Genomic DNA, 72,089 nt, shown 5'->3' with positions numbered 1-72,089 from the left:
TCACAGTATGACACCAAACATTATCAGGATGAGCTGCAAAATTGGCATATTGCCAAATGATAAACGTTTTCCTAGAAAGGTCAGATATATTGTTAATTAAGCCAACTAAATCCAAGTATATAAATCCATGTTTAGCGACATGTGAATTTATATTGGCTTTTCAATTTAAGGATTAGAATGATATGCCTAATAATTATCATATGGCCATGTTTGGGAATTTTCTACCTTTATAAAAAATAGATTCAAATGTCTTAATCCATATGTGCAATCTGTTAATTTACAGTGTCAAGGCAATTATTTTTTTTCTTTTTCTATTTCATAGGACTGTGTGGAATGCCATCTGTTACTGGAAATCCTTATCCTTCAAATTAGACGGGTATTCTAAGTATAGAATTTTGGTTTTATTTCTGTTTTGTGTAAACTCAACAACTGTTGCATCAAAAAGATAGGCTCCAACAGTATGGTTTTAAGTAAGTTATCTATTAAATATCAATGAAGATATGGATTATTTCATTCATTGATTATATCTTTATAATCACAAATGAGGATTCTTTCTCTTAGTAATTATGCTCAGGAAAATAAACAATACGGGGCACTTTTGATGTCATCTGAACGGAGGTGTGGAATTTCATTAGCTGTGGGGTATATCGAATGCACTAGTTTATCAAAGTCTGCAGAGTCAGAGACTACAAGTTCCCCTAATCGGAGCTGTCCTTACTTATAAGGGAACACATTGGTGAAACAGTCAAGCAGAGCTAGCTAAAGAGAGTTTGGGGAATTAATTTTACATTAAGATGATTTTAAGGAAATAATGTTATGCAAAATCAGGTCAAATTAAGATGGTCTTTTAAAACAGCTAATGAATTAATGATGTCCTTTAATGTGTTGTATGATGGTAAATCCCTCATTAACACTCACCCGACAAAGCACTTAGTTTGAAAATGCTGTTCGGAGAAGAGCAGGTGCTCAGTACAGAATATTTCACAGAAAATATATTTAGTATCACACCAAAAATGACATTTTCAAAAGCATTTTTAGCACAAGATCGTGGTTGTCTGCATATGCTTCTCTCTGTGCATCCGTTTCACTGGCAATTCCAATGCAAAGTGTTCTTTTCCAATGTCACATCCAATATTTGATTGCGTGTTTACAGCCTTCCGGAATCACTAAACCATACACTATACCCACCCTAGACCCTGGCCTTGGGAAAAGAAAAACAACAAATATTAGTGGGATGCTGTGTAAATTGAATAAACATTACTTGATTGAAGGCTATATATAAAGTGTGCTGATTAGTGATTTGGAGCAAACAAGAATATATGCTTCTAGTGTAATCTAATAAGGAGTTTTTCTTAGCCTACTCTTGTTGAACATTTTTACAAATGACTGATACTCAAAACAGAAAATGGGTTCCCAGACTTGTGAGTGGGAGGAATAGCAAAGATTTTGGATGCCAAACTCTGAATCCAGCATACGAGATTACTAACTGCCTAACCAATCTCTACTTTCCCTTTCTTCCTTTATAAATAAACTATTTTGTTGGAGTAAGAATGAGAGTATTTTCTATTTCATCTCAAAGACAGGGCCAGCAATGGTATGAACATCTGAACAATTAAATTTGGAAGATACTTCACAGACAACACAGTAAAAGGGGTGCTGACTCAGCTGAATTCAGCCTGTATATATTTGCTAATTTCTTAATCCTACTTAGGACAGGGGTATGATCACAGTAGCTCCTGCCGTTATCTTTTTACCATGGGGCAAACTTGAGGATGGAGCCTCCAAAAGATGTTAAAAAAGTTGCAGGAGCTAAAAGCAACCCAAAACTTGGATACCACTGTGGAGCTGTCGCCACCAGATCTCCATTACCAAACTCTGGATTAATCAATCCGTGAAAGAGAAAATATGCCCATAATTTATTTAAGGCACTGTTCATCCCGTGTATTCATCCAGTAGCTGAGCACAATACCTAATATTAACATGCAAAACAATGTCATTTATCATGATTTAAAGACTATACTTTACATATATAGCATTTTGTAGATGCAACTGAGAAACAGAATGCTTCACACACACAAAACCAAATTAATTGTTTTCATTGTTACTGAGTAAATATAGAGAGTATTTAAAAGTATGAACAAAAAGTCCTAATACATTGTATCATTGATAGCCTGTAATATAGAATTGATTAAGTCATTTATTTTTCTTTCTGGTCACCTTAAACATATGCTTAATTGCATAGGTTTCAAAATTTGAATTTGGCTTCACATCTGGCTTCAAAATTTGACAACATCATTTAAAAAAATGTATGGAAAAAGGATAAAATATGTTCAGAGCAGAGCTACCAAACGGTGAGGAAATTAAATATTTCATGTGCAATGGTTACTGAAAGACACTACAAATTTTCATTTTAAGAGGGGTCTCAGAGGCCCATGTAAGCTATTTTCAAATATGACAGTGGTTATGAAACGGAAGAGGATTAACTACCTCCTGGAAGGCTATAAGAAGAAAATGATGACTGGTGATCTGGGAGGAGCTGGCTGTACCTTTTGTAAAAGAAAACTTCCTTTTTCTCTTGGGGAGGGGAGCATGTAAGGGGTAGTTCCTGAATAAAATGTTAAACTATACAATTTATATATGAGAATGCATTTATTTACTAAACCGGAACCTATCAAATACGTCCAAAGATCAAGTTACAGCGCAATTCGTTAGCATGTACTGAACACACTCCTGTAACCATTACCCACGTTAAAAAATAAACAGCAGTGAACACACCAGAAGCTCCCTGTGCCCCTTGTGATCTTCATCGAATTAATTAAGTGAGCTCTATTAGACGTCTGAAAATAATAATAATTATTAAATTGGGCATTTACTCATGCCTCTATCAGTACAGCAGACTGGTGGTGCTAAAGCCTGAGGAGAAAGGATGAATGGAAAGAAAATGTGTGTACACATACACATATATATTTAAATTGTAAATATATTATATACACATATGTATGTGTTTATATATTATATACATATATACATAGGTATTTATATTTAGAGAGAGAGAATACAGCAAGATGCTATCTGAAAATGTAGTTGATAATGTTAAACATAGAACTGCATAGAAAATTACAGAATAAATACTGGGAAAAAAGAGATTTATTTTAATTCTCTTTGATAGTAAATGCTAATGAGTTGGCATTCATTTGAGCACTTCACTTAAAAAGATTTGTGGACTTGTTAAATAGATTCTATTCCTTAGCCATTGGAATTCAGATATTTGTTTCAGGAGGGCTGCATTCTGTTTCGTTGTTTCTTTTTTTTTTAATTTATAACATCAGTAAAAGCTAGATCAAATGTTTGTGTTATTCAGTATATTTTTCTTTAATGACTATGAATCAAAATTCAAGAGCTAACTTTGACAGAATCGATATGTTAATTAAGGCACTGATATTATGATCCTTAACACTCTCTGGATTCGTGCCAATCTCTCAGATGAAAGTAAAAAACAATAATTGTAAGCTGATTAGGCATTTGTTTTCCTGTAACTTGATGGTAATACTATTGATACTAAATTTGGTCAAGTATCCTTTTAATACAGACATGGATTACATATATTAAGAACAAGACAATATAATCCAAAAGCATATTAAAGTGTAACTGAAAGATGAAAAAGCTTGAAAATTTTCAAAACAGCTGTTTAATATTTTCAGATTAATTTTGCTTATTACCCAAAGAGTTTTGTCAAAGCAGAGAAGGGTAAAAAATGTTGGCAGAAAAAGAAGTCAGCAAGATCATGATAATTAGGATTAATTTCTGTATTTTAAGTATTTTCCTTAGATCTTTTTTATTGTAAAATAGATTGATTTGTGGAGAAGTAAAATATTTATCACTCACTGTTGATAATATATAACTAAAATTCTGTTGGAATATTCATTCTCATCTATACAACATTTTCATAAAAGGAGCATCTGTTATATACAATAGGAATAATTACTCCAGGAATTTTTAAATCATTGACTTAACTTGAGAATAATTTCTAATATGAAACTCCTATTACTTCTATTCATAAAAGAAAAATTTAGTGACAAAAATATTAAGCAAATTTTAATAATATGAAAGAAATTTTATTTTATAAATTGGCACATTTTAAGACCATGCAATGTTAATAGTTTATAATTCTTCAACATAGTGAGTAGATAAACTAGTCCATTTGAAAACTGTTCTACAAGCCAAATTTAGCAGATAGATGAATTTTCAGCCTCATAGAAGTGGTAGCTACAGGCTTTAACAAAAATGGGCAAAACCTCTGGGGGAGAAAAATTTCAGTTACTAATTTTCAGGAGTTAGAAGGTAGACACACTAGTCATATGAAAGTAATATGGTTTTGTTTAATTTGCCTTCACTAGAACCTCTTATTGCTTTAGTCTTGGGCATTGTGCTATATCTACAAGATTGAATAATATTTTGAAATACTCTATTATTAGATCTGGAAGAGGAAAACAAAACTTTTTCAATGGATGAAAATTGTTTATAGGAAGTACCTAGAATGCAAGAAAGTATCAACCTGTAAATCAAGATTTACTCTGATGAGAGAGATTACTATATTTTAGAAGTGTTAGAGAACACAGAAGAACACTCTGAAATTAATGTGTGTAGAGGATAGGTAGAATAATAAGAGAAAGAAAGTTATATCAAAAAAGAGAAGCAACCAGAAACAGTGCAAACCCAAGAATGAGTATGATAATGACATGTAATCATGAACCTATTGATTGAGTAAACAAAGGAAGCAATGAGGTAGTGAGACAATGTAGTCCATGGATCTAGTTAAGGAAGTAAAATACAAATAATGAAGCAAAGAGGTAAAGAGATTTACCCCAAATCATATTGAAGTTAAGATGTTTACCCCAATAAACCTCACTATATTTTACTGACATTTTGTATCACATGAAAATACAATATAAACAAAACTTGGTATTATTTTCTATTGTGCTCCTTGGTTAAAAATTCAAAATGTAGAAAATAAGCATTGAATTTGAATACAAACAGTTGAGGTTCTCAACTGATCAAAAAAAGCAATTATGCAGAACACACACTAACACACTTATTTAAACATTTTGATTTTTCTGAAGTTTTTATAAATGTGCCATCAATCTTTTTTTCATAGATATTGTGATAGCCTGTTAAATGTGTAAACATAGCTAGGCTACAGTCTCCAGTTATTTAATCAAACTCTAATCAAGGTGTTGCTGTGAGAGTATTTTCCAGATGTGATTAAAGTCCATAATCAGTTGATTGTAAGAAAGTCAACTTGAAGTAAGGAAGATTATTTTAGCTAATCTGGACATGTATTTCCATAACACACAGCCTATTTCCAGTAGTAAAAAGGAAATTTATAATCCATGGTATGTTGTGGCAATAGAACTGCACAAAATATTGCCATTGGATAATCCTAATCAGATACCTATAGACAGAAAGATTTTGGGTCACCATGTATTTGCAGAATGTTTTAGTCAAAGTAAGGAGTTTAATTAGAATGACTGCTTCTTACTGCACTGAGAAAGTGGGGAAAGAAAAAAATGTGCTCAGGGCTCCAAATTTCAATCTCAAACTCCACATACATTACCTGAAGCTTTCTTTATCTGCCCTGAAAAAACCCTTTATCTCCTGTAGCTTTGGGCCAATATTTCTGAAAATCAAACTCAGAGTCTCATTCTTTGAGTAGCTGAATTACAACACAGATTTCTGAGGGCGTGATCGGGAAGAAATAGGATCCTGAGAATTGGACTAGTGATACATGGGGTGATCCTGATGACGTTGGAGACATCAGTCCCCTATATTCTGATGAGTATTCTTTGCCCTCTCACCCGTGCCTGAAGAGTTTAGTCTTCCTTTACCTGAGGAACTTGTAAAGGACTCTCCTGAAATAGTTGCCTTGCAAGGTACTGCTGAGGCTCCTCAGGACTTAACCCCACCACTGTCTTTGTTTTTAGACCTGTAAGTAGATTCACGTTCCATCATGGTCAAAAGGCTGAGATACAAAGTGTGACTTCGCTATTCTTAATTTTAGCTAATAGTCAAATTCTCAAATTCTAGCAATCATTCAACTTTAGACATTTTTCTACTTTATCTGCTCATTTCTTGTTCTTTATTCAAGATAAACTCAAAAGTTAAACTCACTCCAATATGCACTAAGACATTTTTCCCAGATGGGTACAGGATACAGAGGACTTTTAAGAGTTTCATGGGCTGCTATTATAAATGAATGTATCTACGTATGATTGGGATGTTATACAATCTGGCTTTCTGTCCTGAGTGGGATAGGGGGCAGCCAATGGGACCTTAATTCAAATAGAATACCATATTGAACCCTTAGTCCAAGATTTGTTTAATTTGAGGTGCCTGAGTGCTTTGGTGTTGTTTATAATTTGGAAATTGACTCCATGGTTATGATTACAGATGGGCCAGTATCATTAACAGTTTTGTACTAAAAAATGTTTTCCTGTTTATATATTTTTCATTGGAACTTGAGTGGTAAGATATAAAAGACTGAATCATGCACACATTGCTAAATTCTTTTAGAGGTTACAATTACATATTTCAAGAGTGAGCAAAGTTATCACTTCTTTATTTGCTTCTCCCTTCAAAATGATATGTTCTAAAATCAAATCTTTTAAAGGAGCCCAGGAAACAGATCTGAAATATTTCTAGTTTTGTTTTTAATTTTCCCTCCACTGTCTTGCCTAGTCCCCAGTTTTCGCTTTTATTTTTTTCCTCTCTAAATATCAAAACATCTGTTGTATCATAATATGTGAAGCTTTGAGAGTATGGAATTTAAACATATATTATCAAAATAGTCACATTTTACTATTTGGATCTTTTCAAGAATGAGGGGTGAGAATGAACTCTGGGCACACTTATCTGAAGAAGTGTTGTATTAAAGCAAACTTGGATGTTCTCTTGCCCTTCCATACATGGTGAATTAGTCACAGACCTCTGATAAATCAAAGCTTCTTTTGATCTGCAAGATATTAGCAAAGGCATAAGGGTAAGAGTGCATTTGAACAAACATGTAGTTGTCAAGCGTTCCTTTTGGTGATTACAACAGATTGACATGAAATTCTTTGAGATTCTGCTCTGCTTGCCTTTTGTGAATGTAGAGCGCTTCGGGTTGTGACAAATGTCTATTGCATAAATAAACTGATGGATGAGGGCAGGAAGTTGTTGACAGGTGAGGGTAGTTATTCTGGGCTGTAATCTTAGAAGTAACGATTATATTTTTAGAGCTGATGCTTAGAGTGGTCTAGCCGTGTTTATTTCAAGTGTGGTCTACTCATGGCCAAAACTACTTCAGTTAGCTGAGATCATGAAACAAAAATAATAATACAACTACTTAAGCATGATAATGAAATATAATAGCGTGATTGGGTTATTTTATCTGTACAACTGGAATCCTTCTAAAATAATTAGGTGATCCAGGTACTAAAATGTGAAATTGTGCTATAAATGGAGAAATGTGATAAGATATATTTACCTTGCCCCATTCATTTATTGGAAATTGTCTTTCATTTTTTTCTCCCTTCTCCTTTATCTTTTTCTGAAACCATTGCAAAAAACAATCGAAAACAAAACAAATCAAAACCCACCCTGCAGCAATGCATTATCTATATATTCTTTTTTAATCATTGGCTTCCAAAGTCCCAATTTAACTCAAATTCCTGAGATACAGAAACTTTACGCCCAAGACACTTTCACTTTTTTTTTTACAACGCCATATTTTATTCTTATGAATTCAGTTACTTTAACCAACTCAGTACCACACACATGCATTTTTAAATATACCAACTTACAAATCATCAAACAATGGCTATTCTCCCTACCCAAGAAAACAAGTACTTCTCCATTACAGTTCACCTCAAGACTCGTTTAAATAAACTCATTCCATATTTCTTCCAAGTGACTATCTGTAGTAGCAAAGTCAGATATTGCTTTCTTAGTCACAGCCTCTTTTGAGAGGAAGTAACTATACTGTCAAAGGAGTTAACCAAGTAGGACATTATTTTTCTATGTTATCCTATCCTTTCTAACCACAAATGATTGTTCCAGAAGTGAACAAAAACAGGGTCAGATACCAAATGCATCATTTCTCTTATAAATTTGCTTTGGATATGGGAAACTGAGTCCAGTAAAAAACACTGGGGACTTAAGCTTTGATATTAGAGAAACTGAGTATGGGGTCTTACTGGTTCATGTGCACTCCCAAACAACGGCCTTCAACAGATGGAGCAGGGATATTGGGAAATGAATCACATAAGTCCTAAGAAAAATGGTAACAGAGACAGTGGTTGTATGATTGTATTCCAATGCACATGAAATCTAATTTTACTCCTTGTTTTTTGATATTAGCTGATTTTAACACATTTCTATTCTAAGCAGCTCAGAATGCACTGGATAAAACCCTTCTATGGCTATGTTTACTCACACTCTATCTTTTATTCTTCAGCTCTGAATTATTTACTACTTAAGTAAATAGCCGATTACAATTTTCTCTTTTCTTGTGCAATTGTTCCAGTTTTGTTGCTTGAAGTGCAATGTGTATTTACTTTTGTCCTCCTTTAGATATGACTTTCATAAGAATGAGAACCATTTTCTCTCACTCTTTATTTACTTTGTAATTCCACCAGTATAGGTAACATTCTGTTATATGCTGATTATATATACTATAGATATAAATAATATATAATATACATAAATTACACATTATATATTAATAATGACATATAATATATATTATTTTGATTAAACAAATATAATAGGATTGGCAAAAAATGCATAACTGCATGTGTTTTTATTTTTATTTTATTGTAACATAGTTGATTTACAATGTTGTATTAGTTTCAGGTGTACAGCAAAGTGATTCAGTCATATACATTATTCATTCTTTTTCAGATTCTTTACCCATATAGGTTATTACAGTATATTGAATAGAGTTCCCTATGCTATACTGTAGATCCTTGTTGGTTACCTATCTTATATATAGTAGTGTGTATATGTTAGTCTCAATCTCCTAATTTATCCCTCTCCCCATGTTTCCCCTTTGGTAACCATAAGTTTGTTTTTAAAGAACAAGAGAGAAAGGTTTTCTTTAAGGCTGTCACTTTCAAATATATTATCATACTTAAGCATTTACATGAAACCACCATTTCAAATTTAATCTCTTCCCTTGCTAAGGTAAGAAGGAAGTATTTTTACTCTCGACCGTATGCCTAAAATACATAAAAAATGAAGTCTCATAGAGAAGAAACATCTATTTTCACCTGAATGTACTAGAAAATATATTTAACCTTATGTGAGGAATACAGTTTGTGGTTAACTATGTATTTTTCTTGCCGATGCCAGTTATCTGTCCTCATAGAGCCTGATTCAATTTGAGAGAGACACTTAAAATGAGATTACAGAATCACAAATTTTCTTAAAGAGAAAAACTGAGTGATACTCTTCATACTTCCCTTGAAGGAGGCATCCCCACAACAGGACAGGACAAGCATGTAATAGAACAGCGGCCGCTAGCACGAATGGTATTTTGTATTCTGAAATCTCATTTTGACTTGACTGTCCTTACAATTTGTTAGGTGGACTATAATAAAGCCCCCAGATGGCATACGTCACCTTTGATGCATGCTGCATTTTACATAATATAAAAATAACTTATGATTCTACAGGGTAATAAATAGCTCAGCAAGAGAATGATGATATGCATGAAACTCCTGAAATGAAGTTGTCTATCCTCCTGTTGAGAAGTGTTGAGTCAGACATCCACTTCTCAGATATTACTGAGGGAAATATTGAACCACACAATGTTAAATTAACAGTTTTATATTGACTAAAACTGAATGGGAAGCCAAAGTGAAACTAATAAATTTGGGTTTCAAGTAATTTTGTGAAAAGTTGAAAAAATTCACCTTTACCTAGTGCACTTTTGTGTTTTTTATCATCCATAACAGGAAGATAAGTGAGATCAAATATTTCATCACTGAAAGAAAATCAGACATTAATGTAAACAGCTAAATGTAAACTAGAATTTTAAAGGATGGATGTAAATACTTTAAAAATTAATGCTATGTTCAGGAGATGATTTGCTATGATGTACAATTTGTAAAAACATATATTTCATTCTTTTTTCCTGTAAGTTTTTGGAAAACATCACCATTTTAGAAGTAGGACACATTTTTCAGTGTGAAATGGTAATACATAGTTTAGCCAAACATTGTAATTATGAAATAAAAACCCTAATAATTATCTGTAAATTAGAATCATGAGAAATTCCCCTTAATAAAGATCAACAGTTGTTATATTATTTGGGACAATGGCCCTCAAATTTTAATCTCTGGTTACTAATACTGAATATTTGGAAAAAGTGAAAATATCTGCACTCCTAGCCCAGAGGTCAACTTATTTGTTTCTAGGGGTTCATGTGAAATCCACTTACCTTTTTTTTAAATCTCTAGGTCTTCAATTACTGTAAAGCTATAACAGCCCAGGAAGATCTCTTCTGTGGATGTCAGAGGTGAGATTCACCCAGAATATTGCAGGACATTTGTTGGCAATAACCTTAGAACCTTAAAGATCTCTCAGAATCATTTAGGGATCATTAGGTTCTGGAAGGTGCTTTAGGAAGAACGCTGCTATATTACTTTCCATATACTAAGTGGGCAGTGAAAATTGTCATGTTTTAATTGTCAAAAGAGAGATTAATTGAGGTGCATATACTCCCCAGTTTAATATAAAACAGATTCCGTTTCTAGAATTCTTCTTGACATAGAAGGAAGAATTGAGGTAACTATAACATATTCTGGTGTTAAAGAAGAGAGGTTAAGGAGAGGTCAGATTCAAAGCACAAGGTTCGAAGTATTGATATTTGCGATGCCATCTCTGGCTCTGAAGTTAGAGCAAGCCATATGCCAAGAAACATGGGCAGCCTTTAGGAATTGAACGTGAACTGCGGGCTGACAATTAACAAGGACATGGGGATCTCAGTCCACAGCCTTAAGGGACTGAATTTCACCAACAACCTGAATGAGCTTGAAGGGTCTTCTTTCTCAGAGCTTCCAGATAACAGCCCAGACTGGCTGATGGTTTGATGTAGGCCATGTGTGATCGTAAGTGGAGAACCCAGTTAAACTCACTCAGACTTCTGACTTAAGAACTGTAAGCTAATAAATGGATATTGTTTTAAGGTGCAAAGTCTGTGGTCAATTTTATGCTGTGATAGCAAATTAATACACTTTTATAAATGCGTGCAGGACCTATTGAAGATCATGGAATCTCTCTCACTGGACATCTAGGAACTGGACAATTTCTATTGTGAGGTAGCCATCAAAAGCATTTGTTTTTTCCTTTGGTCTTTGTGAACAATGATTATGTTAAAATGCCATCAGGATCTTGGCTGAATATTGGCAATAGGAAAATTAATACAGAATGAGTACAGAGGTCCGGGATTTGAGGGCTAGACATTGAAAGTAGCAGGACATCTCCTTTTTAAGCTCATCTGATAGTGTCAGCAGCAACATCACTAAAGAAGTTACCAACAGTACCTTCAACAGACCTACCTACTAGCTCCCAGTTCCACTCAGTCCAGAGAACACGGTTGGATATCCTGGGGTGGAAGGAGGGAAAGTCTGAATTTGAAGAGCCCTACATGAGCAAAAGGGTCTCAACTTCCAACCACCCACATAAGGAACCCTATCTATAAATACCAATGAATATCTCATATTTTCCTTGACTGTAGCATAATCCAGATTAAAAGACTGGCAATCTCTCTCTCCTCTCCCCCCAAAAAGGGGGAATAGAGAAGCATGTGAATCCTATTTACATTTAACACATCAAATGAGGGTCTACTATGTTATAAAGTCTAGTAGTTTGTATTCTGACTTTCATTTACGGGAACTATATGAACCAAGTGGGTGTGGCTGCTTCTCTGTCAATACACAATGTGGAGTGATCAACCATAAATGGTTAAAAGGAACTATAAAAGCAACTAGCTTGACATTCTCTATTAATCAGACAACAACAGCTAAAGCAAAAAGATGTGCTCTTTCCAATTTAGGCATGATGTACTCTAGACAGTGAGAGTGACTTTGAAGCATAAAAAGTAGTTAACCTTCCTGGCATGATGCTGTAAAAGGTGTCTTCTTATATCTGTCTGCTTCCAGAATCATTTGGATCAAAGAAAGGTGCCACTAGTCTGGTTTTCTCTTGCGATTCAGACTTCCATTTCAGGGGAAGTAGCAACGTCTTGCTTATTTTCAATCAATTAGTCGTTTCGCCTGTTGCCATAGAGCTGTGCTCTGGTTGTACTGTGAGAAATAAACTTGGACACGTAGTTTCAGAACAATGCATGTTTTTAGCTTAAAGCAGTTACGGTCACATCCTTACACTTAGTAACACTTCCAGATTTTTATTAGCTTCTTTCCTCATTAAAATGACAGCATCTAGAAAATATTAGAAAATAGATGTTGTAGGATTATATTAAATGTGAAACTAAGGAGGCAGAGAAGGGGACGTTGGTCGATTATCTGACCAAGGGCAAAATGAAAATTTAAGCAAGCACTCTTGATAGATAAACAGATAAAAGACAAAAATTCATTTTTACAGATACTTCAGTACGATTATTTGGCTGCGTGACGGTATTTCTGCACCAGACTGTCAAGAAACAGATACTTAAAAATTGGCATGCCTGAAAGAAGGAAACATCAGTTGCAAAAATTCTAAAAAATAGCTCAAAAATCATCTCAAATTGCCCACTTATTGATTGTCAACAGAGGTCCCTTCACCATGTCTGTCTCAGAGTGGATGAATTTGTTATATTCTTGTCGATGAGTAGTAGTGGCTGGAGAAAGGACTCCTGATGACGAACATTCAAGAGCAGAATAGGAGTGGAGCACCATGTGCACTTGCAGCTGGAGCTGATAAGATTATTTTGTTTGATATGACGTTTGATTTAAATCCAGCCTGCGGTTTGAGAGATTTTATAATTGCTAAGTGATACACTGAGTTTCAAGAGTTGAAAGAAAAATAACGGTTTCAATGAACAAAATAAGAAGCGATGCTGATATAACTTTCTCACTGCCAGAGTTAGCAGCAATCTGCTGTCGAGATTCAGAATGACACGCAGCAGTGAGATGAGTCATCAAGGCAAACCCAGGCACTAGGCTGTGGAGGTCGAACATTTGGCAGCAGAACAGACACTGAGATAAAAGAGGGTCATTAAGGGGAAGCTTAGATAGTTAAAGAGAAATTATAAAGAGCCCTGTATCTAGGTACTCAGGAATTGTTCAAGAAAAAACAGGAATCTATTTCTGGGGCAAATAACAAAGCCATACACAGTACACTGTTTGTCATTTATCAGATTGATAAAAGTCAAAATGTGCTGTAAATAGAATCTCCTAGTGTTGGTAAGCTGAGACTTTAATATACCATTGGTGGAAATGTCAACTTTTAAACACCATGAATGACAATTTAAATGTTTACCGACAATTTAAAATGTACACATTAGTTTTCAAAGCAATACAGATTCTAGGAAAATTTCCCTCATATATCTCTATATATATGCAGAAAAACAGAAGTGCAGTGTAATCATTAAATAATTATTTGTATTAGCTAAAGATTAGAAACTATGAACATTGAATAATAGAAAACGTTAAATAATGCACATTCGGGGGCTTCCCTGGTGGCGCAGTGGTTGAGAATCCGCCTGCCATTGCAGGGGACACGGGTTCGAGCCCTGGTCTGGGAAGATCCCACATGCCGCGGAGCAACTGGGCCCGTGAGCCACAACTACTGAGCCTGCGCGTCTGGAGCCTGTGCTCCGCAACAAGAGAGGCCGCGATGGTGAGAGGCCCGCGCACCGCGATGAAGAGTGGCCCCCGCTTGCCACAACTAGAGAAAGCCCTCGCACAGAAACGAAGACCCAACACAGCCAAAAATAAATAAATAAAATTTTTAAAAAAATTTGTTAAATAATGCACATTCATATCAGAGGAGGCTTTGCAGCCATTTAAAGACTGAGACTGATCTCTGAATACTTATTGAAAACTCCAAGATATATAGTTAAACGAGAAAAATCAAGCTGCAAATGAAGACGTACACATGCTATAAGTTGCAGGGTTTGGGTCCCACTTCCAGATTCTTCCATCTGATCAGGACAATGAGGGCAATAGGCATATTCCAAAATAGACAGTAAAAAGTGCCTGGCTTCCTGGTGATGTCGTTAAACCTCTGTACTTATTTCGAAGTTCTCATGGGGTGGGAGATATAATTTCATTTGTACTTACATTTCTATCAACAGGATCTTTTTTTTTTAACTTCCAACTGATGCATGTATTTATCATACTTTGACTGTTAGTATTAGTGAGTTGTTACATGTTAATCTCTTTGGAAGGTGTAAAGTAATAGAGCTAGTGTTTTATTATGCTCCTTTAAGGGATAATAAGAATAATAATAATGAATATATTTATATTTCCTTAAGGAATATAACAATATAAATATACTTATATATTTTTTATATATAGCATCAATAATTAGCATATACATATGTTTCATTATATTCATTAAGGAAATATATATATATTCCTTAAAAGGAATGGAATAAATTAATATTAGGGAAAAAAAGAGGAAAGGCTACTTCTATGACTTGCCTTAAAATATTTTAAATTCTAAAAAGTTTACCTAAATCTTACAATTATCGATTATAGAGTGTGAAATTTGATGTTAGTGTTTTCAAAGTTTTTATTAGGGTTTTTATGTTGTTGAGTAGAAAAAAATTCTCTACTGAAATTTGCTTTCTTGATATCAGAAAGAACATATTTCTTACAATTTTTCTGAAAGAAGATAACCGTTATGTGGTTGAGATGGTATGTTGGCTATAATTTTGTTAAAAATTCTTCATTTTAATAAGGATTTTAACTATACTCTTTCTGTTTCAATACTTAAGATATGCATAGATTTAGGTTCTGATAGAATTGTATGCCTATATTCAATATCTGCTTATAGGATTTAATGTAGAGGTGACATAAGGATATGGTGTAGGGATTAAGATATTATATAAACAGGTATTCCAATCCTCCCACATATATTTTACTAATATAATGGTTAAGATTATAAAGGACACATTTTACCATAGTAAGGCCCTAAGAAAATAAATCTTGACAATTGGTGCAGCTGTGGTATAATTTCCTTACAGGCAGGTGGTTTGGTTGTGAGACAGGTAATCCCCTGGGTAATCAGAATTGCAAAAGGCATTGATGATCATTTAGATAAAATAGTATAATACTAGAAATAAATCTGGGTGAGAAGTCCAGCCATGTAACACAAACAGCACAGAAGTGAATTAAAAACAGATTTATTTAAAATCCTCCAGGAAAGAAGAAATATCCCGTCAGTAGCATGAGTGAAGAAAATATGTCATCTGCCCTTTGATGTAATTCTGGTCTTTAAACAGAAAAAGACTTCAAAAGTAAAATTAGTAATACTAAATGTTATGTCAAATGGTACAAAATAAGACTTCACCCTCTTGCAGGAAAACCATCAATAATGCTGCTTCACATCAATTGTTCCAAAAATGGGCTTGCAAATTTTTATCATGAGTTTGAGGGAACCAGAACTTTTGAGGATTTTGCTTTGAAGACACCATCTAACCAGCTCTCAGCAACAGAAAGAAATATAAACTGGGGTGAATGTTGCATTGATTATGCAGGATTAGAGAAGACTGTCATTTGTAGTCCTAAACTTTGTCAGATATAGTGCAGGGTAACAGATATGTGATATGATAATGACTCAGAAACCACTTTTTGACAAAGTGATTTTGGGGGTACAAGAAAATGACATATCTATATTCTCTATTTTGGGATGGTATGGGGAGAGTTAATAGTAGACTCAGAAAACCCTTCAGATCAAGTTCCACAGTACACCTGTAGTAGAAGAGGGTTGAGCAGTAACCTTAATGATATATCATTACTGTGTATCTGTATACTGTAGAACTATATATTGTTAACTAATGACATAGAAAATTGTGTAACCTTGATTATATATTAAAAAGTAGTATTAAGACTACATATACAATATGATACCTTTTTACGTATACACTATAAGTAGACATCCTTTACTGGCTGAAGGGCATGAAAATAATGTAGAAGTAGACTCAAATAAGATGATGAAATAATTTTACATTGAATAAGGTTTTGGCTTAGTAAAGGATAAAACTGCATGCCAAAGAGCCTTGCTTTTTCACACAAACATTGTGAAGACAAGCTTTGTTCACTCTGAGCAAAGAGAAATGGAAGGCGGTTGCGGTTGAGACCATATACCCCGTCACACTTTTTAAATTCCCAGCCTCTCTCCCTTGATCATAACATCTACTAGTACCAAGATCTTTTAGCCCATGTAATGACCGAAGGGAAGAAAGTCAGGCAAAGCTTTAAGAAGATTTTACCATTATGAATACTCAAGACCTGGGTAACTTGAATATATGCATAGTATATACATAAAACACACAGAGTAACATTGACATATATATAATGTTACTGTGTGTTTTTATGTTTATAACATTGAGGGTGTGTGTGTGTGTATATATATATATATACACACACACACATACGCACACATATATATGTGTGTATATTTACATACACCAACATGAATAAAAATTATCTTTTGATGAGATGCTGGAAATAGGTGTTAGTCTCATCTCATCTTTTTACACTTTTCTAAATTTTCTACTTGTTTATGCATTTAGTGATTTTATCGTTTAGGGAAGTAAAACATTTAAACACATAGAAAGTTAAAAAACAAGCATAAAATAAATTTGGGCCATTGAAGAAAAATATACACTATAGACAAAACACAATAATTCATAAATACAAAGTACAATACAATAAGCAATGCAGCAATAAATAAAATTCCCAGGTATGTGAAGCAAGGATAACATTAGGATAGACGAGAATGGGTATAGATGAGATAATAGGATGACTAGCAAATAGAATTTCCGCAACCTAGAAGTGGAGTTAGAAAAGGTGAAGAAGAAATGAGGATGACAAAGGAACATATGCGAAGGTAATCTGATAAGAAATGGAGATGGTAGAGTGTGCTAATGCTAGAAATAAAGAGGGATAGTGCAGATAAGATGAAATCTGTAAGAAGATATCAGTGAACAATTTCACTTAAAATATTAAGAGGGGTGTGCAAAAGGCAGAAATAGAGTTGCATTTGAGAATACATTGAGATTATTATGTATTTGTGTTAAGAATACCCATCTATGTGCAAAGAGAGGAAAATAAATTGAAACGTTTAATCTAAATTAACTTTAAGGGTTTTCTAAAACAAATGGTTATAATGTTAAATGAGTTTATTAGAGAGTAATACTAATATTAGTTTTACTTTATTTACGGTATTGATTTTTTCTTGTTTTGTTTGCACATGTTCAAATTTAGTTAATGTGCATAATGAGAAAAATCACATTTGCTTTTAGGCATATGCGGACCATTTTAAAGAAGAAATAATTTTTAAGATGTCTAATAGAAATCAGATAAGTACTGTTTATTTTTCTCTAGAAAATAAGAGATATCACATGGTGATTTTTTTTCTATTTTCTGCTGTTTCTCTATGTACCTTTTTTGTTATGAATCAACAGTTTGATGTAAATGCCATGACTTATTTTCTACATGCATATGTGCAATTCAGTAAATAAATAGAATGGTATAAATAGGATAATATAACTAATTATAATAAAAATCATTAATAGCTAGTATGTGCCAGGTACTGTTCTTACTGCTTTACATATCTTAACTAACCTAATATTTCACAACAGCCCCATTATGTAGGCATTATTATTATTATCCACATTTGCAGAAACTTAGTCTTGTGTAAACAATGTATGTTTCCAAAGATCACCCAACCAGTATGTGGCAGAGCTGAAATCGAGGCGAAGTGGCATGGTCCCAGAGTTGGTACTCTCAGTCATCAAGTTATATTACCAATCAATGGGTAAAATGTATTCCATTAATATTAATGTATGAATGCCATTTTATATTCACAGATAGCTTCTATTGCTTTAAACAGCTTTAATACAAATATGAATTATATCTGTTTAGTAGACTTTAGCCAAAAATATTCTCTTCCTGTGTTACCTATTTTCAACAAAGAACTTTTTTATATTTAAAAAATCAAAATATCTCTCTCCATTTACATTATTACAAAGTTCATTGGATCATGGCTTTGTGTAACCATGAACAAAATCATCTCATCTCCATTTCCTGAGCTCCTAATTACATGCGGCATGTTAAATCAAGTCCACGTGGGGAAAGGACACTTAATTAATTAATTTAATTAACAGTAAGACAGAAAAGAGGATATGGTTATCATATTATAATCACTCCTTTGGGATATTTTTCTGGCACAATGTGTTCCATATTCGAGTAGTAAAAGAATAGCCACTCTTTATTAGTTTTGTTAATTTGCACCTAAATGAACTCAACACAAAGCCTAGGATAATATATTTCTACTTAGAATTCAGAAAGGGGAATTTTTATATAATCTCAAAATATTTAGGAGCCTTTAAGTTTTCATAATATGATATTTTTGTATTGGGAAAGAGGGATTAATGATAAATACAGTTCCTTTTCTGGCCTGTGTGATTTGCTTCCAGGTAACAGTTGTATAAAGATGAACACTCATAACTAGTCAAGTTCCAACTTAGAGGTAATACTACCTGGAATGGAATCTTGAACAAAATATTGAGGTTTTATTTTCATCAATTTGCTACAAATTCAATTAAATCCAAGAGCTCTTTATTACTTAGAAATTGGGTACTATAAAATGTGACCTTTTTAAATTGAATATAGTCATGGAGATTGCCTGGTAAACTAGATGTATATATCTGTTGGAACATATAGAGAAGTACATAGACTAATGGTTAATTTTTTTATATTGTAGTAATAATATTTATAAAATATTACATAAAAGTTGCCATATTAATACTTTTTAATTGTACAGTACTGTGGAGATAAGTATATTCACATTGTCTGGCAAACATCACCACCATCCATCTCCAGAACTTTTTCTTCTTCCTAAACTGAAACTCTGTACTCATTAAACACTAATTCCCCCTACCTTCCTTCCCCCAGTCGCTAACAACTACCATTCTAGTTTTTGACGCTACAAGTTTGACTAATCTAGGTACCTCACATAAGTGGAATCATACAGTATTTGTCCTTTTGTGACTGGCTTATTTCACTTAGCATAATATCTTCGAGTTTCATCCATGTTGTAGCATGTGTCAGAATTTCTGTCTTTTTTTAAAGGCCGAATGATATTCCATTGTATTTACACACCACATTTTGCCTATCTGTCCATCCATCCGTGGACACTTGGGTTGCTTTCCCCCTTTTGGCTATTGTGAGTAATGTTGCTGTGAACATGGATGTACAAATATCTGTTTGAGTCTCTGCTTTCAATCCTTTTGGGTATATTCCCAGAAGTGGAAATGCTGGGTAACATGGCAATTCTATATTTAATTTTTGAAGAAATACCATTATGCTTTCCATAGCAGCTGCATCATTTTACATTCCTACCAGCAATGCAGAAGAGTTCTAATTTCTCTACATTCTCTTCAACAATTATTTTCTGAATTTTTTTTTCTTGCTTTATATTCTCACCAACAATTATCTTTTTTGTTGATTTGTTTTATTTTATCCTATAACAGTGATCCTAATGGGTGTGAAATGGTTTGTCATTGTGGTTTAGATTTGCATCCCTAGTGATTAGTGATGTTGAACATCTTTCATGTGCTTATTGGCCATTTGTATATCTCCTTTTGAAAAATGTTTATTAAAGTTCTTTGCCCATTTTAAAATCAGGTTGTTTGTTTTGTTCTTGTTGTTGTTAAATTGTATAAGTTCTTCGTATAGTCTGGATATTAACCTCTTATCAGCTATATGATTTATAAGTATTTTCTCAAACTCCATGGTTTGCCTTTTAACTCTGTTCATAGTGTCCTTTGATGCACAAACGTTTTTAATTTTTTACATAGTCTAACTTATCTATTTTTTCTTCTGTTGCCCGTGTTTTTGGTGTCATAGCCAAGAAATCATTGCCAAGCACAATGTCATAAATCTTTCCCCTTAAGTTTTTTTCTAAGAGTTTTATAGTTTTAATTCTTATGCTTTGGTCTTTGATCCATCTTGAGTTACTTTTTGTATAGTTTATATTGTAAAGATCCTACTTCATTCCTTTGCATCTGGATATCCAGTTTTCACAACATCATTTGTTGAAAATATTATTCTTTTTCTGTTGGCACCCAAGCCAAAAATCATTTGACCATATATGGGAAAGTTTATTTCTTGGCTCTCTGTTCTATTCCATATATATATGTATTCCTAAGTATTTTATCTTACATTTGATGCTATTATAAGTGGAATTTTTTAATTTTCTTTTTGGATTATTCAATGTTAGCGTATAGAAACACAAATATTTTTGAGTGCTAATTTTGTATCCTGCAACTTTGCTGAATTTATTAATCCTAACAGGTATGTGTGTGTGTGCAAGTATGTGTGCATTCATGCACTTGTGTGGATTCTTTTAGATTTTCTACATATAAGACCATGTTGTCTGTGAACAGATTGCTTCCTTTCCAATTTTGATGGCTTTTATTTCTTTTGCTTACCTAATTGCTCTGGTTAGGACTTCTAGTACTATGTTAAATAGAGGTGGTGAAAGTGAAAATACTTGTCTTATTCCTGACCTTAGAGAAAAATATTTAGCTTTCACCATTATATATGTGTGGTTTTTCATATATGACCTTTATTATATTGAAGTAATTTCCTTCTATTCCTAGTTTATTGAGTATTTTTACCATGAAAGGGAGTTGAATTTTGTCAAACACTTTTTGTACATTAATTGAGACTATAACATGTGTTTTTTCTTTATTCTGTTAATAAATGGATAATAAAACAGACCATGTTTTATTATTCTAACGAGTTATTAAAGTGACATTGCATGTTGACTTTGCCAAGTAAAGCAAAGCAAATTGCATACAACAGATTGCTATGTCAATGACTGAAATTTACAATCCTTTTTTGCTTGCTATTAAAAAAAAAAAAACTTGTCTGAACTTTTTATTATCCAATTTAAATGATTCATTTGATAATTACTGAAAATTATCCATAATTTTCTACAGAATAAAGCCAAATTTTCTTTTAATAGCATCCAAATAGCTTATGCAGCCCTTTGCTAATGTTAACACTGTTCCTTTTGCTTTGAATACACATCTCAATTTGTCTACTGTTGGTGAATCTTCCAAGTCACCCTTTAAAATAGAGTTCAAATGTTACATCTTCTAAGTTGCATGAGCACCTTTTATATCACTGCATCATCAAACATTACTCTTTAATATAGTTTAAATCTTTTTTCTCTTTCACAAAAATTCACGATTTTAAGGGCACCTTCGACTCCTGGGTAATGTGACTGACATGAAATGGGCTCTTGATATCTATTTGTTGAATTAAATGAATAAATAACTAATGACCAGACAGAATTATTTTTTTCAAAACTTTTTAAAATTTAAATTTCCAATTGGGCACTTATATATTTATGTTTATATTACTGACTTCTATATTGAAAGCATCATATGGAAGCAGACAGTATCTTAATTTAATGTCTATAGTATCTAGCATATGTATTAGTTGACTCTATTGTAGACGTTTATAATTTTTCAGTTTATTCTTTAATCATGAACCATTTACTCTTCTAACCATAGGTAAATAAGATATTTAAAGTATGAAATGTTTTTCTAAAATAAAATGCTAAATATGAATTAATCTTAAAAAATATTCTCTTGAATCTTTCAAAACAAAGGCAGGTATGTAAGACCTGTCCCTTTAATTAAAAGTAGTTTTAGTATTCAGCAACAAAATACAGTGGGAGAGTAGAAAGAACATATAATATGTCTAAAGCTGTATATTTAAACTCAGATAACAACAAACTACAGAGTTTTATATGGGGATTCAATTTGCAAAATATCATTAGAATACTTTGAATTGAGGGTCAGTTTCAGTGTAATTGAAATCTTCTCAATATGCATTTATGCATAATAATGGATTTCTAAATCCCCAAGTATTTCTTACTGTGAGAAGACTTTAAGTATGTAAATTATAGTTTAATATAATTTAGCAGTTCAATCAAATGAATAAATAATTGATAAATTAACATGTTCAGTTTTCAGGGTTCCAGTGAAATGTCTGTAGCTCTTAGTATTCAAACTGCTTGATTCTTTCTCCCCGACAATTCCAAATCATTCTGTTGTTGTTCTTTATTTTGAAGATCTATTTGACCAATTTAAGTAGTATAATTTCAGTTTAAGTGTATACATCTAAAATTATAATCCAGAAACCAAAGATAATTTCCTATAATAGTTGTTGAAATGTATTTGTAGCCTGTGCTATAACCACAGCAGAAACTCAATCAAAATCTGTTTGCTAAATAAATGAATGAGTAAATCTGAAATAAAACAGAACTATTTTTTAGGATTATGAATTATATTTAATTAGTAACTAAAAATAAAAGAATTTACAGTTATATCTGTGACATTAGAAATTAATCATATCCAATTTTTTCTTTTTCCCAATCAAAAATTGAAGCCTGGAGAGATCAAATGATATGTCCTGATCACAGTGAGACCAGAGACTTAGGTCATCAAAGTTTGAAATCTTGTGTTTCTCGATCCCCATGTAAGTGTGAAGCCAAAGATTAAATGCTCCCTTCCCCCACACATACAGTTCCATGTTTTGGAAACCACTCCTGTGTTCTACTCCAGGTGGGTCTGATCAAGAAGACCAAGACTTCCTTTCCCCTCCTCCCCAGACCTCAGTCTAAGGCTACAGTTTTACTTCAGTAAGAGCAGGTGGAAGTTTTCTCATCACACATAAGGCCCATGTTGGAGAAGCTCTATTCCACACACGTACAGCTGAAAAGACCTGGCTCCGTCTCCCAACCCAAACCTGCACACCCAGAGAAGAAGCTCTGCATCGAGGGTAGCAGGCCGAGGTCCTGGGCAGTGATTTCTCCTGCCCCTGTTCCAACCCCAGCCAGTCATGGAGCAGAGGTTCAACACAAAGAGGGGCAAGCTGAGGAGACCTGGAGCAGTCACCTGGCCCAGAGCTTGCTGGTAGACTATGGATGTGTGTCGTTCTGGGAGAAGCCCTGGTCTGTCCATAGTGCAGAGAATCTACCCAACGGGGAAGAGTAGGCCATTAAGGACGAGAAGTTCTACTGCTCTACTTGAGGACATTGACTTGACATGGAACACAGCTTGAAGAATGTCACGCCTGAGAGCATCATTGAAAAGAATGAAGACAGGATAACATAGCAACTGGAAGTCTGAGACAGCCAGGGAAGACACAGCCCCGGAGCACCCTCCAGGGATTGCATTCAACCTTGAGATGGGGAGTTCTATGTATGCACTGGACTGAACCTGCTCAAGAACAGCCAGAGAAGGACAGGGGCCGGTTGAAAGCATTCCCCAGGCTGCACACATATCTAGCAACAAACAGCAACAAACAGACCTCACTGGCGCTAGGGTCTTAAGCAAAACATCTGGCTAAACACCAGCTGAAAAATAAGCTATACTGATCCAGAGGCAACTTCTAAGAAACCATGTTTAAAAATAAAATTACATGCTTCCCTGGATGTCTGGAAGACTGTATGCATGGCATACAGAAGCAATCAGAGAGGAAATTTCCAAGCTACAAGACCTGGTTGAATGTGGGCAAAAACATAAACATTCTGAATTGTGATAACAGCATACCAGTCACACACATACATCCAAACAAAAAAGGAAGGATACAATGGATCCTGTAGAAACAATGATCCTACCTTAAATCCTTTGGACAATAAGCCATTGATTTACATTCTCCCTTTCAAATAAGAAGTTTCAATACATCTAGGTCTATATGAAGCTCACTTATGTACTTCCCAACATAGGAAAAATCTAAAGTCCCATCCAGGCAGTACTATAAGCAGCTCCAGGTGTAATACTTCTGAGTATTATGCTATTCTCTTAGTAATAGTAGTAATATGCTAATATGCATAATAGTAATATGTTATTCTCTTTCCCAAGTCTAAACAGTGTTCTTCAGAGTAAGACATTTTTCATACATTTTGGGATCCCCATGTGTATGTTCTGTTCCAAAAAGCCAAATTTTAAAAAATTGCAAATAAGAAAGAAAATTCAAAATCACATAAAAATATATTATTTAATGTTAATTACCAAATTTAAATTTATTCCTAATAAATTATTTAATGTTAATTAGCAGAGTTTTTATTTATTCTTCATTAATTTAATAGTAAATGAATATCTTTACATTATCTATCTATATGTTATTACATTGTCACATCTTCTTTTAAATATCTGAATTACCGCATGATTTAATAAGCAGTGATGGAAGAAATTTTCACATTTTGAGGTATGGGGAAGTCATTCTGGCTTATACATGACTTGGCTTGAACTTTATGCTAACTAGAACAGACTTTCTTATGGCCTGCCAAACATGCATTGTACATCTGCTTTAACCATTAAAGAAAAATTGCATTTAAAAATAAAAATGGAGTAACTGTGGTTCAGGCATCCAGAACGGAGCTGTGTGGCCAATGTGGGTATGGTTTCAGGTAAGTTCCTGCATCACTGAGAACTTGAATTTTCTGAATTGTATCAAACTCAAGGATACTACCAGCTTTTCTCAAAACAGTATCTGCTAGCAGCTGCCAGGTGCAACCTTACAGTCTCAAGTTCTCCCTTTATAACTGTGTAATCATTTTGGACCTCAACCAATCCTTGCTTAACAAGCACCCTTATTTCTTGCCAGCCCCAATTATAATTCTTGGAAAATAACGCGTATAACTAACTGTAACCTTGCGGTTTTTGACTATACAAACCTCCCCCATTTTGTAGTTTGACTGAACACAATTCAGGTGCTTCTTGAATCTGTCTCCCCAGCTGTAGTGCTCAGTTTGGCTCAAATAAAACTCTTTTCTATATCAATTATTGATATGTATTGACTATTTCCATTGATAGCAGCATAGTGTAGTGTTAAAACAAAGTGCATTATAATTCTATTACTTTGGTTCAAACCTTAGTTCTCTTGGCTACTAGAAATGTAAAGGGGCATGGTATGTTAACTCTCTGTCATTAAAACTGAGAAACTATTTTGCTTTATTTGGTTTTTGTATTAAATGACATGATATATGAAAAACACTTAAAAGACTACTTGGCATGTACTAAAAACTCTGTTAGCTTTTATTGAAAGTAAAAATTTATTGATACTTTACTAAGTTGAGTGGAGACAATGAAATAATAATTATATTAAATTCTAACTCTGCCACCTAAATCTTAGCCTAAAAGTGTGAATAGAAGGCTGACATATCTGCAAGATTTACTGAATTCAAGATTTAAGTATAAGGAATTAATTTATTGTATTGCTGAAAGTTAAATAGCTTCAAATTTGAATGGTGCTTACTGAAATAAAAGAAAGTGAAGTTTAAATATACAGGTTCATATTCCATGACTCATACTCACAAACATACACCTATTTTTATCAGTTGCTCTTTAAGTTGTAGTTGGCTACTTTTGCTCTTGAATATTTGAACTTTTAAACAAATCTATAAAAGAATCAAACATTTTACAGACCAATAACTCAGGTTGTCCAGTGTTATTTCAGGCATTCATTTAAGTTGCCTTGATACCGTTTCACTTTCTTAACAAGCATATCTATTTAAATAGGAATTCATTCTGTAAAATTAACAACATTGGGTCTACATCAATCATATTGAAAAGTTAGTGAAAATGAAATATAACACTCATTTCATATCAGTTTATAAAGTACAGTATGCTCTTACAACCAAAAACTTTTGGATTTATATAAATAAACGGAATCCAGTTAGTCCATTTTCACAAATCTATGCAATGGTAATTTCTAACATTAGGGTTTCTTTCACATGTCAAGGAAGAGGTGTTTCTAAAGAGATATTGTTAAGCAAGATGAGGAGGGACTTCCCTGGTGGCGCAGTGGTTAAGAATCCTCTGCCAATGCAGGGGACACGGGTTTGAGCCCTGGTCCGGGAAGATCCCACATGCACCACAACTACCGAGGCTGAACTCCAAAGCTCGAGAACCACAAATACTGAGCCTGCGAGCCACAACTACTGAAGCCCGTTCACCTAGACCCTGTGCTCCTCAACAAGAGAAGCCACCGCAATGAGAAGTCTGCAACGAAGAGTAGCACCTGCTCGCCACAACTAGAGAAAGCCCGCACACAGCAAGAAAGACCCAACGCAGCCATAAATAAATAAATAAATAAATAAATAAATAAATAAATAAATTTATAAAAGAAATAAAGCAAGATGAAGAAATATACTACTTTCAACCATTTTATGCCACTGCTTCTCAACCTCTTTTTTTCTTTTTTTCTTTTTTTTTTTAGAACATACCAGAGTGCGTTGGCAAATGTTAACTGGCTCTCTGGGAAAAACAGCACTGGTTTGTAGGATTTGCCAATTTCATAATGTACTTTCTCCCAGGGTGACTGATTTCTTTCTACCAATGTGATGCCACTAAATGGAGGACCAAGAAGAAATGTGCGCAGTGCTTCTTGTAAGCAGTGGACAGGAGCCAGCTCAGGGCACATTCATTAGAGTGATTTTCAGAGAACGCCTTTCTGGAAAGGATCAGAATTCAGGGCCAGGAGTAGTGAAGCAATTGTGTAGTTGGCTCTGTCTATGCTGTACACATAATATATTTAGCTTAATGCATATCAAGTCTTTGTTTACTTAATATCATATCTCCTTTTATCCTTTAAAGTAATCACTTTTATTTATGTTCACATAAAACTTTTCAGTTTCTAAGAGGATGTTTTTGAGTCTTTTAGGAAGATGAGCTCTTTTTTTTATTATTTTATTATTATTTATTTTTGGCTGCGTTGGGTTTTCGTTGCTGGGTGCAGGCTATCCCTAGTTGCAGTGAGCAGGGCTCCTCTTTGTCGTGGTGCGCGGGCTTCTCATTGTGGTGGCTTCTCTTGTTGCGGAGCACGGGCTCCAGGCGCGGGCTCAGTAGTTGTGGCTCACTGGCTCAGTAGTTGTGGCGCACGGGCTTAGTTGCTCCGCGACATGTGGGATCTTCCTGGACCAGGGCTCGAACCTGTACAGTCCCCTGCATTTGCAGGCAGATTCTTAACCACTGTGCCACCAGGGCAGCCCTAGGAAGATGAGCTCTTATAAAAAGAAGTATAGATAAGAGAGTAGTTATTAAGCAGTCTCCATGGAACAGAGGTGCTATTGAGGTGCTCCAAAAGGAGCAAATGAGGTTTATCTCTTTTACTTGTTTGTTTCCTTTCAAGATTTTGTTCAAACAAAATATATAAGTGATTTGTTGCTTAAAAATTGAAAAGAACAAACATAGTTAACAGAGTACAGAATTTGAAATCACATGGGTAAGATTTCAAATCCCATCTGGGTAAAATCATGCGACCTCAGTAAGTAAATGTTACCTCTCCGGGCAGCAGCTATGAAGATTATACAAATGGTTAGCAAGATACCCGCCACTTTTGCAACAGATTTTAGTTACAAGTTGTTACTGCTCATGATGACATCCAAATGATTACAGTAAGCCTCCTGCATACAAACGAGTTCCGTTCTAAGAGCGTGTTCATAAGTCTAACAAAGTTAGCCTAGGTACCCAATTCACACAATCGTCTATATAGTACTGTACGGTAATAGGTTTATAATACTTTTCATACAAATAATACATAAAAACACAACAAAAAATAAAGAAAACATTTTTAATCTTATGGTACAGGATCTTGAAAAGTACAGTGGTACAGTACAACAGCTGGCATCCAAGGGCTGGCATCAAGTGAACAGGCAAGAAGAGTTACTGACTGGAGGAGGGAGAGGAGGGGGGAGATGGTAGAGCTGAAGGATCGTCAGCAACAGGAGACGGAGGGCAAGCTGCAATTTCACTCATGCATGACACTGATGGCACAGGTTCTGGTTCCTTGCTGGATTCAATTCTATCTACCCTCTTGAAAAAAACGATGTCTGGGGAGTAGCTCCTTTTTTCTCGTCATAGATGACACGGTAGCACTGGACTGCATTCTGAACGGCTGCTGCAGCCTTCGTGTACTGTTCTACGTTAGGGTCCTGTGCCTCAAAAACTAACGGTGCCTCCTAAAATAAAGAAAATCCCCTTGCCTTTTCCTGCGTCGTGAATCTCTTCGGTCCTTCAGTTATTTCTTCTTCCTCTTGTCTCTCTTTGTCCTTTCTCTGGGCACGTTCGCATCTTTGAAAGTTTGCAACTTGAAAGTTCATACATAGGGAACTTACTGTACTAAATTACCAGGAGTTTTACTGTTGTGATAATGTATAACAATGTTAAATAGCTCAAATTTGATTTATTTAACTCTAGAGCAATAATTAAGACTTTCTATATGTGTATTTAATTGTCTGGAACCATTATAACTGTCCTAAAGTTCTCTTAGTTCTCTTCCATGAGGAAACTGCTTTTTCCTTGGCACTTTTATATCCTCATACAAACTAAAACAAACAAAATCTTCTTATCCTATATTCATATATTTTTCTTTAGGTTAGATTCCTTGTTTTAACAGTTTATTTCATAAATTAAAAAGTTTATCAAACCCCTTGTCAAACCTTTTTTTCCATTAATTCAGCACTAAACCTGCAGGATTTTATGAGTATTAAATGAATTCATATATATGAAACAGAACAGTACCTGAATTACAGAAAAGGCTTAATAAGTGTTAGTTGTTACTAATACATACTTATTGATTTTCTGCTATGTTTTGTGCTCTGTGAAAGGTACTAGTGATAAAACAACTAACACAATTGATGTCTACTGCTCCTAAAAAGTACTGATAGTCTAAAATGAAATAAGAAGTAAATAGAAAATGGTTTAGAGGATACGTAATATTATCACAGAAAACAAAGCTGTGAAAATTAAGGAATAATCATTGGAAGAAGGGGAATCTAAGCTAATATTATTCAATATTAAGATTTTCATCCATGTCACTCATAAAATATACTCTACAAAGGAATGTACCAGATTTTAAAATACGATATTGTTTAGCAATATTTAAGATGGATGTAAATTGAAAGAACATCTAGTTCTATCTTTTATTGTATGAATAAGAAGACTCAGACTCAAAGAGGCTAAATAATACATCTGTGGTTTCAGATAACATTTCAAATATTTTTATTATTGAAATACAAGTGTAGTGTAATCATTGAAAACCAGAGGAACTCAATAAACTATTTTTTGTCCTAAAACAACTTGTTAGTAATTTTGTATTCCTATTTCCTGTGTGGGAAAACTGCTAATGAATGGAATGGAAATCTTGGTTAATCCATTTGACATTTTTTTTTTTTCTTGAGTGCAAACAATATGTTATAGTTCAAGTAGCAAAAATAAGTAAATCTACAATCTACTTTTCTTCTAGTTGCTTACATTCCCATAGAAGAGGACAAGTAATAAACATATAACATTAAGAATAAATAGTAAGCCAGATGGTAATAAAGGCTCTGGAGAAAAATAAGGTAGATAGGGGAGACAGAGAATGCTTGAATGGGGTTATTATTTTTAAATAATATCATCACGGAAGGCCTCACTTTTAAAGGTGACATGTGATCAGACATCTGAAGGAGATGGTTGAACAAACCAGGAAACAGGTTTCCAGGCAGTAGGAAGATCAAGGACAAGCACATTGTTTGTGAAGGTCTTTGGCTTATTTGAGTTACAGCAATGAGACTATTATTGCTGCAGTGAAGTGAAATAAGAAAAGAAGAGAGAGGTCGAGAACTATAGGTAACAATTCTGGTAGGGCTTTAGGTGAAAGTGAAGAGTTTGAGGATGTGTGTCAGGAATTAATATACCTGATGGACCCTGGTATATAAACTGGAAAAAAAAAGAAAAGTAAGGGCATGTTAAATTTTGAAATAGACTAATTATATATCAGAATATGACAATTCAGTATGAACTATAATGATATGTAGACATACATATAATGATTCTCAATCCATGAAATGACTACATTGTAATAAGAAGAGATTCCAGAGGGAAAGTATCAAAAAATCTCTTCTACAAAGCAAATAGTAGAAATTTAGTATCATTAAATATATGATCAGTATTGAACCATGAATTTTAAAAAATGTTTTAAACAATTTTGAATGGTTACTTTCTATTTACAGTTATTACAAAATATTGGCTATATTCCCCATGTTGTACAATACATCCTTGAGCCTATCTTACAACCAATAGTTTGTACCTCCCGTTCTCCAAGCCCTTTATTGCCCTTCCCCCCTCCCCACTGGGGACCATTAGTTTGTTCTCTATTTCTATGAGTCTGCTTCTTTTCTGTTATATTCACTAGTTTGTTGTATTTTTTAGATTCCACATCTAGTGATATCATACAGCATTTGTCTTTCTCTGTCTGACTTATTTCACTTAGCATAATGCCCTCCATGTCCATTTTTGTTGCTGCAAATGGCAAAATTTTGTTATTTTTTATGGCTGACTAGTATTTCATTGTATACATATACCACATCTCCTTTATCCATTAATCTGTTGATGGACACTTAGGTTGTTTCCATATCTTGGCAATTGTAAATAGTGCTGCTATGAATATTGGGGTGCAAATAAGAAATGTTTTGTACCAGATGTGCCCATAACAGTTTGGGTTTATAATGTTAAAATAATGTCTCACTATATCAGAAATATTTTAACCTAAAGAGAAACTACCATATAATAAAATATTAGAATAAAGGAACCTATACTCTCAACTATAAAAACCCCTAATTTTTGAGATACATTAAAGAAACACTTGAGTGGTTGATAGATTAAAGCCTTCAGTTGTGACTGAATAAACAGAAAGGGAAAGAAAAACATTACTCAAGGAACAATGAAAATAAATAGGAAATTGTATTGAGTTAGTATATTGAATTAATTGGAACAAAAATATTTTCTAGTCTAGAAGATTGATTTTCATGCAAATTCTTAGAATAAATTTAGTGTTGGTGTCACATGTTGCTGTTGAATTATTCCAAAGTATTTTTGCTTTTATATTGAGGAGTAACAGAGTCAACTTTTCAGGAAATTTAAAATGTTTTATATTAATTTGTGTGTATTTAGGTAGATCTGATATAGGAGTGTTAGATGATGAGTTTTATGTACTTGATGTCTGGAAGTAAATTAAAAAGATTATTTCACTCCCTTGGCATATTTGATTTGAAAGTAAATTTTCTTCAATGATTGAATAAATTTGAGTTTTAAAAACTATAAGAGAATTTCATTTTTCCTATATGTGGTATGATTTTGTTTATGCTAATAAAAGAAACTGTCATTAATTAACATTTTAATCACTGTAGGTATTTCTGGTAATTGCATGTTTTCGATGCTGTCATATTCTCTTCCAAAAAGATTCCAATTCATAAATATTCAATCACTTGGGTTCATTTTCATCATAAAACCATCAATCCCTATGTTATTTATAGGAAAAGTAATATAATTACAGTTATGGCTTCAAAACCTAAACGCCTTCAATTGCTATTATTAGTCCATGGAAGTATGACTAGATAGTTAATATGGGGGGGGAAAGGGATACAAAAAGAGAAATGAAGTATTAAAATAAAGGATAGATCATTCTATCAGACTCATACGAAATTTCCACTTAAATTTTGTACTTATACAGAAAATTTCTAATAAAAAGATGAATAATTGGTGTCTGAATTTAATCAGTATATTCAGTCAAACATGCTATTATTCTTTACAAAAATATCTATTTCAAGGCCACCTCTGTGTTATAATAGCAGTTACTGAATTAGTGGAGTATTTTTTTTTAACTTAGCAATTTGGTGGCCCTTGAAAAGTAGTTCTTAACCCAGGTACAAAAGAAATGCCCTCAGCAATTCTGAATCAGTTGACTAGCATGTAGTTCAGAAATGTTTCTTTTAAATGACTGAAACAGGTGACTCAAATTCAGATGTCTATGTCCATTCATTGAGAAACTCTTCTAGAAGAATTACTTGCTTTTTTTTTGGCTTCAATGACCTCTTACAAGGTGTGTCTTCAAGTTTGGTATAAAACTGCTTTTACCTAGATTTCATTTTCAAGACTCATATTTTGCTTCAGTGAAGTGAGTTCCTCAGTCTGTATATATGTTTGAAAATGCAGCAACAACAAAAAGACAAACCATATGATGTTTCTTTGCTTTCTCAGATTGTCTGTAGCTTTGGGTTATCTATTCCAGGTATAATTAGAGGATTTGTGCTATTATTTTTTTTGGTCACAAATACATCAATTTTCTCTTTGTCGGTAGTATCAAAGAAAAATACATATCCAGACAGTAATTAAAACAGTAAAAATGGTACTATTTATTCAAGACTATTGCTATAGGGAAAAGAGACATCCACCTAGAACTGCACCCACTTTCAAATACAGCAAGGCCAAATGGGATTTATAACCAAGGAGCAGGGTGGGGGTCAGTGGATGGAAAATTACTAAGAGGGAGCATAAGGGGTAAGAGGGGATTCTGTTTCCACTGACTTGACAGGATTTATGCTGAAGGCAGAACAAGGTGAGCTGATACCAAGGCTAGAGAATGATAAATCTGATCAGATATGGAGAGTGGGGATTCTTTGCTAAGTTGACTTAGCAGGATTTTTATTAAAATTGGCTGACGCAAGGATGAACACAGAAGTTCAAAAGTAGAGGCTTAGTTGAGAAGGCCCCTCAGGGGGAACATGACCAAAGTTTGCTTGAGGAAGGCATCATGTCAGCGACACATGGTTTCCAATCAGAATTTTAATTATTAAGACTTTCAACTTTTATTTAAGATGCAAAAAATCTAATTCTTGCAGGGTCTTTTCCTATTTCTCAATTCTTCTTCCAAGTCATTAGTGCCTTCTTATGATTGTGGAGAGGCTTTATGAATTTTCAATTATTTTAGCTTCTGGCATGTTCTGAAATAAGACATGAGTTTTTATGACTTACTTCAAATAATTATCATTTGATTTTTTAATACAAACAAACTTAAGTCAATAAATATTATGCCACAGTGTATAAAACAAAAACTGTCAAAAAAAATTCTGCCACTGAGAATTTCAAATTCATGATTGCACGTCCTATCCTATATCTCCAGTAAAGTAATGTATTTCTTGCTTTGAACTTAGTTTGTATGATAATACATCCAAATGGAATGATATTGGCCCTCCTGGTTAGCATATATTATTTTTCCCTTTTCTGGACTGTATTCCTTGGAAGTTAAGTCACTGTGTTCAGGGCACACTATAGAAGTGAGATATTATTCTCTCCTGCATTTAGGATGGGGTCTACATAGTTTGAAATTCTTCTGTATAAGATAGTTGTCACCTCTTCCTTATTTATTGGTTCATTTAATCATTTATTTATATCAGCATGTACTAAGGATATTTATTGGGTTGGCCAAAAAGTTCGTTCGGGTTTGTCTGTAACATCTTACAGAAAACCTGAACAAACTTTTTGGCCAATACAATTGGGTTATAATCCAATAGTTATTTATTTATTTTCTTACTTAAATTGTTTCACCTTTGGCCTTTGGGGATGCTTTCATTTGGTTCCTCTGCCACATTGACATACTCTCATGTAAGTTTTTTCATTGGCTGGTTGGTTTCAAGTACTTCTTTGTTTTCTGGCACTACAAGATACTCCAGCCTCAACTTGTATATGTCTTGCTCCAGTTCCAGAAGCAATCATTTCTCCAAGAGGTCTTCATTCTTTTTACTGGGGAATGGTATTAGAAACCAAAGTCTGAGAACTAGATATGCTCATTGGATAACAGAAAGAGACCCCAAAGTGATCCCGTTAACGGAGTTTTCAGACATGGACTTTAAAACAATGTCTTGAACAGGTTTAGGGAAATATAAACAAAGATTAAGACAATATGGCCAAGAACTGAAAACCGTAGGGTATGTACTTAAATTCTGAACAGTTGGTAGTTACCAAAAGTTAACAACCATAATACGAACAATCAAGTGAAACATGCTATTACTTAAAATAAATGTTGAATACATTCAAACTTGACATTAGTGAATGCACTTAATATTTTGAAGAGTCTGACATGATGCTTCTAGTACTACAATCAAAGCAAATTTTGTTTTATATTGTCTGATATCCATGTGAAATAGTTTATTCATTGAACAAATATATTGGAAACCTACCGTGTTGTTAGAATTTAACTAAGTTCTAAATGAACAGTTCATTCTTACACTTACTAATTCAGGTAAATTACTTTTGAAACTTCACATCACTTTTAACATGATGCAGCATGAAAAAGTCAATTTTCTTCTTGGAGTAAGTGTGGACTTTAAAATTTGAATGGAAGTGGGAGGATAGACAGGGTAAGAAGTTATTTCCTTATTATAATTTTTAATTTCCTGATGTCATCAGCAACTTAGCTATTCAGACACCTGCTTAATCCCTTTAGAACTTTTTTCTGATTATCCGGGTGCCCCAGAATTTAGCCTGGAAACTTTAGTTTGAATGATTATGTAAATCACTTTATGAGAGAATATAACCTTACGTCCTCCTGATGGAAACAGAAATTGAAAGAGGCAATCCTGAATTAATGATTCCATCCTGGAGAGTCTCAAGAGTGAATGGCTCACAAGGGATGCTTATGAATTTTATTCTTTCCATGTCCACCCTTGACTCTCAACCAGTGTTGAGTAAGGGTTATATGAGTAATTTTATTCTCTGTTCCTGACAATTTAAAACCAGAACAATTGTTCTTCTTTATGAAAAGATGCAAAAAAGTTATAAAGATTAATCTATTAAATTAAGAATTACCAATGACAGGAACAAGGAATATGGATTTTATCATATATCCAAATATTTTAATTAAAATTGTGTATTTTTACCATGGCATACAAAAGAGAAAATATATTATTTCTGATAAGCAAATCTGCAACCTGCAATGCCCAGTTGTATGATAATGAGACATAGTGAGGTACACACTCTTTACAGAGAAATTTTATGAAAATTATTGAAGACTATGTTTATAGTCTGTTAGTTATTAGTAGCAGAAGTTATATCTGCTAGATAAAGATTATACTTCTTATTAGGAGGAAAGCTAGTTCACAGTTTTAGGTTTGATAATGTTTTCCCTTTTTCCTATGTTTCTAGCTATGTGGGCATTTCTATTAGGTACTATTTAAGTGGCTCAATACAGGCCCTAATCATAAGAATACCACTGAAAGTTATAGAAAGTGTTAACTAAATCACCACTCAATTTTCTGCATCTTTTACTATTCCACAAATCTTTCAATATCTATCTCTGGGATACAGAGAAAATAGTCTCTTTCCCCATACAAAAGAAAGGAAGCCGCATAGCCTGGTTTTCTGGTTTTAACCATAGGAAGTATCTATCTATATATCTATCTGTCTACACACATATATATACATGCATATGTATGTAGATATATGTACATGTACAGTTGTATATGTTTTTTCTATTCATAGTTTAAAAATTATAGTTGATAACCAAATCTACAATTGAGTCATTGTCTAAACATACCTATTGACAAAAGATTCTTGCATTGATCAAAGAAGATTCAGTGAAATCTTGTCATTGCTTTTGCTTTTATTTGCACAGTCTATGATTCAAAACACTACTGGATCCTTTATGTTGCTTTTGGAGCCATTGCAATTCTGGAACTTCCTCAACTGATAATGTGTTTATCAACTTCATTACATATTACTGCCATCTCTCAGGACAGATCATGACAAATCAGTTAGTCTTTTCACCGCTCTTGATGAGCTCCAACACCACAGCAACTCTAAACAACTCTTACTCTTTTCCATCCCTCACATTGTGAACAAGCATTTATTCAGAAGCAATGAGTCCCTCTCTTACTTCTTCTAAGTTTTGATTCATTTAATCTGATCTTCAGTACAAAAGAGAAGGCAGCAGCGTTCTGGCTGGAATTACAGATAAAGCAAGTGAAAGCTCAAGGGAGGTAAAAACCTCCAAAATATTTATGCTATGAGGAGATATAAACCTAACACATAAAATAAGGCAAAATTGATAATTTCATGGTTATTGTAATACTAAGAAATGAACACTTTTAATTTTATGCTGTTTGTCTAGAGTATAATCCCAAAGTAAGGCGTTTTCTTATATTAATTCATGCATTTTACCTCATGGCCTGATAATATGAACATGTAAATATTAGATTCATATACTAGGTGATTGGATTAAATACTAGATTAGATTTATTAGATTGATAACATTTGTAATTTAAAGATGTTATTTATACTTTTTTAGCATAAAAAATAAAAAAGTAAAACAAAGTAGAAAGCACGTTTTATGTTGTTTTACGTTTTATTATTTTAAAAAATATATGTTGAAATTTTTACTCCACTAACAATTTGTAATTATCAGTTCTGTAGTCAGCTGAATCATACTATTTTTATTTAAAGATTAAGATGATAGCCCATGAGTTCCAAATTGGTTGAGTTCAAATCCAAATTGTACCTAAATGAGATGGAAATATCTATTTATTATTGAAAATGTAAACTTCCTTGTTGAAGATCAAGGTATATTGTAGTATTTCAAATTTAAAATCCATGTTGGTTTTGCATGCAATTCATATAACTGGTTTTACATTATTGAATGATACTTTTTCTTCTGTTTAAGGAAGGGAAGGCGGCTCTTGAATCAAAGCTTTTTGGTGACTATAGTGCAAAAAATATTTTTAAGACATATTTTATTGACATCTATTGAGGCATGAAGCTTTCTGGACATGGTATATCTCTGAATAATTGAAATTTAACTCTTAAAAGATAAAAATATCTAAATTTCTATTACATATACAGATATTTCCTACTATATTATTCACTTTATTGAAAGGGAAGTATATTATGCTGATTCTTATGTGATACACAGCATCACTCTTTGAGATATTACTACAGTAATAAAAATTGTAATTTTTGTCATGTGCATGGAGATCACTTTAGGAGCACTCACATTTAATATTTTATATAATTTAGACAACCGTTTGAGGTAGGTACCAATATAATCCTCGCTTTACAGATAAGGAATCAGAGGTAGTAGTACCTTTTTGGAAGTAAAAAGAAAATGTGCCTTAGAAGCAAATTTGAGTTTGTACTCTGGACTCATCACAACTACACTCTATCAAGCAATAATCACCATTATAATACTGGTGTAGTGATAATGTCAGAAACTATTGAAATATTTGGTATTCTTCTCTCTCTACTATCTATATATAAGCAGATTTCACTTTTGGAATTTCTTCTTTCCTACTTTAGTGTCATCCAGCTATCAATTAATGTTTGATAATGCCAGCTATCAATTTTTAAAAAAAAAATTTATTGGAGTATAGTTGATTTACAATGTTGTTGTAGCCTCAGGTGTACAGCAAAGTGAATCAGTTATACATATACATATATCCACTCTTTTTTTTTTTTTAGATTCTTTTCCCATATAGGCCATTACAGAGGATTGAGTAAAGTTCTCTGTGCTATACAGCAGGTTCCTATTAGTTATCTATTTTATATGTAGTAGTATGTGTATGTCAATCCCAATCTCCCAATTTATCCCTCCCCCCGCCTTATCCCCTGGTAACCATAAGCCTGTCTTCCAACATCCATGACGCTACTTCTGTTTTGTAAATAACTTCATTTGTACCCATTTTTTAGATTCCACATATAAGCGATATCATATGATAGTAGTCTTTCTCTGTCCGACTTACTTCACTCAATATGACAATCTCTAGGTCCATCCATGTTGCTGCAAATGGCATTATTTTGTTCTTTTTTATGGCTGAGTAATATTCCTTTGTATATATGTACCACATCTTCTTTATCCATTCCTCTGTTGATGGACATTTACGTTGCTTGCATGTCCTGGCTATTGTAAATAGTGTTGCAATGAACATTGGGGTGCATGTATCCTTTCAAATTATGGTTTTCTCCAGGTATATGCCCAGAAGTGGGATTGCTGGGTCATATGGTAGTTTTATTTTTAGTTTTTTCAGGAACCTCTATAATGTTCTCCATAGTGGCTGTACCAATTTACATTCCCACCAACAGTGTAGGATGGTTCCCTTTTCTCCACACCCTCTTCAGCATTTATTGTTTGTAGATTTTTTGATGATGGCCATTCTGACCGGTGTGAGGTGATACCTCATTGTAGTTTTGATTTGCATTCCTCTAATAATTAGTGATGTTGAGCATCTTTTCATGTGCTTTTTAAACTTCTTTTTTTCAAAAAAAAAAACACTTCATTTATTTATTTATGGCTGTGTTGGGTCCTCATTTCTGTGCGAGGGCTTCCCCCAGTTGCGGCAAGCAGGGGCCACTCTTCATCGCGATGCGCGGGCCTCCCACTATCGCGGCCTCTCTTGTTGCGGAGCACAGGCTCCAGACGCGCAGGCTCAGCAATTGTGGCTCACAGGCCCAGCCGCTCCACGGCATGTGGGATCCTCCCAGACCAGGGCTCAAACCCGTGTCCCCCGCACTGGCAGGCGGACTCTCAACCACTGCACCACCAGGGAAGCCCCTCATGTGCTTTTTGGCCATCTGCATGTCTTCTTTGGAGAAATGTCTATTTAGATCTTCTGCACATTTTTTGATTGGGCTATTTTTTTTTTTTGATATTGAGCTGCATGAGCTGTTTGTACATTTTGGAAATTAATTTCTTTTCAGTTGCTTCATTTGCAAATATTTTCTCCCATACTGAGGGTTGTCTTTTTGTTTTGTTTATGATTTCCTTTGCTGTGCAAAAGCTTTTAAGTTTAATTAGGTCCCATTTGTTTATTTTTGTTTTTATTTCCATTACTCTAGAAGGTGGATCAAAAAGATTTGTCAAAGAGTGTCCTGCCTGTGTTTTCCTCTAAGAGCTTTATAGTGTTTAGCCTTACATTTAGGTCTTTAATCCATTTTGAGTTTATTTTTGTGTATGGTGTTAGGGAGTGTTCTAATTTCATTCTTTTACATGTAGCTGTCCTGTTTTCCCAGCACCACTTATTGAAGAGACTCTTTTTTCCATTGTATATTCTTGCCTCTTTTGTCATAGATCAGGTGACCATAGGTTTGTGGGTTTATCTCTGGGCTGGTTATTCTTGAAGCTGTGTTGTTTCTCTTATTTTCTACCTAGTTTTCTGTATATTATCTAAGTTTCATGGGAATTTTTGAGTCAAAGGAAATGTCTTAAAGTTGACCTGATGAAACTTTGAATGCATAGATGTTATGCACATAATATCATAGTTTATTTCTTCCTATATTATTCACATAAATTCCATCTGAGTTGTTAACCTGGCTGAGATCTCTGGATAATAGAATGTTCACAATTTGTCAGTAAATACCTCAAGTACAGTTAATTCATTAGGGATGTCCTATTTTAACATATTCTGAAATAATATTTTATAAGATTGCACATTCACTTTTGATGTGACCACAGAGGCAGAGTGATGGGGCCACAAACGAACAAATGCTGGCAGTTACCAGAAGTTGGAGAAAGCAAGACACAGATGATCTCCTAGGGCCTCTGGAGGGAGGCTCTAATACCTCCCTGCCCTGCTAACACCTTTATTTCAGCCAGTGATATTGATTTAGGATGTCTGTCCTCAGAATTGTGAGCTGTCATATGTCATGTGTATAATGCTCTTCTATGTGGTTTCCATGTGTTTCCATCTCTATACTTACTTGTAGAATATTTTTACACCTCTTTTCAGTTTTGTTGATCTATTGTTAAACAAATATTTTGAGCTCATAATTTCAGTTCTATTTGTCAGGTAAGAAAATTTTATTTGATTTTTAAAAAATTCTTCAATTATCTCCTGAAAATCTTTATCTCATCATCTCATTTTAATATATTACTTATAACAATTATTTTAAAATCTCTACGCTGAAAACTCTAATGTGTGGTTCTAGTATAATCTATCTTCAGCTGTTTCTATTACTTACTCTTTTTTCTTGGTTTCCAGTCAGGTCAATTTATCAATCAGTATGTCTGATTATTTTGTTCAGTTTTATAATAAAATACAAGCCACTATGTATAGAAAAAAATAGAGAGAATTTGAGGCTATTAGTAATGTTATTTTTTTCTCAGAGAGGATTCTGATTTGCTTCTGGGAAGAGAGCTAGAGGGAGGAGAGATCACATTAGACTGTTAACATATTCAAAACCAGGCATTGAATTTATGACAGCTATATTTTCCCGGTTCGCCCTTATTTCCATACTAGCAACTTCTCTGGTGTCCTAAGTAGATATCTAGTGTGTATCAGTGTCCCCACCCCTTGGTGAGTTTAGAACTCCAATATTTACACACTCAAGCCTAAAATACTGACATACATTCTGTTCAACCCTCAGTCTCTCAGAAGCAGTTTCCATGAAGCTTCCATCCTTCCTTCCTGTCTTTTTTTTTGAATTAGTACGTGATTTAAAGAGAAAGTAGTACTGAATGTCATACAAACTTTCCTGCCTCCTCTTCTTTTTAGGATTTTGTTTCCTCAAGATATTGGTACCTTGGTAACTTTTCAATTTCATTAAACAAACTTCTTGACGTCTGTATCATTAGAGAGGGGGAGGAAGAGAGAGATTAACTTTTTATGTTCTTCTTTGAAGGTTAATTAGCTAAAATAGCTTTCCATCCCTGGAAAACAAAATGTAAATGCATTCTTCTAAACATAAAAGCTTCTATTCTAGAATTGTAAAAAATTTATACTTTCCAGCATAAATGTCATAAAATAGATTAGATATTAGGCAGCTATATATTTTAATATCATTTCTTTTCTCTGTAAATAATGCCTATTGAAGAAATAGGCCTTGAGAAATGGGCTATTTAAATCATGAATTCTTTTAGCAAATATTTATTGGGCAAGTGTATTGAGCTAAACTTTGTGCAATGTTCATTAGCCCTGTGCTTCTTTAATTCAGAATTAAGCAGACTACTACATACTACTAGTGGAGACGGGGACAGATAGTTAGTCTGCCCACTTGAACCATAGTTAGTCTGCCAACTATTGCAATAATTGGATGTAAGCTAAGCCTGCTTTCAACATTTTTAAATGTTTGAGAACATAACAAGAAAAGAAGAATCTTGACATGTGAATATTGCATAAAATTCAAATTTCAGTGACCATAAAAAAGTCTTATTGGAATGGAGCCACACATTTGTTCACACACTTTTCTGTGGCTTCTTTTACACTACAATGTCAGAATTGAGTATGACCCTGAAAGCCTAAAAGATTTGCTATCTGGTCCATACAGAAAATGTTGACTAATGCTTTACTGGACTCTTGATTTTGTTTTTTGACCCAAAACAAGATAGATTACATTTTGAAACTTGATTTTCCTTTTTAGCATAAAAAAATAAAAACTTTATTTTACAAAGTTTTCTGAAGAAGCACTCTATATTGATTTTTTCCTACCTGCAAAAACTCAGAAAGTATATCTGCATTTTGATTTTCTTTGGTTATACATAGGCAATGAGGTTTTGGATATTCCCATTGTGTATATAGCATCCCTTAAGGCTCACCTTTAAAAAATCCAGAGTTTCTAATTTGTAGGAAAAGTTATCTTCGAAAACTGTGTTAACATGCTAACTTCAGCTCATTGAATCTCTTAGAGTCTTAGCCTGTATTTATCTCATTCTCTATGGTTATATAACAACTCTTTTAAAATACTTTAGGAGTTCTATATGTCACTTTTCAGCATAAAATTCCACATCTATTTGAACATGTACATTTGCTCTTCAGTTATTTAGAAAATGATCTGAATTTTTTTATATTCTAAAAAAAATAAGGCATACATAGAAAAATGCCTTGATAATAATTTCCAGAAATATTTGCAAGTGAGTACGGCTTAAGACAGTTTGGTTGGTGGGAAGCCAGATAGAAAACTCTTTTTTATTTTTTTTATAGCTTACCTAGTACACTACAAAAGCTTTAAAAATTTTGCTTTTCTCTAGCGTGGCTTTAAGTTTAAAAAAAAAATTACTGGGCAACTTAAATATTTTCAAGCAAATGATTTGTGAATCAGGTCCAAGTGTTAATCCAAGCTTTAATATTTCTAATTAATTAACTGGCTACAGCAGCTATAAGCTGCAAAGCAAGGGATTACTGGTGACTTATCTGAGAATAAAACAAATCCATTATTTGAACAAAATATGTTTAAAATTGTTGCCTAAAACGTACAAAAGCTTTGGAGCATGTTGATATAAAAATCACTTTCAAAAGCCATTTAATTCCGTTACAATACTAAAACCCATTCAGCTTAAAAAAATTAAAAAGTAAAAAAACTCTCAAACTTTAAATACTTGGAGATTAATCCCCTTGTCTTAAAACTCAAATTCAACCATTCTAGTGTTTGAATAGCAATTGAAGTAGAACACGTATGCAAACCAGAGGAGACATTACTTTCTAGAGGAAAAGTGTGTTGATTGGGTTGGAACACTTCTATTTTTTACCTACTTTTCTAGAAAATCTTGAATTAGGTAGTAAAATAATTTTATATTTAAATAAAAGCAAATTAATGAAAAATTCAGAGAAATGTGACTTTTGGAGCTATAAAGAAACTTATTAATTCTATGATTTTATATTGTCTTGAAATATAATTTTGTATGTTGACTTTACATAAAATAATGACAGCAGAAATTTAAAATCAAAATGTATAAAGTCATGTCAATTCTCATAACATATATTTTTAAATTATCGATCACATTCTTTAGACCATGAGGAATATAAATGAAGTGGAAATGAATCTGAATTCCCTCTTAGTGTCACTTCAATATAACTGTAATCAATATTAATGTATTTGTGGTATTATATTCCTATTATAACCGTAAGTTTACAAAAATTAGAGAAGTATTGGAATGGTGCACGTTCACCTTTTTTTAAATGATAGTTTATAGGCAATTACAAACCCTATAATACATGCATCCTCAAATGTATATATTTTTAATTTTTCGGCTTAGACAATATCAAAAATACAATGGGAAAATCTGGGTAAAAATGACATATTAAACATATATTTTTGCTTCCTTCTGAAACACTTAATAAAGAGCATTGACTAGATTTTTAGATCACAAGCCCATAAAGGTGAGGCAAACGAAGAGAGAAAAAAAAAAAAACCCAGCAACTAAATTTTGGAGGGCTTAGAGTAAATTGATAAATGGTAACTGAGTAGCAGACCAGAGAATGATGAATTATAATCAGACAATTAAGAGTCTCATGCGACTTACATCTTAGAATCCTTCAACTCTTAACAATTTTGAGTTGAATTACCTCTAGAAGTAAGGGATCAATGGAGTGTCACTAAAATAAGATTTACTTTTTAAAGCAAAGAGATTCTCTAGGTGTGCTTTCTAATATTCTATAGGCAAAAAAAAAAAAAAAATCATCTCCCATTGCAGCACAAAATTGCAAAGATAAAGCTTATTTTTGGAGCTTAAAACATAGTTAATGACCTACATGCTGACCATGGCAGCCCTCTTCTACTATTCAGATCCCAGCATTCTGGATTATAGGACGTTGACATCCAGGTAAAATGGAGGGAGTATTTTCTTGGAAAATCCAACCATTCTCATAAGATTGGAAAAGAGATGCTATCAACACATATTCTCCAAAGAAACTACCCATCTAGATAATCTGGAACATATCCTACATTTGGTAAGCCATACCTTCTAATGGAGGTTCCAAGCAGCTTTTTATTCAGTAACTCTTAATTATGATCAGGCAACCAAAGATATCTATGAAAACCTTCTAATCTGAAAGAGAAAAAAAGTAATAAAGAGAAAATTTTAACTTGGAGGATACAGTGACTATTTGTGGCAAAGGAAATATCAAATACCTTTGTATACAATTTGGATCAATTTAATTTTATGTTTGGGCAGTTCTATTTGGAAAAATTAATTCTTTGAGTATTTCTTTTTTTTTTAATATATAAATTTATTTATTTTTGGCTGTGTTGGGTCTTCGTTTCTGCGCGAGGGCTTTCTCTAGTTGCGGCGAGCGGGGGCCACTCTTCATCGCGGTGCGCGGGCCTTTCACTATCGCGGCCTCTCTTGTTGCGGGGCACAGGCTCCAGACGCGCAGGCTCAGCAGTTGTGGCTCACGGGCTTAGTTGCTCCGCGGCATGTGGGATCCTCCCAGACCAGGGCTCGAACCCGTGTCCCCTGCATTGGCAGGCAGATTCTCAACCACTGTGCCACCAGGGAAGCCCAGTATTTCTTATTATATGGAACAATTAATAATTAGAACATTTAATTCTCTCTTAGAGGTCTTCTAAGAAAGGGAGACAAATTATTTTTTAAAACTCATTCTATCTTTCAATTACCATATAGGTCCATTTGACACTTTATAAATCTAAGATACATTACAGAACCTTAGTAATCATTTTCTTATAACAAAATATTTCACTATTTCATTAACCTGTGAATTGTTCATTAGTCATCTATTACTCCCAAATAAGTGTTCAAATTATTTTTTTTAAAAAGAAAATAATGTTGGAATCACATAGAACAATGATGCAACAGTGAAATAAATTATTCTCCTTTAGTGTTTTTTGTTTGTTTGTTTGTTTTGTTTTGTTTTGGCATTGTACAAGGTATTGCATCATTTCTCACAAAGTATAAGAGAAAAGTAGGGAATCCATCTCTGCAGTGTGCTTTTAGATTTCTTTAAATAAAACAGAGAAGTAAGGTTTTTCATGTTTGGCCTATGATAGAAAAGAGAAGAAAATTGACAGAGGATTATATTTCACAATTATTACATAAATCAGAAGATGAATTCAATGAGACTAAATAGACTTTGATTATGATGATAAAATTGATCATAAAAGTGAAATCTCAGACTCTTAGTCAATTGATATCTTACTTCGTTTTCCCAACCTCACAAATTAATAAGAGAACAATATATTTCTAAAGACAAAAAAGAAAAATGTATTCTCATACAGTTAGTTATTCAAAAGGAAGAACTTGATGATACAATGTTTTGGGCCAAAAGCTTAGTCTAAGCTAGTTTTCTGAAAGAATGTTAACAGTAGTTTTTTTATCTTTCATAATGTTTGCATACCAAAATTTATTGACATGAAAAGATTTAAATGTTTAAGTTATTATTAAAATTTCTTAAAAAATTTACTATCCCTTCCTGATTATCCTTTTATTCTATCCTTTTAAAAAAACTCATCATTGTTTACTATCCCTTTATTCTTATATTTGAAATTAATCTTTTTAAACATATAAAACATTGAAAGTGTCTACTGGAATCTTGTAGAAAATGATGATGATATTTTCTGAGGGATAATATTTCCAGAGAGAAGGCAATGCATCCATGAGGAAATAACAGAATACTACAAAAAGGAGGATCAAATCGACAAATGAGTATTCTCAGAAAACAAATATGTAACAGAAATGGCAAAAAAATCAAAAGAAGAAGTGGAAAATAAAGATAAATATCTCACCAAACATTCAATTAAAAGACAATAACTGGAGAACAGTGGGAAAAAACAATAGTCAGAAATATTTTCTAGAAGATACAGCGTGCAGCTAGCTATGAGTTCTAGGGAAAAAAAGGATTGATTAAAAGATATCATCGTTGAAATAATTGAAGAAAACTTTTTAAAACTGAAGGATGTTGACTTTACAAGCTGAAAGAGTTCAGTTAATACCCAGCACAACCTACAAAAAAATATGCCCAAGTTTCATTGCTGTGAAATGTTGTAACTGTGGAAACAAAGCCACTGCAAGATTTCAGAGAAAATACAAGTGGTACACAGAGGATTAATAATACCAGCATTGAAATTCACAAAAGAAACATCAGAAACTCAAAACGTATCTTCACAGTTCTGAAGAGAAATAGTTTCTAAACTAGACTTCTATACCTATCATATCAACCAAATATGAGGGCAGAATCTGTACATAAGTTATAGAAATGGTTAACAATGACAAAAAATTATCTTATATGAAACATTTAAAATAAACTAATAGGGGATATAGCCACCAAAAGGAGAGAGGAGGCCAGGAACAACAAAAAATATGTGAGCCAGAAAACAGGAGATCCTACAAAAACAAAGATGTGAAGGATTTACCAGTATGATGATGAAGTGAGATCCCAGGTATACACAAATGTAGGACAACCATCACAAGTTAAAACAGTGGAACTTAGAAGATAGTTATGTTAAAGATTCTCATCACTAAAGCATCTTCTCTAATTTCCCACTAATTTAAACCCAACTTAAGGAAAGCCATATTTACTAAGGAAAGAAATTATATATTTCACTGTAAAAACTGGCTCCCCAAAGTATTTAAGGCATCACATCTGATTAATGAAATTGATGCCTTCCTTTCTCAAGTGACTAAAAATCAGCTGCATTTTAATCTTGTTTATGTTTTCTTGCTTTAGTTACAAATCAAGCTCAGTCCATGAATATATAAACTTACTACAAATAAGGAATTATCCTGCAACAATTTCTCACAATATTAATAATCAATGAACACTTCAGCACTAATTTGTCATAAGTTAAATTTACTTCCGTATAGCAATTTTAAGTATATGAAAGAAGAAATTGTCTCGTTTTTAGTATTTTCTATATTTCAATATTTTAGATGATTTTGAAAAACTCCTTGATATTATCATTATTTTACTAAGTCTAGAAATCTGACCAAACGTATTAGCTTAAAGGGACTTATATGAGTGAAGCTGAAAAATTACCAATTTCCTGGGATGTATTCATACCAAATTAATCTCTCTTTCTGAGAATATACCAGAAAATCTGCATATTAACTACCCCAGGGATTTTGAGTCAAACATAAATTTCAGGTTAATTCCCTTAAAAATGATTGTTAGCATGATTTTTTTGCATTGTTTGTTCTTCAAAAAAGAATAATTGTATAAAATGCCATTAAAGGGTAGAACATGGGGCCAATTATAACTGCTTATTAAACATAGAGTGACTATATAAGTTAAATAGCCTGAGTATAATAAAACTGGGCATTTGTGGAGATTGGGGAAAACTGGTGAGAGAAAATGCTCCGTCAACAGAGAATAATGCATTGCCAGCTGATGGTTGCCAATAAGACATTGATCTTAGCGTTGCCAGATCTTATTTTTCAAAGGATGATGAAAATAGACATTTCTAAATTTAAAGTCTCTTACCTTTCAAATCTAGGCAATCACTTTTTTTACACACTGATGGGCATCAACATGGACAAGAAACACACCAATTTGTGAGCTGCCTTTATATAGCAGGCTGACAATTTGTGACACTTTACCCCTTACCATTTCCATGTGATAGGTAAGATGTGAATTGTATGCTGAAATTTATTTACTTTGTTTATTTTCCAACCTTTATAGATTAAAAAAAAAGAATACACCAACTGTATTTTTCCTCTGAGGAGTAACATTTTAATGAATGTGTACCCATATTTTCACTCCTCAAATCATTTACAGGCAGGCACTTTTGTAGTCAGAGGAGAAAATTGAAATTCTAATAGAATCTCTGATCTTCTCAGTGATTGTGTAATGAACAGTAGGACTGACTTGGGATCACAAAACTCTTGGCATGTGATTTATGTAAGTGAAGGACCAAGCTCTTTGTCTATAGGTAATATCAGATCAGGAAAAGCTAAGATTAGAGCTTCAAAGTACTAGAAGTTCACTCCAAGAAAATCCTAGAACATCCTAGAAACATAAGCCAGGGAACTACGATAATTTTATCTGTCTCTTCTCTCACTGTATACCTTCCCAATCCCTTCCTCCACTCTGCCTTTCAATGGAAAGTCTCTATAACTAGGTAGGAGTGTGAATATAGAATCAGTATTGTCAAATTTAATATCATGTAAACATATGTACTAAAATAAAGATGCTGTAGAGCCCAGATCCAAAATGTTTCTTCAACTCCCCCTCCCCATTCCACCCCACTGAAATATAAATTCTATGAGGGAAGAACACAGACAGATTCAACTCTGTCTCCCAAGTGTAGAGAAAAGAGCCTGTAGCATAGCAGATGATAAATAAACATTTGCTTAAAGATGAAATTACAGTACATATAGCAATATATATTGGATTCCTTGGGGGTTTTCAAAATATTTGGATTTACTTTGTGTAGACATTTTTAGACTTTTCTTAAAAGATTGTATTGGAAATGAAAGCATGAATTACAAGATTACTGTTTACTGACTGCCTATTATGTGTCTACAATGTGTGATGGGTTGTAACAGTGAATGTTTTTTGTTTTTCGCCACCTCATAAAATTATCATCACTGGGGAGATACTGATGAATTTAACAGTCATTAAGCACAAATGTGATACCTGCTGCAATAAGAACTAGAGATCACAAGGTGGATGGTGTACCCAAGCCAGAGTTAAGGGATTTCCTGGAGGAAATCACTTCTAAACTAAGACTTGGAAAATGAATAGTAATTAGCTAAGGGAAATGTTCTGGTCGCTGAAGTTAACGTGGAGGGAAAGAGTAAAGGACTTGAGGCTGAAACAATCAGGGACTAGGTTGTTTTCATAATCTTGTAGGTCATGACAGTGAGTTTGATCTTTGCCCTTGAAGGGACTACCTGAGTGCAATACAGATCATAACCGAGAGAGAATGTATTATACCAATCTATATTGTAATACCAGAGAAGTTGTATTGAGACCATCAGGATGGATGTTATTTCAATAATACAAGGGAGAATGGATTTTGATACAAATCACCAGTACAGCAGTAATGGGATGAAGATTGGACAGATTTGAACCCTTGAAGTTGCTGTGTGCTAGGTAAAGTAGAGTTGAATATCAATGATTTCATAGGGTTTAATATGTTAAATTGATAGAATTTCTTGGTTTATTGGCAGAACTGGAGAGAGAAAAGGAACCAACTATGATGCTGAAGTTTCTGGCTGATGAGTTACTGGTAGTGATGTGATTCAAGAGGACATTTTCTCATTAATGAAGCCTTTAAAGAGTAACTCTTTGTTTGCTGTCTAAACTTTCCAATGTCAAAACTAATAAACTGACAAGGCATTCACACTTTTTCTTTCTCTGTAAAATATCTGGCTTCTCCAGATTGGTTTCTTCTGGTTTCATGTTTGTGGAGATGTGTATGTTTGCTAAGAAATGTGATGTGGTTTGGAGAACTCTCTCACTTTGTTTAGATAAGACCGACTTATTGAAGAATAAGTTCAAGAATTATAGTTACATGCACACACACAGAAGCCAGTAGTCGATAACTTGTGGAAAATCAGTAAAGATATCATATTTATTTATAAAACATATTTTTCAATAAAATATTTATTATGATGATTTTTTTCTGTCACTTGTCATTTTCAAAGCTATGAGCAAAATTCAGTACAAAATGAGGAGCATATTATCAGAAATGACAATAACATATGTATTCATACTTTTATATTGATCTACCCTATGTTAATTTCTAATTTCTTTAGCCTGGGGTGAGTTGGGCAGTTTCATCTAACATTATTATTAGAAATATAAATTAAGTAAAGGTTAAGACAGGTAGAGATTCTGTGTTTTGATTAATTTTAAAACATATGATTAAAAACAGCAATTTCATAGCATTGTAAAATCCATACTGAAAAAATATTTAAAACATATACTAATTTTAAAAGTTTGTTTAACATTTTGCTTAATAGAATTTAGCTCATTATAGGTAATTCAGTTTCTGTAGTACTCCTTTTTAACACAGAACCAAAAATGGTATCATTTATTTGTTGGAACTTGCTCAGTGCTATAGTTAAATCTCTATGTATCTGTCAAACTGTCTTTCCCTCGCTGGAGCTCCTGTCAGAAATAATCATTTCATGGTCTCACATTCACAAAGGTGCAAACCCCAGATATTCTTGCCTTTTTAATGTCAAAAATTGTGCAGACATGAAATGTTTGATAAAACTACTATGGACACACAAGGAAGCCCATCCTTTTTGTTTTTGTGTTTTGTTCTGTTTTATTTTTTCAAGAGCAGGTCCTGAAATACAGGTAATTTGCAGGTTTTAAAAGATGTAGCCAGGATAATTTATTAGTTTACTAAGATAGGTTAAATAAGAAATTCTTCCATTACAGTACGTCAATGGATATTTCAAAAGTAGAATCTCTAATATAAAGTTATTGAGAATGTTTGTTTATAAGAGCTAACACCTTCAAGATTTTGTTTAAATAAGAAATCTAGAATAGGCTTATTATCTCCAGGCATGTCATAAAAGAAAGAATGACAATAAAGTTCTTATGATTCAATACGAAAACACTAAAATATACACATACTAGAGAAAGCAGAGCTATTAGTTTATATATTATTACAGGTCATACATCATTTAAATAAATCATTTTAAAAATCAGAGATTTTAGAGATTAAATGCCATTTTATGATATTGAAAGTCCTGTATGCTACAAAACTCTTTTATTAGAAATAGCATTTGCAAGGATGTTTAAATTATGTAGAATTGTATCTACAATTTTATCTGTTTTTTCTGTAGATGCAAGAAATATAGATATATTTCTGTCTTATATTGATGATATATCTTCCACTAGCATTTAGTAAGCTTCAGTTTCAAGGCCAAATACTGTAATTTTATTTGTTAGAATAATGGAACATGATACTTTAGATCTACAAGATAATTCCCAACATAATCATACCAAGAAATATTGGTAAAACGGCCAGTGGTGCAACATTTAAATCAGTATGGAAATGATATAATTTCATTGAGAAAAATTCTAATTTCTATGCTAATTTCATGAGATTGCACAACAGATGTTCATTTAGGATAGAGCCTTCATGGGAATTATAAAGACATCTACTGGCAGATTTTATCTCTGCTATTTACCCCTAAAATATCTGTTAAAAATATGGATAGCTTGTTTTTGCAGGGCTGAAATTTGCTTCTGGAGCTTCATAGTAGTAACAGAACTTCTTATTTTAAAATTAATTAATTAATTTAGCCTCTTATTTTTAGCAAGCTTCTTGATCCTTGTTAAATCTGATGATCAATCAAGTTGAAGAACCACTCTTTGAAATAGTAAAAGAAATTTCCTGGTGTTTGTTCAGAATATCAGACTTTTCCCCTCTGGGTAATCGCCTTTATTCTAGCCCACTGGAGTGGATAAATGGCCGGATAGCTAGAGCTAAAAGAAAATGTTAGAAAAGGGTTTAATGTGTAGCACTCAGGACTAGTTTGCTCACTGTGTAATAACTTACCCAATAATTAGAGTGCTTGGTTTCCAATTCAGACTCTATTCCTGCTTAACTTTGAGTTAAATAAGCTACCCAACCTCACTAAATCTCAATTTCTTTATCATTAAGGTAAGAAGTATAATGATATTTCTCAACTGGGGAGAGAATTAACAGGTCAATACATGTTACAATATTTAGAATAATGTGTGGTATACAGAGTTTATTTTTTATAAACCATTATTATGTTTACTTTAATTATTATAGTTATTATTGATATTATTTAATATTGGCATTAGAAAGCATACTTGATAATCCAGAACATTTGTATGGAAAAAGAATTACAATTTCTTAATATATTCATAATCCCACAATATAAAAGTAGTGTCAAAATACCATCATATAATGAAACAGGAGTAATTATCCTGGTTGGACTAAGTTTTAGACATACCAGTTATCTCATATAAAGGCAAAAACAAGCAAGCAAACAAAACAAAACAAAACAAAACAAGAACAAAAACTTTTCTTTGATCACACATTGTTTTCCCAATGAGGCATATGCATGAATAGAGCAACACTTCTATTTTCTTATTCTCAGTTACTACATAAAAATTTCCTTGCCAAGAGTAAGGGTTAATTTGGCACACAACATGCTTTAACATGTGAAGACCCTCAGGCAAAAAATAATAACAGATTTTTTAAAGGTATGAATAGCCTTTTTCCTATGAAACAAAATGACCTAAAACTTACACCTGAATAACGTGGCATTGAAATCCAGGCTCCGAACTCCCATTTCAAAACTCTCTCTACTACTAAAATTAAAAGAGCAAATTAAAAAAAAAAAAGGATTTAATTTGATATGCCTTTCAATAAATGTTCTCTTTTCCATGGTTTCTGTTACTGAAGCCAATAAAATTTTAGTGTAGGCTTCCTGTTTTTATCACTTATTATGTATTCCTCCTATCCGTCTATATTCAAAATGGAATATACTGTTATCTCCCACTTACCAACTGACAATCTTCCACCCCTTCATTCATTTAATATTCATCCTTACATCTGATCTCTTTCAAAATATGTTCTTATGCTATTTAGGAAGGTAGATCAAAATTATAAGATCTTAAGCAAATTGTTACTATAATAAATTTACCAAAGATAGAAGTAATTTACAACAGATAGGAAAAGTGTCATACATGTGTTAAAAGTTTAGTTAAAAATGTTAATAAATAAAATGGAAAGATGTAAGGAATTTTCTGCCTTAATATGTACTTAAAAATATTAAACAGAAATAAGATAGTAACAATTTAAAAATATGACAATAGCCAAGAACAAGGGAATGATAATGATTTTCACAGATGTATTTGTTGTTTACTGCGACCATAACAATTTGCCACAAATTTAGCAGCTTAATATAATACAAATTTATTATCTTAGAGTTCTGTAGGTCAGAAATTTGGTGGGCTTGGCTGGTATCTCTGCTTCAGATTTCACGAGTTTGAAATGAAATTATCAGCAGTGTTGGCCTCTGAGGGTGAATTCACTTCCAGACTCATTCAAGCTGTTGGTGGAATTCAGTTGGAAGGACTGAGGTCTTCGTTTGCTTGAGGGCTTTTGGCTGAGGGTTAGTCTCAGTTTCTAGAGACAGTGTGCATTCCTGGCTCTTGGCTGTCTTCATTTTCAATGTAAGCAACAGGGCGCAAGCCCCTCTCACCTTTAAAATATCTCCTGGTCTTCTTCCTGTGTATCTCTCTGCCTGATACTTCTGCCTCTCTCTTCCACTTTTAAGGATCCATGAAATTATATTGAGCCCACCCTGATAATTCAAGAAAATTTTGGAAAATCTGAAAAGTCCCTTTTGCTATGTAATATAACATACTGTCACGTTCTAGAGATTAAGACATGGACATCTTTGGCGAAGTGTGGGAAAGTGGGAAAGGTAGGCATTATCTACCCACCTCAATATAGTTAAAAGAGGATGATAAGGTGATAAATAAAGTATTTATTGAGCACTTACTCTGTGATGGGCTCTATTCTAGGCATAGAACTAAAGAAGTAATGTCCTTGTACTTGTGGAGTTACAAACTAGTGAAGGAAACAATCAATAATGTTTTATTACAATCTAAGATTATGTCAATTGCAATGAATGAATTAAAAATGCAGGTAAGAAGGTAGACATTGAGGTGGGAATGAGAATGTACTTTAGGAGATGAATCAATTAGAATCTGGGGTAATAAAATTTCAGGAAGAGGGAACAGAATGAGTGAGGGTGATAGTCGTGAAGGAGCTTGAACTATTCAAGGAAGAGCAAGAGGGCAAAAGTGAATAAGACAAAAGGAGGGCAATTACATTAAAGAAGTAGAACATGGTGAAGAATTTGATTACTAGTCTTGGGATAACAAGAAGGTTTTGAACAAGATGTTAATATTGCTGTAGTCCAATGTATATTTTATTATTTTACTATTTTTTGCCTTGGGATTTCCTCTATAATCGCTCTATTTTTATAACATCTAGACTAAATGAGGTTTAGAGTTGTTAAAATTATATTTTGTCATGAGAAAGGACTCATTATTCTCACTAAGTATAAATTCCAATTCTTTTTAACTCAAGAGATTTAATAAACGTTCTAATACAACAAAAAAACAACATAAGTATTCAATGCTTTAGATTTATAAAATTTAAAAGTGATTTAATAATATGGCCCCACAAACGTAAAAATAGCCTTTCTTGAGATTTTGATTTGGTATAAAAATAAAAGAGAAAAAAGTTTGATTTATATATATGTAAAAATGATGCAGAGAGAAACAACATAAAGAAAGCAAATAACTGTACTGAATGTGTTTTTTAGTCAAAGTAAATTTTGATTCATATTTTAACTTTCTATGAACAAGTTTCTTCAGATTTCATAAATGGCACACAAAGTAATTTTACTATCAAAGTCCTAGTTCTGACCAATTTATGCAAAAGAAAATGTAGATTTTAAGAAATTTGCTTTCTACCTCTGTAATGAGGCAAATAAACTACAGTTGTACTTTATTAAGCAGTAGATAAAACAAGATATGCACATTTTCTACATAGAATATAGAAATGATTAAATCAACATCACTGCCCTTTATGATTAAAAATATTTAATTAGAAATAAAATAATTTTGTTTAATTGAATTGAGCATTGTCTCAAAGAGGCAAAGAAGTCACACTTTTCAAAAAAAAGATGCATAAACTTGAGTATTTCTTTTTCTTCTGCATCCCAAATATGTCAAGATGTCCCAATGTTAAGATTGTTGCTAAATTCACATGTCAAAGCAAGCAAGCTCTCCTGAATCCATTTAGAAGGGTTTACAGGAATTATAGATCCTGGGCTATCAGGCTATTTTCCAGATATGCTCTGAGCAGACTAGGCCAAAAATACTATTAGAAAAGTGGGATGTATTTTCTTTCAGGATATATTTACAAAAAAATGCAGCTTAGGATAAATTAAAATGAAGTAATCATTTTTTATAAAGCTGTCAGTTTTAATGCATTACATTACCAAAAATGTTTGAGAGAATATACTATTCTATAGCAATTTAGGCTATCCTATTTTAATCATTTAAGGAAATACTCCATACCTTTAAATTAATGTATACAAAATAATTTTGAACATGTTTTAAAGATTTAGAAGCATGCAAGAGTGAAACTGTGTTTAAAGTACTTCTGTCTTCCTTTTCTAGAAACATTTTTGTGTTTATACTGTTTTTTTATGAGATTATCTTCATGAGTGAAGCTTGATTATCTAGAAGACAAATTGAATACTATTAAATTAAAATTAAATTTACTAATATACTGAACTCATGTTTGCCAAGATTAAAACTTCTATAATGTGCTCATATTACAGATGGTCCCCAGTTGCTCTGTTCCTAGAAAAAAAAAATCCATTGAAAAATGAGGGCGTGTTAACAGATTATGACCAAGTGCTAATATAGAATCATTATAGAACATTACCTACAGTACTGGGAAAAAGAATTCTGCATAATTGTCCAGAAGATCCTGAAAGACTGTATCTGAAAATAAACTGGTCCTGGGATTTTGAGATCTACAACTTTCCCAGTGGCATCACCCATTCAAAGGACTTGGCAAAGGAATCAAAAACTAGAATCAAAAAACAATGTTAAGAATGATCTCTAGTTTCCTGCTTCCACTATGGATGAAGAATGCCATGAAGGTCAGTCAAATTTTAAGAATAAACCAAATAAATTACAAAATTATAACCTCACATGTGTCCATCAGAGACCAGAGAACAACCAAGTAACCTGAATTTCTGAAACCAGAAGAGGACAAGAAAACCAAGTAACGTGAATTCCAAAGAAAAACAAGTCCCACGAAGAAGAAGAAACAGAACATGCAAACTATTTTCCTTATTAAAGAGCATAGGAGGAAGAGGAACCAGTCACCAGGCAAACTGGTAAGTCTTAGTTTGCTAGCTCTCTTCCTCTCCTTCAAATCAAATCCTTAAGCTCCCGAGGGAAGACAGAAAATATTCTAAACCATAGGCAAAAACTTATTGTTGAGGAAGGGTAGAAGAAGAAGCTATCACTGGGAGAGAGCCAGGAAACTTCATTGGCATTGGATCCTATATTAATACCAACCTGAGATCAGCTACTGATGGGAGAGGGGCAGAAAACACCCCTCCAAATGCAATCTCAGACACAAGATAACGTTTAGAGCACTGAGAAACTGCACTCTCCCGAGGTCCAGAAGCAGAGGGACGCCTAACATTTTGGCAGAAACTGGCCAACTGAGACCACATCATGCATGCTTAACACAAGCCTAGAGGGAGTAGTAATATAGAGAAGTTGGCCACAGGGAGGGCATGAAGAGCATGGTGATTGCCCCATCTGGAATGCAGTGATGTGATGCTGGTTGAAAACTGAGAGTGTGGAGCAGTCACTGAGGAAAACACCTTTTGCGACCTTATCCCAAACCCTCAGTATGCGGCAGCTTTAGCTCACCACTATGAAAATTTGAAGTCTGTGCTAAACAGAGGAAGCATTTCTAGGATTAAATAGCAGCTTGTCTCAATTACTACTGTCCTACAAATGATGTTCATCATTTAATCAAAAAAGTATCAAATACACCAAGAAAACAAGAAAATAAACTTTGTCAAAGGATAAAGCAACTATGCAAACAAGACATGGAAATAATGTAGATGTTGGAACTATCAGAAAGTGTCTTTAAAATAATTAACATGTTAAAGGACATAGTGAATGTAGGAGGTGGCATACGTAAAGAGGTACATAATTTTGCAGAGACATGGAAAATATAAGAAAGGGTCAATGGCACAGCTGAAGAAGGAACTTCAAGATAGGCCAGTATAAAGTATTCAGATTTTTAAAAATGAGAAGACAGAATGAAAAATTAAAAAATAGAACACAGCATCCAAGAGCTGTGGTAAAACACATGGATTTCAAATCCAAAAGAAGAAGAAAGACTAATACTGAGAAAACACTTGAAGACTGAAATATTCCAAAATTAGTTTTTTAAAAAAAATCAAACCATAGATTAACTCAGAGATTGCTAACCAGCGTAAATGCTAAATTTGAGTCATATCTGATGTTAGTGGACTTAAAAAATCAATTTGTAAGGTGTCATTTTTCCCAAATTCATCTAGACATACAGCATAATACAAATAAAATCAGAATGCGCTTCTTTTGTTATTTGTGGTGATAGAAATTAACAAAGTGGTTCTAAAATTTACATAAGGGCAAAGGACCTTGAGTAGCCAAACAATTTTGAAAAAGAACATATTTGGAAGGCTTACACTCCCTGATTTAGGATTGCTAAACAAAGCCACAGCCCATCTAAAAGCTGCAGTAAACACATTGGTGTGGTGTTGGCATAAAGATAGACATATAGATCAATGAAACAGAATAGAGAGTTCAAATACAGATGCACACATAAATGGTCTTTTTTTTTTTACATAGGTGCCAAGGCCATTTAATGTTAAAAGCAGACTCTTTGCAATAAATAGTGTGGAGAAAAAATTGGGTATCCATATATAAAACAATAACCTTCAACCCAACTTCTCAAAATATATAAAAAATAACTCAAAATGAATTAGAGACCAAAATGTAAAACGTGAAACTGTAACATTTTCTATGAGAAAGAACAGGAGAATATTTTTGTGACATAGATACAAGGATTTTGTAGATAAGACATCAAATGTGCAATCCATTAGATAACATGATTGACACATTAGACTTCATTGAAATTAAAAATGTGCTGTTTGAAAGACAGCCTATTAAAACAAGGAAAAGACAAGCAACAGGCTGGAAGAAGTATTTGTAAAACACATAAATGATAAATGTCTAGTATCTAGAGAATATAAAGGACTCTCAAAATGCAGTACATAATTAGAAAACATACAACAAAAAAGTTGAAGAGACAATCTACCTTAAACGAAATAAAGACAACAAATAAGCTGATGAAAAGATTCTTAACATCATAAGTCACTTGGAAAATTAAAATCTAAATCACAATGGGGTACCACTATAGACATATTAGAGTGACTGAACTTAAAATGATAAAAAATGCTCAAAGTACCAAATTATGGAAGGAGAGAAAGTAGAACTCTCATACACTGCTGATGAGAATTTTAAATGATACCATCACTGAGGAAAATAATTAAGCAGTTTTTTATAAAATTAAGTACCATATGACCCAGTTATTCCAGCCTAAGTGCTTTACCTAAGAGAGATCTGGGTAAAACATACCCAGATCTGTATATTTGTAAAAGAGCTTTATTCATAACAGCAAAACTAGAAATGACCCAAATATCCACATCGCGAGAATGGATAAACAAATGGGGTGCATATATTTAATATACAATGCAGTAATAAAAAGGAACATACTACTTATACCTGCAATGATACAGATGATTCCAAACATCATGCTAAGTAAAGACTACATACTCTGATTACAGGCAGGCATATGATTTTTTAAACTACAGGGACAGATATCAGGTTTTAGGTTCTAAGGTCCGGAGTGAAAGGGGAAATGGTTAGAAAGAGGTAAAGGAAACTTTTTAGATAATAAATGTGTTCAGTTGACCTAAATCACTGGAGAATCCTTATGTATTTAATCACTTCCTATTTTAATTTTAACATATGTATATATAATTGTCATTTTCATGTTTGTTTTTTATTTATGTATTTTGTACTATGTTTTTACGATTTGGTGCTGCATCAAGTGTTTCTTCTAGAATGATGGACATTCCTTCCTTTCAAAAATATGTTAGATACTTCAGATATATGCTCCTATTGTATTTCTTCTACCATTGTTTTATATTCTATTTTATTTGCTAATGCAATTATCTGTTCCCTTTATACTTAATATCCTTGAAGACGGACACTATGAATGACTTATGCGTTACTGAGGTTCTTCACTGAGCCTAGAAATCTTCATTTAGATGATGGTTAATTATTATTTTGAATGAACATGTTTCAAGTGATAATAAGAAATTTAAATTTTTACTTCTAAAATAAAATCTAGTGAAGTCAAAATTGAATGCTATTGTGTAGAAATGTATATGTCTATTTATTTATCTAAAGGCAACCTAAATGAGGTGTCAATGGCTAAATACCTAGATCTCTCCAGGATTCAAGAGTCCTTGAAGATAAATGATCTTTACTGAACACTAAGTTTTAAAAGACATTAATCAATAGAGTGCATCTTTATCACACCCCAACACTGATTTAAATAATAAAGCTGAGTGTACGTGGCAAGTGAAGACTTCAAAACGGATATTGTTAAGAACATTTAAACTGAGGTATTGAAGTTTCCTCTAACTTCACTAAGAATTGATTTTTAGTGTGACTCTTATTTGTGAACTTCTGTGTGTGTGTGTATAAATTCTGCATGCATTAATATGCATTATTCTAATTTTTTCTTTTTTTCTTTCCTTTTTTTTTTTTTAACAAAAAGGCATAAAATACTTACAGCTTTGACATTAACGAGATAGTCAGTGGAGATAAATGGACTGGAATCAAATCATGACCCTAACATTTGTTAATTAGGTGGCCTTGAATCTTCTATGCCTTAATTTCATCATCTGTAAAATGGGGATGACATTAACTGACTAATCTTATTGGATTATTTTAAAAATTAAATAATATAGTATGCATATAAATATGTAATATGTTAACTAAGACATTAAAACCTGTATATAAGCATTGGATTTTTATATCATATCTAATTTTAAATTTATTTAGTATGCACTTACATTTATTTAGTATGTTAGTTAAATTCTTATATATTTTTCCATTTGTTAAAATTATATAATTATAAATTTTAAAAATAATAAGCTTATCAAATCAAAATATATAGATGTGCTTGCCTGTGCTAAAACCTAAAGATATAATATTTAAAGAAAACATGGCACTCTAATCAACCAATTAGCAAATTTTTCTAAAAGAAAGGTATTTTCCTTGAGAATAGGTCAGTCTTCGAAATATATACCACCTCTAGGAATTTGAATTAAAGGATCTGGGGAAAATATTGAAGTATGTACTTAAACTTATGTATATAATGAGTCAAAATGAAAGATAAGGCTGTAAAGCAAACCAATTTATGAGCAAATAAAGTGTCCATTTCTGCATTAAGATATTTCTCCTTGGTCTCAAAAGACTAAAAACAATCTAAATGATAATTGCCTCTATGCACAAGATACCCCCCCAATGGGTAGGTGGAAAGGGAAATCAATATTCTGTAGAGAAAATACTGTTTGGCTATTTAGAATGCTCTATTCGAATATAGGGTGCACTGCTTATGATTTTTCTCTTATTTCTTTTGATCTTATTTATCCAGATTCCTCTCTGTACCCTATTATTAAAATTTAGTAGGATAATCTACACTATTTTAAGGGGCTTTCAGGGATTTATGTGGAGTATTAACAACAATCATCTCTGCGCTATATTAGTATGTATACCTATATCATAAGATCTATTTCTTCATGGCGTATCCAGCCTTACATACTATGTAAAGTTTGTGCTCTTGGCACTATGCCAAATAAGTCAACTTCTTAAAGTTGGAAAGTTTTTACTTTCTTTAAGTATGATGGAATATAATTATTTCATATCTGACCAAGGCGTTAAAGAACCTGGTGCAATATTACAACTCCCAATGTCTCATTTTTGAAATTTTTTTTCTTTAGTGCTGATACTTATTTTTAGTATGTAAATATGCATTCATAGAGTGCTTTTGTGAGAATAGAACAATTTAAAATATTTGAACAATTGTAAATGTTTTAAAAGGCAGAATGACCTTAAATGGCTTGCGTTCACTTTGGCTTCATCTCAGGAATACACAGAGTTGGAAAGGGCATCACTCCACACTCACAAAAAGAAAAAAAATCCAGACAAAATTCCAGTCAGGTCCATGACTTCACTTGAACCCATCAGAGACCTGACATTTCAGAGCAACCAAATAATCCAAAATCTAAAGAGACATAGACTCCTGTGAGGAGGTATAGCAAGCAAACACTATATTAGAAGGGCAAAGGATACAGGATGCTGGGTAAGAAGAATCAGCTAGAATAGTTGATGAATTGGCGATGGCCAAGAACAGACCGGCAGAAGAGCATGAAGCCTTGAATGATCACAGGTACAGGGAGGAACTGCACCTTCTTTTTTTCTTTTCTTTCTTTCTTTTTCTTTTTTTTTAAATTGGAGGCTGCCGTAAGCGTGTACCGTCCTGTTCTTGCCACTCCCTCCAGGAAGGAGTCCAGGGGCCTGAGCACGAAGCAGAGTCGCTGAGGCCAGTGGCACCACCGATACTGGTGCTGGCGTAGGTGCCCTGGGGATGACCCAGCACTGGTGAAGAAGCGTCTTAGCCATGACCGTGCTCCCCCGTCCCACCCTGCGCTACCCGCCAGCTCCCAGTGCCCGAGGGCTGATGTCCCTCGCTCTTGCTGGAATTCCAGCTTCTTGATGGCCTTTTTTCCATGAACCCCAACAGAAGTGCACAGAAAAGGGGGGTGAGTCCTGAGAAAATTTGCCTTCTAAAAATGGCCTGGGGTAAAGGGCAGCAGCTGTTGAGGGAAGGGCAAAACACTGCGTAAGACTCATTTTCCAGCATCAACTACGTGGAAGGGAAAAAAAAAAGCTTCAATCTGTGAGAAGACTAACACAAACTGCCATCACTGAGGCACCGGGAACAGCCATTATATACGGGAAAAGGAGGGGCCTTCTACCCCTGAGGGAGGCTCAAGAATCCCTTCTGGGAGCTGAACTACAGCTGGTAGGGGAACAGAACAAATTCAAAAGGCACCCCCAGACATCTAGGGACACAGTGACTTAGGAGAGGGTTAATCAGAGCAGCTGAGAATATCACTCTCCTGTCCCTCAACCCTAGGCTACCAAGTACCGGATAATAGTCACATGGAATGCTGCTGTGAGATTTGGTAGACAAACTGTATTACTCAGGGCTCTCTGGAGAAACAGAACAAATAGGATATCCAGAGAGCTATAATAAGAGATTTATTACAGAAATTGGTTCACGCAGTTACGGAGGCTGAAAAGTCCCATGATATGCCATCTGCAAAACTGAGAACCAGGAACACCAATGGTATAATTCAGTCCAACCCCAAAGGCCTGAGAATTGGGGCTTGGGGGCTGGGGAGGGGTGCGGATGGGGTAAGTCCTGGTGAAAGTCTGAAGACCCAAGAACCGGGAGTGCTGATGCCCAAGGACAAGGGAACAAGGATGTCCTAGCTCAAGCAAAAAGAGCAAATTCACCCTTTCTCTATTTTCTAGTTCTATTCAGGTCCTTGATGGATTGCATGATGTCCACACTGTTGGTGAGGGTGATCTTCTTTGATCAGTCTACTGATTGAAATGCTAATCACTTCTGGAAACACCCTCACAGACATACCCAGAAATAATGTTTTCCCAGCTATCTGGGCATCCCTTAACTTCTAAGTTGGTACATAAAATTAATCATCACACAGAATCCCTCTGAGGCACAGCACAACCCAAAACAATGATGGTGAGTGGGCAGTCATCGAGTAACCTCTCATAACCAGCCTTCACACTAATCATGAGGTAGCTAGAGCAGTTGGAAGCCTGTGGCAAATTGTGGGTAACCATTGCACAGCATATTTTAAAACCAGCCTGACTCGACTAGATTAACATAAAGCCCAACCTCGTGACAAACAGACAGAAAGGCATGACCATCTTCAAATAGGAAAAAAAATTATATCAGTCTCTACTGTTCTACACAAGATATCTTGTTTCAGCAAAATATTACAGAGTGTTTTCTAAAAAAGGGGGAAAAAAATCCCAACCAAAGTGACAGAGAGGTTGGAACTCTCTGGCATGGGATTTGAGTAACTGTGAGTAATATGTTAAAGGCTCAACTAGAGAAGGTGAACCATATGCGAGAGCAGGTTGGTTATTTCAACAGAGATAGAAAATGTGAGAAAGAATAAAATGGAAATGCTCCAAATGTAAAACACTGTAACAGAATTGAATAATGTCTTCAATGAGCTCACTGGTACACCTGACAGCTGAAGAAACAGCGACCTTGAAGATACGTCTATAGCAATTACACATACTAAACAGCAAAGAAAAAAGAAGACTAAAAAACAAACAAAAAAAGGCATCTAAGACCTGTGGGACACTATCAAATGGTATATGGTAGATATATATCTTATGTATTTGGAATATCAGAAGAGAGAACAGGGCAGAAGAAAATATGTGAAAAAATAATATTTGAGAATTTCCCAAGATTAATCACAGACATTAAACTTAAAAATCAGGAAGCTCAAGAACATCAAACAGAATACATACAAACCAGAACAGCAAACACTTAGACATATTATATTCAGACTGGTGAACACAAAATAAAGAGAAAAATCCTAAAGGTGACAAGAGAAATAAAAGACAGATGCAGGGGCTAAAAAGATAAGAATTATAGGAGTACAGGTTCTTGCCAGCAAGAAACCATGCAAGCAAAAGTACAATGGAGTAACGTCTTTAAAGTGCTGCAGGAAAAACAGAAACAAACTGATGTCCAGCCAGAATTCTGTCCTCAGGTTTCTCAGGTAAACCAAAAATGGGAGAATTCACCACCAGCAGAATGACAATGAAGAAATATTAAAGAAAAAAATTCAGACTAAATGAATATGATACCAGAAAAAAAAAGAATTTATAGCAAGGATTAAGTGCACTGGGGATGGAATAAATATTAAATGAAGATAATAAAATAAAATTAGCTTTCTTTTGTATATTATTTTAATTGTCTGAAACCATTTTTATGTAAATATATAACAATACTGAAGGAATAAAAACGCACTCAGATCAATTCAATGAGGGGTTGAACATGCAAGCACTTTTATGTAGAAAATAGACAAAGTTGAGAAAATGGCACAAGTTCTCACATTTTTTTCCCATGAGTTCTACAGAGACATCAGTATGGGCAACTCTAGATTTGCATGCCTCATTTCCTGATAAACATCTTTGTAGGGCATTGACTGTCTAAGGCACGTGTTTAGGAATGAAAAATTATGTGAATAAGTTAATATGGAGGGGCTCATTTTATTTTCTAACTTGTATGGTTTAGAATCTGATACAAGAGGAGGATTGAGTCAAAATACAGTCCCTGATAGGGGTATCCATCAAACGGTTTCTTCTCCAAATGTGTGCGCTCTTAATTGAATTCACTTCCTAATCATTTCATCAATTTCTACAAGAAAACAAAAGTTGATAAAATTGTGCCAATAGCTCAAAATATAATGAATAATTATTTTTAAATGTATCTGTTTAATCACTGTGAACATAAAGTACTTATAATTTGATCTCTTATGAGTATGGAGGCAGTATTACAGTAAATTACATGTAGTTTCTATTATGTGACTATGATATAGGGTCAGGCCATTGTCACTGATTCTCTGAGAAGTAGTCTTCAAGAGGAATAGAAAGTGGTATTTTTAAAGTGCTGTTTTTATAATTTAACTTTTTCATGGAATGCAGGTATGTCTTTTCTAGATTCTGTTAGTATGAAGTCTGACATTTGTTGGGTAAAAGAGCATGATGCAGTTCATTATTGACTTATTATCACCATCAAGTAATTTCCTCACCAGGGAGCAGTAAAACTCCTCCTTTTCTATAATTACATCTAGCTGAGTCAGTAATAAGAATTTCACAGCTACTTTTACAAACACTAAATCTTGTAAATGTCTAAGGACATTTACTTAGGCCAAGTAAATGTCCTAAATGTCACGGTCACTGTATCTATACTTTAATCATGTCTTTCAATATTCTTTTAGTTTTCTTTTCAGAATACTTTATTTCCACTGAAAAAAATTGATTGCTTAGGATTAGCCAATGCAATAAATTGAATGGGTCCTTCTTGGTTCATAAAATATTTACCATGTCCTAAAATGTCAAAATACTTTAGCTTAATGTTTTCAAAAACTATGATTTATCATGCTGCCAGAGGTGAACAATTAGGTTTCCTTCTTGAAGCAGATGATAAAAACAAACTGATGTTTTAAAATTTATGTATTTTAAAATCCATGGAATCAAGTTTCATTTCACATTTTCAGCTATATTATATAAAGTATTTTGCATTAATAAAAATTTATCTGACACCCTTCTCATTCCTAAAAAATAAAATAAAAGTTAGTCAAGATGTTAAGCTTTGCTAAGGAGAATTCATTCTAACTTGAAACAATTCCACATTTCCTTACTTTGAATAACAATTCCCTCCACATCCAGAAAACCACACACAGTGATTATATGGCACAGTGGGGAATAAAATTTTTCTTTCACTCCACCAGCATTTCATATATATTTGTTTTCTTTATCCCACTTGTTTATAATAGGCTTAAAGGAAGAATGGCTTCTCAGATATCAAAAGGCAGTGAAGCCGCTAACATAGAATTTCATAAGGTTTTTGCTGGGCGGCAGAGCACAACAGCTGCGTAAGTAGAAGCATTGCTGGGTGCACATGGCCTTTATCACTAATTCCAGGGCACAGTTCTCTTTGGTGCATGGCCAGTTTTATAATCAGGAGACAACAGAGAAGCTGCATAATGATGACTTTAATGATCGTTTTAGGAGAGTGAAGAACTAATGGTTACTATCTTCATGTTTAAGGATGAAACATAAGTGATCATGCATACTTCTAGAAATATGTTTGAAATTCAGGTTTCAGGTCTTTCTAATGAGTAAATTAAGCAATATCGTGGTATTACAGAAGATACATGAGGAATACTTTTCCAGAGACATCTTCAAAATGAAGGAGAGTATTGTATAGAAGATAAAATGATAAATCATTTTAATACTAGGAATAAAATTTAATCAAATGTATGTATATCATTTTAAAAGTATTTGTGAATTTATTTTCACCATACATAACATACTTTTGTGGTTAAAAAAACAGTTCTTACATGCTACTTATGTCTTAACTTTAAAAAAGTTATTAAATACAATAACATGCTCACATTACATATTAAAATATTTATAACTGTTAACATTACAGCTTCAAGAAACTGCTTTATTTCAATGTAAGTGCCACCATGACAGATTTTTGAAGAGATTTATTTCAGCAATAAAAATAGATATTAAATTTGGACTGTACATTTAAAGTAATTATGTAATGTAAACACACATGTTGGAGTAACAATATGACATTTCTTGAGATGTCTTTCTATTTTGAATGACATAGTCATCATTTTTTTTAAAATAAATTTATTTATTTATTTTTGGCTGTGTTGGGTCTTCGTTGCTATGCGCAGGCTTTCTCTAGTTGTGGTGAGCGGGGGCTACTCTTTGTTGCGGAGCACGGGCTCTAAGCGCGCGGGCTTCCGTAGTTGTGGTGCATGGGCTCAGCAGTTGTGGCTCACGGGCTTAGTTGCTCTGCGGCTCGTGGGATCTCCCCAGACCAGGGCTCGAACCCGTGTCCCCTGCATTGTGAGGCAGATTCTTAACCACTGTGCCACCAGGGAAGTCCCAGTCATCATTTTTAAACTAAAGTTTTTCATGAGTAAGTTTTTAAAGCTCTTTTCATTGAGTCTGCATATGTGTGACGGTTGGATGGTCTATCCGTATGTGATCAAAATTCCATCACCTGCTTCTCATGATTCTCGCCAGTAGTTAGAATTGTGGGTATTACTTACAGATCCAACAAAAATTAGTCCAATGATCTTGAGTAAGATATGTAATTTGAGTTTCAGTTTTTTCATCCCTAAATCAATGGTGTAGGAATATATGAAGTAGACAGACCCTGCATACTCTCCTAGTTCTGTACTTCTGTAATTGTGTCCGTGAATGTCATGCTGTATTAGAACTGAGAAATATAAGGCCAAAAACATATATATTTTGTCTAGTGTGTCATTCTATTTTGAAATTTTGTGTTACTACTTAAAGACTAGAACTAGACACTGTGTCTAACACAAATAAGAGGAAATTAGTTAATAGTAACTTCTCTGAAAAACACCAACAAACATGGACTTATATCATTTGAAAAAGCTTCCATGGCCCTCTTTCTCCGACCATGTGTGCACACACACACATCACACCCCCCCAGGCACATAAACGTGTGCCTTCGTGTAACACACAGTTCTCAGCCTATAGCGTGCTGTCAATTTTCCTTTGTGACTAAAGTAAGAACTCTAAAGCATAAAAGCCGGAAGATATTTTCCTTTGATTTATTTTGCTTGCATTTCTTCTTGTTCTTTCTCTTATAGTTCTTCAAGATTAACAATGTTAAGGAGCCATGCTGCAGGTGCTGGAGAAAAGGGAGCACTTCTGTTTTACTAACCTCAGGAAGGTTAGGAATCTCTATATTTCTTCTTATAAACGCCATCCAAAGTTTTCAATGTTAATTTTTGTGTCAGAAACCCCTACCACACTATTTCTGAACTACAATTTTTTATCCTGATGTTATGTCTTTGCTCACTCTCCTTCGATTTTTCCCTCACCATTCTCAATGTTATATATTGTTTCGTGGATTAATTTGTACAATATAATCAAAGTACTACATGCAACATAATTCTTTAAAAATGTCAAATAATTACAGTACAGTTCAGTCATGAAAATCAAGAGTTCCCACCGTCATCCATCCTCTCCCTAATATTTTATTGGTTCTAGTAAAAACTCTGAATTAATTAATGGCCATAATCATTGATCCTTGGCTGTCAGAGTAAAACAATGTTAGGTTAGTTTTGTTTTGTATATATTATATAATAGTTTTTTAACGATCTTATATCTCTACCTAAATAAAATGCCTTAAAATTTTAAAAAATGAAATGCCATTTTCTGCATTAAAAAGGATATAGGCTAATTTTTAAAAATCATATAACAACCTCACATTTCAGACACTTAAATTGTACTTAAGAAGTATTATTTCTCTCCCCCAGAACAGCCAACCGTAGTTGGACAGTCAGGTAACATACCTGGTTATATCCATGAATTTACCCAGGCACCCAGGTGTCTTCATTCTTATTTCTCTGCTTTCCTCCAGGGTGTCTTACTCACCTGCTTGACAGAAGCTGGTTCACTAGCACCACATTTATCTTCCTTGGGAATGAAGAAAGAAAGCAAATAGAAGACCGTCATTTGAATTTTTAACATTTGTGACCAGAAGCTGCTCCTATACCCTTGGCTTGAATTTAGTCACATGGCCACATCTGGCAGTAAGACAGCCTGGAAAGGAAGGTTTCTAGCTTTGCATAGTCCTATCCCTAAATGGAATTAGGGAAGAATAGGTAATGGGGAAAATTTAGAAGTCTGTCATAGGAGAAAACCAGTAAAGACTTAGAAATAATTAAAGATCTCAAAACTTCTCAGACACCTTAAATACAGAGAGACTAAAGGATGTATTGTTTTCAAATTATAAACTTGCTGATTAAATCTGCATAAGACTAAGGGAAGTATTTAGAGCTGTGGCTTTTCCTACCATTCTCCAGCTTCCTGGTCTCACACTGTGGCAGCTGGCATCACAAGCGGGATATTGCTGTAAAAAAAAAAAAAAAAAAAAAAAGAACCTGAATTGGTTAAACAGCCAGGTAGTGAACTGTAGCAAAATATTTGGTAAATGTTGCCTGTGTGATGGCCTAAGCTAGAGATCCTGAACTTTGAGATAAATGAAGTAAGTAGAGAAAACTCTTGTAGTTTCTCCTGTTGAAGGGGTGCGTATGGTGCATTTAAAGTAAAGAGACTGCATTTAGACAGTCAGTGGCAGGAGGGTGAATTGTGGAGGATTACACTAATTGTTCCCAATATCCATTTTCCTTTGCTCTTATGGTAATAGAAACACTCATGTTTTAGAAGGTATACAGCCATCCAGATGGACACTACGTTGTCCAATCTCTCCCACAGCCAGGTACGACTGTGAGATTAATTTTCCATCCACCAGAGTGAGTTAAATTCTCAGGTCGTGTTATTTAAAAAGGAAGTTGCCTGCCTTCCACATTCTCTCTTTCTCCATCCATGTGTTAGCGTGTGAAGGGGTGGTGTTGTTCAGTCAGCTTTAATCAAATAGATTGGATAACATCCCATGATGAATGAGAAAAAAGACCAGGGACCTGGGTCCTTGGGAGACTTTGCAGAATAAAATGTCTTACCTAGTTTTGAACTTCTTACCTTTCACCTTATAAGAGAAAAATTAATCTCTATTTCATCTGAACCACTATAAACGTTTATGGCATCTTGGCATGTATTCTTACTAATACATAGATGCTTCTCGAAGTATTATGCTTAAACAGATTTTTTTTCTTTGTTTATCAACTTGAGCTATATTCTCTTTGCTTCCTCCTTTAATAGATAAGGACACAATTGACATAATTTTTCATCCCTTCCTACCACTTCAAGGGTCTACACTTCAAAAAGTACATTTGTATTTCTATTTCATATTCCATTACCCACAACATTTCTATTCCTATTTCATATGTTAAAGATATTAGACTTCCGTACCTTCCATTTACCTTTCTTCACAAATTTCAGTTCCCAGACATACCAATTGTGTCTTTTATGTCTTCCATGATGATAGCAATTTTTATTCTCTTTGTAGCACTAGTTCAATCTTTTGTGATTTCAATTTGATTTTAAATTGTAGGATTTAAATTGATTCTCCACATTGAAAGTAATTATTACATTTTAGAATTCTATGGCTATGTAAGTACATCACTTTTGAGAAAAATACTGTGCTAACATTAGATTTCTCTTGTGCATGGGTCCAATGTCACAATCCCAGTGCCATGCAAGGAATGTTCCCAGAATTTAGTTAGGGATTTTCTTTTTTCCCTTAGAGATCTCCTTCCTGGTGAATTCCATTCGGTTACTTCATTATAATGCATACTTCTCTAGATTTGCAACTTATGGGACTCCCATTTATTACTGGCCTGAGTTGGACTGCCCTTTCCTTAGGTCTTTGTCCTTGTTTTCTTCCTTAGTCCCACTGGGGGTACAGAATCTGAAGTTAAAATCAAAAGGAGGTAAGTGGAAATAGAATTATCAGTTCAAAATCATTTCCCTTAAATTCTGAAGCAGTTTCCCCATCATCTTTTAATAACTAGCTGAAGACATTTTTTAACAGTGTGATTCTCATTCTGTTAGATTCATTATGTATTTTTGTCCTCTTTGTTTTTAAGTCTTTGGAATATTTAGATTTGCATCTTTTTAAATGGTATACCAATATATATTTTGACATATTTAAAATATTTCTTTAAAGGTGAACAATTTTTCATTGATTCTGTTTAGACATTATAATCTTTTCTATTTTAATTCCTATGCCATTCAGCCATGGGATATTTTTTACTATTATATTCCTGATATTTTTCTTCTCCCCATTTTCTTTCAATGCCCTTGAGATGTCTAATGTCTAGCTCAGATCCCATTTGCTACTTGAAATCACACCAGAAACGTGCAGCCTGCCTTAGTTTCCTTAAACATTAATAACATTAATGTTCCTCTTAACATTAATAGCATTTAAAATTAGCATGTGAGGTTTGATATGTGTATGTACCTCTATGTGGAGAGGTGTGGGTGTACCTTTAAGAATTTTCACTATAGTTTTTCATAGTAGTTTTACCTCCATAACTGAATTACAAAATCTTGAGGCACTCATGATATTTTAACTCCTGCGCTTACTTTGTCGTTTCTTCTGCTAAATCCTCCATAATTTGTAGTTATTAACAAAATATAGGTAATCAAAAATACCTACCTTACAGTTGATATAAATGGTTTATGACCCTACTTATCACATTAGAGCTGCACAATTTTTAAAAATTTCATTTGGTATATCTTTGACTTAGGAAGTGTTAAATACAAATGTTGTTAATAGTATGTTGGATAGCAACATTTCTTTTGAACAATCAACACTCTCTTTTTCTCATTTTATATATCTGGTCATCTCCTTCAATCTATTTCATTCTTTGTTTTCCCAAAATATATAAATTTTCTCTGTGGTATGACATCATCTTTGAATAACTTTTTTATACCACTCAATTTATTAGTAATGTTGCTTTGCTTAAATCCATCCCTTTCAACATACCTGTAGGGTAGCTACTTGGTCTTCTATTTTGTCCTTTACCCGTTAGTACCACTAGTACCATTAGAACCATTAACAGCAAATCAATACGTGGCTTTTGAATGAAATCAATTTAATAAACAGAAAACAATTTAGCAAACAGTAGGCATGAGATGGCTTATTAACGGTGAGAATATCACATTTTAAATGTTCCCATTTCTTCCATACAATCCCTACGGGTTTTACAGAGCCCATTTTTAAGGCCACATGCACCCTTGCCTCCACAGCCAGTGTCATCTTGCCCAGACTACAGGCTAAACTCATTCAGGTCAGTGTTTATAAATCCTACCTTTGGTCCTGTAAGTTAGTTTCCCAGGGCTGTCATAACAAATTACCAAAAACTTGGTTCTTAAAACACAGAATTTTATCCTCTCCTAGTTCTTGAGCCAGAAGCCTGAAATCAAGGTTTTTTTTGGCAGGGCTGCGTTCTCTCCAGATGGTCCAGGGAGAATCTGTTTTTTACCTCTTACAGCTTTGGCGGCCGCCAGCATTGCTTCTCCTGTGTTTACATTGCTCCAATCTTTGCCTCTTGTTCTTCTGTCTTTTTCTGTGGGTCTGTTATAAGAAACTTGTCATTGAATATAGGGCCCACCTGGATAATCCAGGATGCTCTCTTCATCTCAAGACTCTTAATTTAATTATATCTGCAAAGACTGTTTTTCCAAATAAAGTAACATTCACAGATTCCGGGGATTAGGGTGTGAATGTGCCTTTTTTAAAGGGCCACTGTTCAACCCCCTACACTCTGATCACTTACTTAGCACTCTCCTCTTTGATAAACACACACACAGATTTTTACCTCTTTCATCAACGCTGGAATTGAACAGGAACATGCAACACACTTTAAAAAAGAGCATAAAAGGGGTTTTTCAATTTCTTTCTGTACCCATTACTGTACTGTCAGAGATTGAGAGGTACCATTTCTAGCTATTTGTCTTATCTCTTCTATTAATAGGACAGGAAACTTGTAAAGAATTTTGCATTGCTCTCTGCTCCAGCTTTCTCCAAGATGATATTTCACTGTGGGAAGTTCTGCTCTTAACAAAACAAGATCCTTCTCACTTTCTCTCCTTCTCAGCTCCTTTTCTGTTTTGCAGTTACCTTTTTTTTTTTTTTAAACATCTTTATTGGAGTATAATTGCTTTACAATGGTGTGTTAGTTTTTGCTTTATAACAAAGTGAATCAGTTATACATATACATATATCCCCATATGTCTTCCCTCTTGCGTCTCCCTCCCACCCTCCCTATCCCACCCCTCTAGGT

The sequence above is a fragment of the Balaenoptera ricei genome, chromosome 5 (genome assembly GCF_028023285.1).
Source record: "Balaenoptera ricei isolate mBalRic1 chromosome 5, mBalRic1.hap2, whole genome shotgun sequence".
In the NCBI taxonomy this organism is placed as follows: Eukaryota; Metazoa; Chordata; class Mammalia; order Artiodactyla; family Balaenopteridae; genus Balaenoptera; species Balaenoptera ricei.
This window is presented reverse-complemented; position numbering follows the sequence as displayed.